Source organism: Coregonus lavaretus (assembly GCF_964263955.1).
Source record: "Coregonus lavaretus genome assembly, chromosome: 22".
NCBI lineage: Eukaryota > Metazoa > Chordata > Actinopteri > Salmoniformes > Salmonidae > Coregonus > Coregonus lavaretus.
In genome coordinates this window covers 27,476,028-27,547,966 of record NC_140009.1, presented here as the reverse complement: position 1 = coordinate 27,547,966, position 71,939 = coordinate 27,476,028, and the positions used below count along the sequence as shown (strand labels likewise).

General features: G+C 43.2%; 3 protein-coding genes across 10 annotated transcripts; all 3 read left to right on the top strand.

The window, feature by feature from the left end:
• The first annotated feature begins 22,700 nt into the window (after positions 1–22,700).
• LOC311150300 (rap1 GTPase-activating protein 1-like) lies at positions 22,701–42,057 on the top strand. Of its 8 annotated transcripts, XM_084187697.1 has the most exons (24): positions 22,701–23,124; positions 25,457–25,492; positions 27,629–27,676; positions 28,057–28,095; positions 28,260–28,451; positions 29,098–29,201; positions 29,908–29,986; positions 30,112–30,165; positions 30,284–30,367; positions 31,817–31,917; positions 32,046–32,175; positions 32,813–32,968; positions 33,092–33,163; positions 33,256–33,342; positions 33,517–33,657; positions 34,608–34,739; positions 36,074–36,151; positions 37,204–37,313; positions 37,522–37,653; positions 37,894–38,032; positions 38,150–38,261; positions 38,688–38,767; positions 39,022–39,069; positions 39,292–42,057. In XM_084187697.1, the coding sequence occupies exons 1-23, from the start codon at positions 23,053–23,055 to the stop codon at positions 39,028–39,030; spliced, it is 2,187 nt and encodes a 728-aa protein (XP_084043823.1). In that variant the 5' UTR covers positions 22,701–23,052; the 3' UTR covers positions 39,031–39,069; positions 39,292–42,057. The 8 variants fall into 8 exon arrangements, with proteins under 8 accessions (XP_084043823.1, XP_084043820.1, XP_084043821.1 ...); XM_084187694.1 differs by lacking the exon at positions 39,022–39,069 and having other exon boundaries at positions 37,525–37,653; XM_084187695.1 differs by lacking the exon at positions 39,022–39,069 and having other exon boundaries at positions 37,915–38,032.
• A 571-nt stretch (positions 42,058–42,628) lies between these two features.
• Positions 42,629–46,575, top strand: aurkaip1 (aurora kinase A interacting protein 1). Its single transcript, XM_084187598.1, has 4 exons — positions 42,629–42,712; positions 43,393–43,509; positions 45,266–45,735; positions 46,227–46,575. Exons 2-4 carry the CDS (start codon positions 43,458–43,460, stop codon positions 46,341–46,343), a joined length of 639 nt encoding a protein of 212 aa, XP_084043724.1. The 5' UTR covers positions 42,629–42,712; positions 43,393–43,457; the 3' UTR covers positions 46,344–46,575.
• Positions 46,576–46,956: 381 nt separating this feature from the next.
• Positions 46,957–56,321, top strand: LOC311150224 (matrix remodeling-associated protein 8-like). Its single transcript, XM_084187592.1, has 10 exons — positions 46,957–47,161; positions 49,827–49,853; positions 50,041–50,346; positions 50,493–50,594; positions 50,700–51,182; positions 54,259–54,423; positions 54,634–54,664; positions 54,793–54,875; positions 55,032–55,085; positions 55,217–56,321. The coding sequence occupies exons 1-10, from the start codon at positions 47,143–47,145 to the stop codon at positions 55,240–55,242; spliced, it is 1,296 nt and encodes a 431-aa protein (XP_084043718.1). The 5' UTR covers positions 46,957–47,142; the 3' UTR covers positions 55,243–56,321.
• Positions 56,322–71,939: the final 15,618 nt, after the last annotated feature.

The window sequence follows — 71,939 nt, the reverse complement described above, 5'->3', positions numbered from 1 at the left end:
AGCAAATATTGTGGTTAAACTGAAATATAATATTTGCTTAATAAAAAAATAAAAATGACAAAATAATTTAAAAAAAGGTACAATCTTCGTAAATTATGTCATTGGTAGGACTGGTGGAGTTATGTCGCACATGCAGCTAACAAAAACATATGGAAATGTCTGCTCTACCCAAAATTACAACCAAATAATTGCAGCATTACCGCAAAAATGCAGTTAAAGAAAACTGTGATAAATAAAAAAGTATACCAGTTTCATTTAAGGACCAAATGATTGACAGCCATCCCATATAGATTGCAAAATAGTTGGGAAGAGATTTTTGACGTACCGATTCCATGGCATAGTGTTTATGAACTGATATGCAAAACGACGCCGGATTCAAAACATATAATTTTTCAATTTAAATTATTATATAAAAATCTTGCTACCAATATAATGTTATTTATATGGGGGATACAATCTTCCCAGCTCTGCAGATTTAGCTGCGAAGAGACAGAATCATTAGATCATTTGTTTTGGTACTGTCCATTTGTAGCTTGTTTTTGGACACAGGTACAGGAATGGCTAAAGGATTGCAATATTTACCTGGAGCTAACCCTGCAGATAGCGTTACTGGGTGATCTGAAAAGTCATAGTCAATCGATCAATAATATAATCATATTTTAGCAAAAATGTTTATTTTCAATTTACAATGTCTAGAAACAATGAGAATAGAAATGTTCAGAACTTTTGTGAAACATCACAGTACATTTGAAAAATATATGGCAAATAGAAGAGATAGATGGGTGGTGTTGAATGGAGTTGAAGGATGGGACTAATAACAACTAACAACAACTAATAACAACAAGATAACTAATAATGTAAGCATACTGTGTCCATAATAAGTATATAGGTTATAGGTTGAGAGCTTTTGTATGTATGTATGTACAGTGAGGGGAAAATGTATTTGATCCCCTGTTGATTTTGTACGTTTGCCCACTGACAAAGAATTGATCAGTCTATAATTTTAATGGTAGGTTTATTTGAACAGTGAGAGACAGAATAACAACAAAGACATCCAGAAAAACGCATGTAAAAAAATTTATAAATTGATTTGCATTTTAATGAGGGAAATAAATATTTGACCCCCTCTCAATCAGAAAGATTTCTGTCTCCCAGGTGTCTTTTATACAGGTAACGAGCTGAGATTAGGAGCACACTCTTAAAGGGAGTGCTCCTAATCTCAGTTTGTTACCTGTATAAAAGACACCTGTCCACAGAAGCAATCAATCAATCAGATTCCAAACTCTCCACCATGGCCAAGACCAAAGAGCTCTCCAAGAATGTCAGGGACAAGATTGTAGAACTACACAAGGCTGGAATGGGCTACAAGACCATCGCCAAGCAGCTTGGTGAAAAGGTGACAACAGTTGGTGCGATTATTCGCAAATGGAAGAAACACAAAATAACTGTCAATCTCCCTCGGCCTGGGGCTCCATGCAAGATCTCACCTCGTGGAGTTGCAATGATCATGAGAATGGTGAGGAATCAGCCCAGAACTACACGGGAGGATCTTGTCAATGATCTCAATGCAGCTGGGACCATAGTCACCAAGAAAACAATTGGTAACACACTACGCCGTGAAGGACTGAAATCCTGCAGCGCCCGCAAGGTCCCCCTGCTCAAGAAAGCACATATACAGGGCCGTCTGAAGTTTGCCAATGAACATCTGAATGATTCAGAGGAGAACTGGGTGAAAGTGTTGTGGTCAGAAGAGACCAAAATCGAGCTCTTTGGCATCAACTCAACTCGCCGTGTTTGGAGGAGGAGGAATGCTGCCTATGACCACAAGAACACCATCCCCACCGTCAAACATGGAGGTGGAAACATTATGCTTTGGGGGTGTTTTTCTGCTAAGGGGACAGGACAACTTCACCGCATCAAAGGGACGATGGACAGGGCCATGTCCAGTCAAATCTTGGGTGAGAACCTCCTTCCCTCAGCCAGGGCATTGAAAATGGGTCGTGGATGGGTATTCCAGCATGACAATGACCCAAAACACACGGCCAAGGCAACAAAGGAGTGGCTCAAGAAGAAGCACATTAAGGTCCTGGAGTGGCCTAGCCAGTCTCCAGACCTTAATCCCATAGATAATCTGTGGATGGAGCTGAAGGTTCGAGTTGCGAAACGTCAGCCTCGAAACCTTAATGACTTGGAGAAGATCTGCAAAGAGGAGTGGAACAAAATCCCTCCTGAGATATGTGCAAACCTGGTGGCCAACTACAAGAAACGTCTAAACTCTGTGATTGCCAACAAGGGTTTTGCCACCAAGTACTAAATCATGTTTTGCAGAGGGGTCAAATACTTACTTCCCTCATTAAAATGCAAATCAATTTATACAATTTTTGACGTGTTTTTCAGGATTTTTTTGTTGTTATTCTGTCTCTCACTGTTCAAATAAACCTACCATTAAAATTATAGACTGATCATGTCTTTGTCAGTGGGCAAATGTACAAAATCAGCAGGGGATCAAATACTTTTTCCCTCACTGTATGTATGTGTATGTATATATATATATATATATATATATATATATATATATGCAAGAAAATAAAAACATATGGAGGATTGGAAGTGATGCAGACAATTACATTGACGGAAGTTACAATCTATCTGCAATATTAAAGCTGATCTACCCCCTAAAAAAATAAATAATAATAATAATAATTTGGAAAAATGCCAAGGGGGGTGAATACTTTCGCAAGCCATTGTTTGCTGTTTTTCCTTCACTCTGCACTCATCCCAAACCATCTCAATTGGGTTGAGGTCTGGGGATTGTGGAGGTCAGGTCATCCTGATGCAGCACTCCATCAGTAGCACTCTCCTTCTTCTTAAAATAGCCCTTACACAGCCTGGAGGTGTGTTGGGTCATTGCCCTGTTGAAAAACAAATGATAGTCCCACTAAGCCCAAACCAGATGGGATGGCGTATCACTGCAGAATTATGTGGTAGCCATGCTGGTTAAGTGTGCCTTAAATTCTAAATAAATCACAGACAGTGTCACCAGCAAAGCACCCCCACACCCCCACACCATAACACCTCCTCCTCCATGCTTTACGGTGGGAAATACACATGCGGAGATCATCTATTCACCCACACCGCGTCTCAAAAAGCCACGGCGGTTGGAACCAAAAATCTCCAATTTGGACTCCAGACCAAAGGACAAATTTCCACCCGTCTAATGTCCATTGCTCGTGTTTCTTGGCCCAAGCAAGTCTCTTCTTATTATTGGTGTCCTTTAGTAGTGGTTTCTTTGCAGCAATTCGACCATGAAGGCCTGATTCACACAGTCTCCACTGAACAGCTGATGTTGAGATGTGTCTGTTACTTGAACTCTGTGAAGCATTTATTTGGGCTGCAATTTCTGAGGCTGGTAACTCTAAGGAACTGATCCTCTGCAGCAGAGGTAACTCTGGGTCTTCCATTCCTGTGGCGGTCCTCATGAGAGCCAGTTTCATTATAGTGCTTGATGGTTTCTGCAACTGCATTTGAAGAAACTTTAAATGTTCTTGAAATATTCCTTATTGACTGACCTTCATGTCTTAAAGTAATGATGGACTGTTGTTTTTCTTAGGTTATTTTAGCTGTTCTTGCCTTAATATGGACTTGGTCTTTTACCAAATAGGGCTATCTTCTGTATACCTCTCCTACCTTGTCACAACACAACTGATTGGCTCAAACGCATTAAGAAGGAAATCAATTCCACAAATTAACTTTTAAGAAGGCACACCTGTTAATTGAAATGCATTCCAGGTGACTATCTCGTGAAGCTGGTTGAGAGAATGCCAATAGTGTGCAAAGCTGTCATCAAGGCAAAGGTTGGCTATTTGAAGAATCTCAAATATAAAATATATTTGGATTTGTTTAACACTTTTCTGGTTACTACATGATTCCATATGTGTTATTCCATAGATTTGATGTCTTCACTATTATTCTACAATGTAAAAAATTGTAAAAATAAAGACAAATCCTCTAGCGAGTGATTTACCTTTGTGCCATTAATATTAAACAAAATTCTTAGTATTGCAAACAAAAATAATGATATAGAAAGCAAAACATAAACCCAAAAGTATTGATCGCAAAACAAAATATTGCAAGAGAGCAAATACATTTTCCAGTTGCACATTTTGGCACATTCTAGCAACATAGAACCCTGCATGCCACTTCTGGTTTGCCTCTAACGCTAAGCAGGGTCGGTCCTGGTTGGTCCCTGGATGGGAGACCAGATGTAGCTGTAAGTGGTGAAAAAAAAATGTGTGGGGAAGAAATTCACTTGGGGATATTTTTTTGTGGGAGGGAAAAACACGTGAAAAATGTACATGTGAAACGGCACTAGTCTGACACATGTGAAACCACATGTCTGACTCATGTAAAAATGAACCATTTTTTTGGGGGTGATATTTTCCACTTGATTTGTTCACACTTGTCTGAAAACCACGTTTTTCCCACATTATTTTTTAATGTGTTTTTGTTGTAAGGGAGAGTATACAGTAAATCTGTTTGTCTCTTTCTGGCACTAAGAAGTAAGTCTCTGAGGATTACTCTTTTTAATGATTATTACAATACACAATTATAAAGACTGTTCTATAATCCCTTGTAATCTCTCCTGGCATACCAAACACCATTAGTAGGATGAATCATACTTCTCCTGTATGACTATGCTCCAGAGCACATGTTTCAGTAAAAGCAAGTCCACTTAGTGTTTCTACGTACCTGAGGGGACAAACAAACATATGCTTTAGAAGAAGAGAACATCGCCAGGGACATTAAGTCTGTTAGGAGCTGAATGTGGCAGGAGGACTCAGGAGACTTCAAGACAGACTGACATTCAACTTGTTCCAGTAATGGACAAAATATGCAATTACTGCTTATCTGGTATTAGTCATTAAATGCTCCTCTGCTTTTATCCTCTCAATCCAAACTATTCTCTCTTACTGGAAGAATAATGATAGAAACATCATAAACTCAATGTATGAAGTTCACTATTCAGTGTGTGTGTGTGTGTGTGTGTGTGTGTGTGTGTGCGTGCGCATGCCTGTGTGCGTGTGCGCACATGCCTGTGTGTGTGTGCTTGCGTGAGTTTTTGCGTGTCTGTCTGTGTGTCGGGGGAAGGGCAGATCTATTCTCTCATGTGTAACTGATTTGGTTGCCAGAGCAACCGGTCCTAGCTAGGGAGGCATGTTGTTTAATTAAGGTGAGGTGTAATGAATGCAGAGGAGAATAGAACAAACCTCCATCAAACAGCCCAGCCCAGCCCAGCCCCTCTCTCTCTCTCTCTCTCTCTCTCTCTCTCTCTCTCTCTCTCTCTCTCTCTCTCTCTCTCTCTCTCTCTCTCTCTCTCTCTCTCTCTCTCTCTCTCTCTCTCTCTCTCTCCTTCTCCCAGTCCCAGCATGGGCGGGGGAGGGGCACCATGTCACAGAGGGAGGAAGGGAGGGAGGGAAAAAGGAGGAGAACCCCAACACAAGAGTGTTGAGAGAGAGAACGAATGAGTGAGAGAGCTAGAGAGAGAGAGAGAGAGAGAGCGCAAGACAGGGAGGAAAGAGAGGGCCAGCCTAGCGGCACAGGAGTGGGTGTGACAGCCCAGAGAGGCTCAGCTTGTCCAGCAGGTGTGTAATAGTCAGAGGGAGAGAGTTGAGACTGAGAGTGATCAGACTGGAGGAGAGAGAGAGAGAGAGAGAGAGAGAGAGAGAGAGAGAGAGAGAGAGAGAGAGAGAGAGAGAGAGAGAGAGAGAGTCTTAGCCATCTGCTTCTTAACTGTTCTCTGATATATTTATCTGGGAGCAACACTGCATACAGCTGACACAGAGTGAGTAACTTACTTTGTCTTATTTCTTTGTGTTCATCATGTTTGTTCCAATAGTACCTACCGCTTTTACTATATACCCCAATGATTTCATTCTGTAGCATAGTATATAGGTTGGATTTGTTTTGCAATCTGTGCTGTGTTGTTGTGGTGGGGGGATGAAGCTGTAGTGCCTGTAAACTGATATGCAGGATGTTTACGTAGAGGCACGCAGCGAGCAGGCAGGCAGGCAGCAGGCAGCAGGCAGCAGGCAGCAGGCAGGCAGGCAGGCAGGCAGGCAGGCAGGCAGGCAGCAGGCAGGCAGGCAGGCAGGCTGCAGGCAGGCAGCAGACAGGCAGGCAGCAGGCAGGCAGGCAGCAGGCAGCAGGGCAGGCAGGCAGCAGGCAGCAGACAGGCATGCAGGCAGGCAGGCAGGCAGGCAGCAGGCAGGCAGGCAGGCAGGCAGGCAGCAGGCAGCAGGCAGCAGGCAGCAGGCAGCAGGCAGCAGGCAGGCAGCAGGCAGCAGGCAGCAGGCAGGCAGCAGACATACAGGCAGGCAGGCAGCAGGCAGGCAGCAGACAGGCAGCAGGCAGGCAGGCAGGCAGCAGGCAGGCAGGCAGGCAGCAGGCAGGCAGGCAGGCAGCAGGCAGGCAGGCAGGCAGCAGGCAGGCAGGCAGGCAGCAGGCAGCAGGCAGGCAGCAGGCAGGCAGGCAGGCAGCAGGCAGGCAGGCAGGCAGCAGGCAGGCAGCAGGCAGCAGACAGGCAGGCAGCAGGCAGGCAGGCAGGCAGGCAGGCAGGCAGGCAGCAGGCAGCAGGCAGCAGGCAGGCAGCAGGCAGGCAGCAGGCATCAGACAGGCAGGCAGCAGGCAGGCAGGCAGGCAGCAGGCAGCAGACAGGCAGGCAGCAGGCAGGCAGCAGACAGGCAGGCAGGCAGGCAGCAGGCAGGCAGCAGGCAGGCAGCAGGCAGGCAGGCAGGCAGCAGGCAGCAGACAGGCAGGCAGCAGGCAGGCAGGCAGGCAGGCAGCAGGCAGCAGGCAGCAGGCAGGCAGCAGGCAGCAGACAGGCAGGCAGCAGGCAGGCAGGCAGCAGGCAGGTGCACAGAGCATACAGTATGCTTTTGTTCTGTGGAACAGCTCGTAATGAGGAGGAGAGAGGAGAGTCTCCCCCGCTGCTCTGATTGTTATTTAGCTATGTGCTCTGGCAGTGTGGAGTGCTGCACGGTGCACGGTACAGTGTGTTTCCTCCTGCCTGATTCATGTCATGGGGAAATAATTATTAATCTATATTAGAACTATGCGCACACACACACACACACACACATACTCTATATGGTTGCCCATCTCTTTCCACTCTTCTGATAGACCCCTCATACACACGTCTTAATTCAATGTATCCTCCTCCTAATTGTCCTCCTCCTCAGGGAGGCTGGTGTGTGGGCATGCTTGTGTGCACACAAGGGTTGGTCTGTGCATGCATGAGTGTGTGTGTGTGTGGGCTCCCACACCCCATCCATCCACAGTGCGTGTGTCAGGTCTATCTGTGCTGGGCGGTTGATGTCCTGTCCTGTCCTGATCTCTCATAGGACAGACTAGAGCTGCCTGCCTAGCCTCATTGAATGCCACTGAATTCCAACTTTATCTCCTCAACAGACTCACTGCTGTCTGTCAGGAAGGTCTCTCTTTCTCTGTAACATGAAGAGAGCAGCTCTATCAGTCAGTCAGTCACTCAGTCAGTTTTAATAATGACTTTACCAACAAGTATATCTCACCACGTACTGTAGTGTAGCTGATTAATAGTCCTTGTTTACATTATTTAATAGATCATTAGCATGGACAAAGACAGTGACTAATAAAACATTGATTAGCTTTTAACAAGAGGGGAGATTCAATTTCTTATTTCTGCTTATATCTCTGCATCGGCAGTGCTTGATGACTCTAGCCTATGGGATAGTGTACCTATCTGTACAGGAACATCAGTGCTTGATGACTCTAGCCTATGGGATAGTGTACCTATCTGCTGGCTACTCTGGAGAGAACTGCTACAGTACCATGTGAGAGGGATTCACTCTAACGTCTGTCAGGAGGAATGAAAGACAGAGAGGGAGAGTGCTGTTTACACACACACCTCCAGACTAATATCAGTATTGATATCTGTTTGTGTTTGTACAGTCTTACTGTCGGAGTTCTATGTCAGATTAGAATTGTCATATGATTTGTCAGTTCCAAATCGACCAGGAATGATTTTCAGATCTGCTGGACCTATATGTTTGACATTTCTGTTGATAAAAGATGACAGATGCAGTTTGTACAATACAGTACCTATCCTTGCATATACATTTCTTATAATAGACTTGAATCACTGGGCACACCACGTCATTTCAACGTGGAAAATTGGGTAGTATTTGGTTGATACGTTGATCAATGAGATTACAACCTATTTTCACCCACTCAAAAAAACAGTCAACAATATGTTTAATTCCCAATGTATTATCACTATGCTTTCAACCATCTAAAACACAACCAAATTCCAGTGAAAAATCAACGTGTCGGATTTTTGGTTTAGTTGTCACCTAAATGTAATATCACTGTGCTTTCAACCATTTTAAAAGCACAGCAAAGTTCAAATGGGAATATTTAGATTTGTATTTATTTATACAACAACTTAATGCTAGCACAACTAAATGACCTGGATTGCAATTGAGATTATTTAAGTACATGGTGCCAGTGGTCAATGCCGTTTGAGATTTTGCATAGATTATAATAGCAATTGTCTCCACAGACCTGCGACATTTGCATGCTATCTTGAACATGCATGCTTTCTATGATTACATAAAATGACGTTTATTGTTACAGTAATCTCAAAATGTGGCCAGTGATGTTACTCTTTTGAAAGTTGAATAAATACTGTTACATTAGTTTGTAAGATATCCTTACAATATTTACTGTATTACAAAAGTAATACTGAATTGTGTTTGGTTGACAACGCAACCAAATATCAAGATTTAAAGGAGGTGTATCTACTTTGTATCCACTGAAGATGCCATTTCCATTGCTATTCACATGCCAGGGTTCTCCCCAAATAAGATGGCCGTTGCGCCACCTTGTCAGCTTGGCTGTGCCACTATGTCAAGATTTTAGAGTTAATGAAACTGATATTTAGTAATGATAGAATAACTATCTTTGATCACCAATTACATTGTTGTGAGTTGTGAAACAGGCCGTTCATAAATTCTGAACGTTATCATGTTCCTGAATTTAGATAGTTATTCTAAATATCAGTTTCATTAACTCTAAAATCTTTACATAGTGGTGCAGCCAAGCTGACAAGGTGGCGCAACGCCCCTCTTATTTGGGGAAAACCCTGGCATAGTGACCATTTCTTGGTTTTAAGCGCATTAAATGGACTTCTCCGATTTGAATTATGAATTATTCCCGGTATTGAAATTGGTAGATTTTCGGGAAAATATTGTTTGGACATGTTCCCTCCTCTGCTTCCTGAAGTCAACAATCAACTCCTTTGTTTCGCTGACATTGAGGGAGAGGTTGTTGGGAGCCAGGCCCACCCAATGGGGAGCCAGGCCCAGCCAATCAGAATGAGTTTTCCCCCCCAAAAGGGCTTTATTACAGACAGAAATACTCCTCAGCACCCCGCTCCCCGTCCCCTCAGACAATCCCACAGGTGAAGAAATCCGGATGTGGAGGTCCTGGGCTGGTGTGGTTACACGTGGTCTGCGGTTGTGAGGCCGGTTGGAAGTACTGCCAAATTCTCTAAAACGACGCTGGAGTCGGCTTATGGTAGCGAAATTAACATTAAATTATCTGGCAACAGCTCTGGTGGATATTCCTGTAGTTAGTATGCCAATTGCACGCTCCCTCAAAACTCTGTGGCATTGTGTTGTGTGACAAAACTGCACATTTAGCCTTTTATTGTCCACAGCACAAGGTGCACCTGTGTAATGATCATGCTGTTTAATCAGCTTCTTGATATGCCACACCTGTCAGGTGGATTGATTATCTTGGCAAAGGAGAAATTCACACTAACAGGGATGTAAACAAATTTGTGCACAAAATTTGAGGGAAATAAGCTTTTTTGTGCGTATGGAAAATGTCTGGGATCTTTTATTTCAGCTCATGAAACATGGGACCAACACTTAACATGTTGCGTTTATATTTTGTTCAGTATATTTTCAGTGTTGCTGACACAGCATCTCTTAGTTTTGCTATTGAATGTGACTGACTGTAACATCTATAGGTCCCCAAGGTTAGCCCCTGCAGCATTGTGAACATTGTACGTCAGGTACCTTGGACTCTAGTCTATTTCAGTCCCTACAGTCAATCAACCCTGCTTGCTGATTCATGGTGAACACCACTACAAATTGTATTTTCATTAGCACAGGTCAACTATTGATTGCCATGCCATCAAATTAAACCTCCCCCAGTGAATTGACTGATTAATAACGATATTTTGATTACAGTTAGGCTACATTCGATGGACCACTACTGCATACACTGTACATTGGTATTGATTAAGGCATTGGTGCTGCCTTGAGGTGTTTGTGGCTCAATGTCTCACAGACCTATTGCATGGCTAGTGGTTTCAGAGAGAGAGCAGAATATTTCAGAGAGAATGAAGTAGTGCTCAGGAGTGCAATACTCACATTGTGTGGCAGGCAGGCAGTCTCCTGAGTTGGAGATGGTTAGTAGAGAGATTTGTGGCAGGGATGGTGGCAGAGTGTCCTCCCTGGATCCCTGAAGTGGCTCTTCTCTCCAGAGAGACTCCTGCTTAATGGGGCATAAAGCACACTTAGAGAGAATAAGATATTATTCACAACTATATTGGCTGCAGTAGTTTGCACACTTTGTGTGCTTGTTTGGTGTAGGATCTCACTATCTTATCTTATCATTGTGACATTGTGAATATTGCTGATGATTTTTTAGAGATCAGTGGAGGCCTATGTGACTGAGCTTGATGAGTTTGACATTGCTCTGGGATATCAGTGGGCGAACATACCGCTAATGGATTTGTGTTGACAGATAGGTTTGTGAAGACTTAGAAAGGATCTTCACAATCTGACATCCTTTTGTTAGAGTGGTTTGTTTTGGCTTGTAGAGCATTCTAAATACTTAACATTCACTCACAGTACTCACCCTGGGCCCCTTACAAACAATCTGGTCCAAATCTAGTTTTTAGAGAAATAGTTTCTCATCCTCTGTGGTGTTTCACGTTTCCTGGGTAGCTAGCTTTATAGTAGATATTCCACATTATGTACTGGTTTTATCTCAAGGTTAATAAAAGCTGCATCTTGTCAGCCTTGACAAACAAGGAGGTGTAATGGTGGACGTGAAGGTAATGCATTCACTCAGGAGGGTGGAGAGCAAGCAGCCCAATTTGGAGAATAATCACATTTCAGTTCAGAGAGGTTGTCTGCTGTGTGATGGATGGGGCCTTGGAGAGGAGACCTGGGCAAACTGGTCTCACACATTATTTGATCAAAACATCTGGAATAAAAGGACATGGGTTCACTCAAGACACTTTCTGATATTTCACTCTTGACCCCAGTCAATCTCTCACACCACATTGTGCCACTTCAGGCACAATTAGATTGTGATCAGGATTATCTTGTCACAGTGGGATTCAAACTCGGGGGGAGAAATGGCAAAGAATGTCCTCATTATCCTGTATTCACCAAAATGTTGCCAAAATGTTGACTGTAACAAGTCTCAAGGTTCCCTTGTTTTACATATCTAAATGTTGACTGTAACAAGTCTCAAGGTACCCTTGTTTTACATATCAAAATGTTGACTGTTACAAGTCTCAAGGTACCCTTGTTTTACATATCTAAATGTTGACTGTAACAAGTCTGAAGGTACCCTTGTTTTACATATCAAAATGTTGACTGTGTCAAGTCTGAAGGTACCCTTGTTTTACATATCCAGTCTTTTTGAATGGTTTCTGCAAGAAATTGAAATTCACCCTTCAGCTCAACTCTCATAGCCCCAGAAACCCCTTTTGTGTATATCTATGATCTAAAAATACCCTCCTGTCAAAGCAATAGAGGAAGGAAGACAAAGCAGAGAAGAGGAGGGTTAGAATGATATTGGATTAGTTTACTCAGGCTCTTCATATCGCTCTTCAACCATCTTTGATGGGGGTGGAGGCCACAAAAGAACGTAAATAATCATATGGGGCCGCAGTGGCTCGTGGGTCTGCATACCCACATCAAAACCCCCCCACCTTGTGAGCAAAACATTTTAGTGCCCACCCTCGTGACAGTGAAAAAAGAAAATGAAAAAATTTAAAATTAATTTCCTGCAATTCTACACATTTTGCCATGGGGCGGACATAAAAATGTGCGGTTTTACAGCTAGTTCTACACATATCCTGCAATTCTACGCATTTTGCCATAGGGTGGAGGCAAATGTTTGCAGTTTTAACTGATGATCAATGAGCCCCACCCCGGTTGGTAATTTGACCATGCTTACTACAAGTTTAGATAGCTGGCTGCTAGACTAACTTACCAATCTAAAATAAAAATGCTGACATGGGCTGAGTGACTGCTGATGTGAAACCACATTCTTCTTACTCTCAGCAGTAAGTTGAGGCCCCCCCAACATTTTCATTATTATTATAAGATCATTTTTTTGATCTGAGGGCCTACAAAAGGGCTGGTTGTCCATCCCTGCCGTAGGCCATTGTGATGCTTCTCAGAATGGGCACCATGCTGCAGACAGTGTTTCCTAAATAGCTGTGTTGTGTTGCGTTGAAAGTTATGCTAATCGCTAACCATAGAACACTGAGGCATCCAGTCACATTGTTTATTCCTCTTCTCTCCCCTCATGACCTCAGTGTAATATACAGTAAGGGACTTAGTCTGATCTGTCTGATGTTCATGTTTCTCTCTCTGTGTTTTCTGTGTTTGTAGGAAACAAGATGGGGGTTTACCCCGGATCTCAACCACACTAGATCCTCCGCTGTTCCAGCCCCCGCTGTCCCCGCTCCTGTACACCGCTCCACCGTTCCTCAAGGTAGGAGGGGAGGGAGTGGATGGATGGAGGGGTTTGGGTTTGTGTGCTGTTAACGCCTGTCCTCAGCTCCCACCCCCAACATAACCTTTACTCACTCACCTTATGTGCTCTGTGTGTCACTTTTCTTGTACTCACACTGTCTGTCCTGTCTGTCTGTACTCACCCTGTCTGTCCTGTCTGTCCTGTCTGTCTGTACTCACCCTGTCTGTCCTGTCTGTGTACTCACCCAGTCTATCCTGTCTGTTTTATTCTCTACTCTGACTCTGTCTGTAGTCACCCTATGTATGCTGTGTCTCTGTAGTCACCCTATGTATCCTGTGTCTCTGTAGTCACCCTATGTATCCTGTGTCTCTGTAGTCACCCTATGTATCCTGTGTCTCTGTAGTCACCCTATGTATCCTGTGTCTCTGTAGTCACCCTATGTATCCTGTGTCTCTGTAGTCACCCTATGTATCCTGTGTCTCTGTAGTCACCCTATGTATGCTGTGTCTCTGTAGTCACCCTATGTATCCTGTGTCTTTGTAGTCACCCTATGTATCCTGTGTCTTTGTAGTCACCCTATGTATCCTGTGTCTCTATGCATCCTGTGTCTCTGTAGTCCCTATTTTCTCTGCCTGTTCCTCTGGGCTCTTTCCTATGCTCACACTGTCAACTGACTTCTGTATAGTCCTTCATTGACTCAGCAATATTGAACAGTCATTGGGAGGGACATGTAACCGTAGAATGACTATTATTTGATACTCATCTTTTCTTTGACTTGTGGAATTACAGTACGTGTTTGGCAGCTGTTACGATTACATTAGAATGATTACATTAATATCCAGATTAAACAAACACAGTCCTATTTCATAAATGTGAACAAAAGAGTGCCTGTCTGAATAATTGTCATTCTAAAGGTAAAATATCCCTGTCCCAAAACCAGAATGTGTCACTTATAAAGACTGGCTTGTCTTCTTACCTCACTAATGTACTATTCTGCTTATGGCTTACAGTTACCTAGCTCTAAATTAATTCACAATTCAAATTCTGTCAATAGTACTTTTTACGATACACATTTCCAAATGATCCCATTTCAAATAATCTCTTTTGAGAGGTCTTACATCTGAACCAAAAGGCTAACTAATTTGTCTTAGATATGTTGGGGCGTATTAGATTGAAGGGAGCTGAGCTTGGAAGAGGATACAGTCTTGATGTTATCAGTGAGCTTTAAGAGGTTCCCCTACACTTAGGAAGGAAGGATTTACACTTAGGTTAATCCTAATTAACCCCACCCGCGAAGGATTGGACACGGCTCGCCACCATGAAGTTCAAACCATTACAGTCATCAGTAGTGTCACTGTGAGGAGAGGATGTGTTAAGGCATTGCTGAGAAATAATAGATTGTGCTTATTGATAGTTGTTGGAATGAGAGGTACTGTGGGGCAGGACTGGGGTCAATTCGAATTGAAGGCAGTCAATTTAGGAAATGATTTTAATTTTAAATTAAAAAATGTAATAACTTTTGAAATAGATAGCTGCTACTCTTTAGTTTATTCAGAAGTAATTGAAAATAGAGGCAGTTCTTTCCAATTTTAAATTGTTATTTAAGTTTACTTCCTGAATTGACTGCCTTCAATTCAAATTGACCCCAGGCCTGCTGTTGGAGTCAGAGCCTTCTGCATAGGGCAATCATTCTTGTGCACACACACTCTCACACACACATAGCGTCAAGGTCGGTCACAGACTGCTTTGCATGCCACACAACTCCTACAAACTCTAATTGAATAAAGTAAATATAATTAGTATCCAACCGTAGAGATTAGATTAAATATGACCTGCAGCTTCCTCTTCTAAATGTTTCCACTCTGGAATTACAATAATACATTTTTGTTCTGATTTCATGTAGATACAGTATGTTTCACTTGACTTTGACGGGAGGTGATAAACAGGGAGAAACATGATATTGATAACATGATATTGTGGCGATCATATCATTTCACAAGATGTAACCATTGTTGTCTATTCAGACCTGCTGCACTCAGGACAGTATCAATTGTCATTGTAACTAGTTGTTGACTAGGCTGCAGTCATGCTATTCAACTGGTTCTAATTGATCATATACACTACCAGTCAAAAGTTTGGACACACCTACTCATTCAAGGGTTTTTATTTATAAAAAAAAAAAATTACATTGTAGAATAATAGTGAAGACATTAAAACTATGAAATACCACATATGGAATCATATTTTATATTTTAGATTCTTCAAATAGCCACCCTTTGCCTTGATGACAGCTTTGCACACTCTTGGCATTCTCTCAACCAGCTTCATGAAGTAGCCACCTGGAATGCATTTAAATTAACAGGTGTGCCTTCTTAAAAGTTAATTTGTGGAATTTCTTTCCTTCTTAATGTGTTTGAGCCAATCAGTTGTGTTGTGACAAGGTAGGGGGGGGGGGGGGTATACAGAAGATTGCCCTATTTGGTAAAATACCACGTCCATATTATGGCAAGAACAGCTCAAATAAGCAAAGAGAAACGACAGTCCATCATTACTTTAAGACATGAAGGTCAGTCAATACGGAACATTTCAAGAACTTTGAAAGTTTCTTCAAGTGCAGTCGCAAAAACCATCAAGTGCTATGATGAAACTGGCTCTTATGAGGACCGCCACAGGAATGGAAGACCCAGAGTTACCTCTGCTGCAGAGGATAAGTTCATTTGAGTTACCAGCCTCAGAAATTGCAGCCCAAATAAATGCTTCACAGAGTTCAAGTAACAGACACATCTCAATATCAACTGTTCAGAGGAGTCTGTGTGAATCAGTCCTTCATGTTCGAATTGCTGCAAAAAAATACTACTAAAGAACACCAATAAGAAGAAGAGACTTGCTTGGGCCAAGAAACACGAGCAATGGACATTAGACATGTGGAAATGTGTCCTTTGGAGATTTATGGTTCCAACCGCAGTGTCTTTAAAAAAAAAAAATTGGGGGGTAGATTGTAACTTCCATCAATGTAATTGTCTGGATCACTTCCAATCCCCCATGTTTTTTATATATATACTCCCCTTTATTACTTTTGAACTCCGCCATCCTTTCCCTACTTGGGGTAAACTAGTGAACAGCAACGCCTAGGCCTCTACTTCCAGCCCATACCCACTATCTACATTTTATGGACACAGTCAATTTTACAATAATTCTATTTTGTAAATATTGCAATCCTTTAGCCATTCCTGGACCTGTGTCCAAAAACAAGCTACAAATGGACAGAACCAAAACAAATTATGTAATGATTCTGTCTCTTCACAGCAAAATCTGCAGAGCTGGGAAGATTGTATCCCCCATATAAATAACATTCAATTGGTAGCAAGAATTTTATATAATAATTTAAATTGAAAGATTCTAATTTTTGAATCCGGTGTCGTTTTGCGTGTCAGTTCATAAACACTATGCCATGGGATCTGTCACACTCTGGTTCTAGGACTTTTTGTGTTTAGTCAGGGTGTGTAGATTTCCGTGTGTTGTGTACTGTGGGTAGTGTCTAGGTGTTCGCGTTCTATGTTTGGTCAGTGACTCCCAATCGGAGGTAACGAGTGTCAGCTGTCGGCTCGTTATCTCTGATTGGGAGCCATATTTAAATGTCTGTGTTCACCTTGTGGTTGTGGGTTTTTGTTCTTTATTCAGTCGGTGTAACTGAGGACGTCACGGATCGTGTTTTGTTTTGTCGTGTGTTTCAAAATTAAAATCATCATGTTCACTCCCAACGCTGCGCTTTGGTCATACTTCATTGGCGATCGTGACAGAAAAACCCACCACAACGAGACCAAGCAGCAGTTGGATAACGGGTGGTGGAGCCAGAGGAGCGAAGGTTGGGAGAGGACTATGGAGGCCTGGTCCACCGAGAGGAGAGACCCCCAGAAAATTTTTAGGGGGGGGCTCACGACGTCGGGGCAGAAGGTGTACGGCCCGGAGGAGTGCAAGAGGTTGGCAGATATGGCCGCCAGTTTAAGGGGGCCACTGGTTACGAAGGGGATGGAAAGTGTGGAGGCACGGCGAGAGGTACTGGGGGGTGTTTCCAGTCCGGTCCGGCCCGTTCCTGATCCCCGTGTAGGGCCAGGGGTGTGTGTCCCCAGTGCGGTTCTGCCTGTCCCTGCTCAACGCACCGAGCCTAGGGGGTGCGTCGTCAGCCCTGTCCAGCCAGAGCCGTCCGCCAGACAGGATCAGCCAGAGCCTTCCGCCAGACAGGATCAGCCAGAGCCTTCCGCCAGCCATGAGCAGCCAGATCCGTCAGCCAGCCATGAGCAGCCAGATCCGTCAGCCAGCCATGAGCAGCCAGATCCGTCAGCCATCCATGAGCAGCCAGATCCGTCAGCCAGCCATGAGCAGCCAGATCCGTCAGCCAGCAATGAGCCTTCCAGCCGGGATCCGCCAGAGCCTTCCAGCCAGGATCCGCCAGAGCCGTCCAGCCGGGATCCGCCAGAGCCGTCCAGCCGGGATCCGCCAGAGCCGTCCAGCCGGGATCCGCCAGAGCCTTCCAGCCGGGATCCGCCAGAGCCTTCCAGCCGGGATCCGCCAGAGCCGTCCAGCCGGGATCCGCCAGAGCCGTCCAGCCGGGATCCGCCAGAGCCGTCCAGCCGGGATCCGCCAGAGCCGTCCAGCCGGGATCCGCCAGAGCCGTCCAGCCGGGATCCGCCAGAGCCGTCCAGCCGGGATCCGCCAGAGCCGTCCAGCCGGGATCCACGCACCAAGCCAGGGGCGCGGGTCGTCAGTCCGGTTCCGGCCAGCGGGGCTAGGCAGGACCAGGGGTACTTTGGGGGGTTGGAGAGGAAGTGGGGAGGAAGCCCGGAGCCGGAGCCGCCGCCGAGGAGGAATGCCCACCCAGCCCTCCCCTGTTTGCTTGTAGTTAGGCGCGGTCGCAGTCCGCGCCTTTGGGGGGGGGTACTGTCACACTCTGGTTCTAGGACTTTTTGTGTTTAGTCAGGGTGTGTAGATTTCCGTGTGTTGTGTACTGTGGGTAGTGTCTAGGTGTTCGCGTTCTATGTTTGGTCAGTGACTCCCAATCGGAGGTAACGAGTGTCAGCTGTCGGCTCGTTATCTCTGATTGGGAGCCATATTTAAATGTCTGTGTTCACCTTGTGGTTGTGGGTTTTTGTTCTTTATTCAGTCGGTGTAACTGAGGACGTCACGGATCGTGTTTTGTTTTGTCGTGTGTTTCAAAATTAAAATCATCATGTTCACTCCCAACGCTGCGCTTTGGTCATACTTCATTGGCGATCGTGACAGGATCGGTACGTCAAAAATCTATTCCCAACTATTTTGCAATCTATATGGGATGGCTGTCAATCCTTTGGTCCTTAAATGAAACTGATATACTTTTTTATTTATCACAGTTTTCCTTAACCAATTATGTTCTTTAATGCAAGGCCGACAGACAAGTTCCTTACTTTCTCCCCCATCCACTTTCCTCTTCCATTTTTGCGGTAAGGCTGCAATTATTTGGTTGTAATTTTGGGTAGAGCAGACATTTCCATATGTTTTTGTAGGCTGCAGGTGCGACATAACTCCACCAGTCCTACCGATGATATCATTTACGAAGATTATACCTTTTTTAAACATTTTGTCAAAAAATAAAGTTTTTTTGTCAATTAGTATATTTGAATTTAACCACAATATTTGTTGCATTATTTGTTCTGTCGTTTCTGGAGGATTAAATTGAAATTGCAACCAACTTCCTATGGCTTGTTTTAGAAATAGTGATATTTGGGAGATGATTTCCTTTTCAAATAACTGAAAATGAGTGGTTGTAATCTGAATAAAGGGAAAAAGGCCATTCTTGAACATTGGGTGAGACAATCTTACTAATTTGCTTGAGAACCAGTTCGGATTTAAGTATAACTTTTGTATGACTGAAGCTTTTAGTGATAGGTCTAATGCTTTAATATTTAATAATTTCTGTCCTCCGAATTCATATTCATTATATAAATAGGCCCTTTTAATTTTGTCTGGCTTGCCGTTCCAAATAAAATTGAATATTTCTTTCTCATATAATTTTAAAAACTGTTCACTAGGCGTAGGCAATACCATAAGCAAATAGGTAAACTGGGATAATACTAAAGAGTTAATCAGGGTGATTTTTCCACAAATTGACAGGTATTTACCTTTCCATGGCAGCAAGATCTTATCTATTTTTGCTAACTTTCTATAAAAATGTATTGGAGTGAGATCATTTATTTCCTTTGGGATATGTATTCTGAGTATATCCACATCACCATCAGACCATTTTATTGGTAAACTACATGGTAATGTAAATGTTTTATTTTTTAGTGATCCAATACGGAATATAGTACATTTGTCATAATTTGGTTGTAATCCAGAGAGATTAGAAAATGTATCTAGATCCTCTATGAGGCTGTGGAGGGATTCAAGTTGTGGATTTAAAAGAAAACATGAATCATCAGTGTACAATGACACCTTTGTTTTTAAGCCCTGGATTTCTAATCCTCTGATATTATTATTGGATCTGATTTTAATAGCTAACATCTCGATGGCCACAATAAATAGATATGCCGATAGTGGACAACTTTGTTTCACTCCTCTTGACAGTTTATAACTTTCGGAGAAATAGCCATTATTTACTATTTTACACCTAGGATTACTATACATGATTTTGACCCATTTTATAAGAGATTCTCCAAAATTGAAATGCTCCAGGCATTTATTTATAAACCCCAGTCGTACTTTATCAAATGCCTTTTCGAAGTCTGCTATGAATAGCAGGCCTGGTTTCCCATATTTTCCATAGTGTTCTATTGTTTCCAATACTTGCCTTATATTATCTCCAATGTATCTTCCATGTAAAAAACCTGTCTGATTAGAATGAATAATATCCGACAATACCTTTTTAATTCTATGCGCTATACATTTTGCTATAATTTTTGCATCACAACACTGAAGTGTAAGGGGCCTCCAATTTTTTAAATGGACTGGATCTTTATATTTTCCACTTGTATCATGTTTCAGTAATAATGAGATCAGTCCTTCTTCTTGAGTGTTAGATAATCACCATTTACATAGGAGTGATTAAAACATGCTAATAACGGTCCTCTTAGTATATCAAAAAAGGTTTGGTATACCTCGACTGGTATGTCATCCAACCCTGGAGTTTTCCCGGACTTAAAGTCTTTATTTGCATCCAGAAGTTCCTCCTCTGTAATTTCACCTTCACATGAGTCTTTCTGTATGACTGTTAATTTTACATTATCAATAGAAAAGAAATCATTAGACAGGTGGAAATATGTCTTTTGGTCTGGAGTCCAAATTGGAGATTTATGGTTCCAACCGCCGTGTCTTTGTGAGACGCGGTGTGGGTGAACGGATGATCTCTGCATGTGTAGTTCCCACCGTAAAGCATGGAGGAGGAGGTGTTATGGTGTGGTGGTGCTTTTCTGGTGACACTATCTGTGATTTATTTAGAATTCAAGGCTCACTTAACCAGCATGGCTACCACAGCATTCTGCAGTGATACACCATCCCATCTGGTTTGGGCTTAGTGGGACTATCATTTGTTTTTTAACAGGACAATGACCCAACACACCTCCAGGCTGTGTAAGGGCTATTTTACCAAGAAGGAGAGTGATGGAGTGCTGCATCAGATGACCTGGCCTCCACAATCACCCGACCTCAACCCAATTGAGATGGTTTGGGATGATTCGGACGGCAGAGTGAAGGAAAATCAGCCAACAAGTTCTCAGCATATGTGGGAACTCCTTCAAGACTGTTGGAAAAGCATTCCTGGTGTTCTCCCGAGTGGCGCAGTGGTCTAAGGCACTGCATCACAGTGCTAGCTGTGCTACTAGAGATCCTGGTTCAAATCCAGGTTCTGTCGTAGCCGGCTGTGACTGGAAGACCCATGGGGCGGAGCACAATTGGCCCAGTGTCGTCCAGGGTAGGGGAGGGAATGGCCGGCAGGGATGTAGCTCAGTTGGTAGAGCCTGGCGTTTGCAACGGCAGGTTTGTGGGTTAGATTCCCACGGGGGGGGGGGTATGAAATTTTTTTTTTTTATGTATACACTAACTGTAACTCTGGATAAGAGCGTCTGCTAAAATGACGTAAATGTAAAATGTGAAGCTGGGTGAGAGAATGCCAAGGGTGTGAAAAGCTGCCATCAAGGCAAATAATGGCTATTAGAAGAATCTCAAATATAGATCAAATAAGAAATACCCTTGAATGAGTTGGTGTGTCCAAACTTTTGACTGGTACTGTAAGTACAGTCATCTCTGCTTTCCATGACATTTCACTCAGATAAACTGGGAAGGCAATGTCTTCATGGTTCTTCATGGTTAATTTACTGTATGTGCCCAGTAAATTATAAAAGGAGGATGCAAGTCATTATACAGTTCCAAGCTGGTCTTCTTTATCTAATAAATACTAATGGATAATGGAGTATAAACATTGTCTTTACATAGTTTAACAAAACATATATCAAGAAAATAAGAGGAGGACAAAGGAAATAGAGCTATCTATATAGTGGACTGGACCCAGTACGCACATGCCCAGATAGAGATACTCCTCTCCAAAGTTTTAATGATGAGCTCAGCTCAGAGTTAGAGAGAGGCCTATTAGTCCTCTGTAATGAGAGGTCCCAGCTCTGACACCTGCACTAGGCCTACATACTGGGCGCTGTGGCTGTTCAGACCTCCTCCTCTCTGTCTGGCTGTCTGGCTGTCTGGCTGTCTGGCTGTCTGGCTGGCTGGCTGGCTGGATGGATGGATGGCTGGCTAGCTGGCTGTCTGGCTGGCTCTGCTCGTTCTATTACATGAAGTGGGATAAATTAATTGTTGTGGTTAATCAGTTGAAACATGGATGAGCATGCTTTACTTTGGCAAAACAGGTCAGTCAGTGTTGACTATGGAACAGGGTCAACTTCAACAAGGGAGGGGCGGATTAGTTCACACAAATGGAATCTGTTAGAAAGTCCAGTAAAGTGTTGATAAGAAATGGACGATGGCTAAATTCCTTTGGGACATTATAGTCCTACATAACATGTGACTGTATCATGTAGTATAGCGTGTAAGATGCTGCATTTTCCAAACTGTAGTTTTCTTGATGTTGATGAATGTACTGGCAACCTGCCCAAACTGAGCATGATGCAGACCATCTCCTAACGTATAGCTTTACAACCCAACATGACAACATGACAGGCATGCTGTCTAAGAAGCTTTTTGTGTGTCAGTCAATATACTGTACCTCTTGGCAATACAGTAAATCTCAGACATACAGTAGAGTGTCATGTTCTTGTTGTTATTGTCATGGAATATTGTCTTAACTGGTGTCATCATCAATTGGAGAAAGATGTGGCTTGGACTTACTCTCTCTGTGAGATGGGATGTGTCCCTCCATTCAGGCTCACAGCCCAGGCCCTTTAATATACTGTATCAATTGATGTGTACCACGCTGGCTGGCTGGCTGGCTGGCTCTGCTCGTTCTATTACATGAAGTGGGATCAGATAGTGTTCTTTCTTTTCTATTTCTTTCTGAAAAGTCTTTGAAATGATGAATAGCCAAAAAAGTTAAAAGAATTGCATTGTAATTGAGACAGTTGATGTATGCCTACAATTAAGTTACAATGAAGTTAGTCGTAGCTATATGACCCCAAAACATTGTCTCTATTGTTATAAATGAGTGCAGTCTGCCCACAACTTCTCTATCTCCAGTGTGGGTAGGAGGGTGCTGCAGGGACTTGTCTGAGCAGTAGAGTAAATCACAGCCTGAGGAGTTGGACCATGCTCCACCTCTGGCCATCTGCCAGACACACAGAGAGAGAGGTCTGGGGGACAGGGACAGGAGGAGTAGGGTTGTGCACACAGTGCACTTTCGGAATGCATTACCTCCGTCTCTACTTCCCAGACAGAGTGACATAGAGAGAAAGATAGTGAGGATTGCTGACCAATTCTTTCGACACACAGACAGTCGGACAAACACCTGATGACACTCGCTGTGTACACACAACTCCGTGACTTCCAGTTTGGCTGTAGTTGTTTGGGTAACTTCTACACTGTGGGTGAGGGACTGCATTATCCCAGTGGAATACAGGCATGCCTATGGGGCAGCAGGCAATGTGCTCTTCTAATACTGGACACTTGAACTTCACAGTTGAACTCACAAACCAGTGACCATGATTTATTTTCTGCTGGAGGATTTTATTTCATGGAAAATAGTCTACTTGAAAAATGTCCAAAAGTTGTCAGATCCATCTCAATGCACCACTGGTCACAGTGGGACCGTGGAGGAAGCACAGCAAAGTAAGTACTCGGATAGATTAGTCACACCTCTGACAGAGAGCTCTCCTTTGATTGTCTGATAAGTATTAGGACCAGAGTAAGAACTAAGCAAGGGATCGTGCCTCATAGCAGTCATTACTCATTGGCTACTGTGTGTGTTTCAGGGAAAACGCCTGTTCTCACTGCAAGCATGCTGAATTAGACAGGGAAGAAGACGAGAACCATGGTAGATTTAATTCAAAGACCCCCATTCATGGCCCTTTTTATAGATGTGAGCCTTGGGTTATTGTCAGTTCAAATTCAGGTCATGGGAATATTCAATACTACCCTGATTGTTGTTGTTCCTTGTTCATTCAGTTGGAAAGAATAAATATATGTGTATGTGTGCCTTTAAGAAAACTCCTATACTGTATACATATTTCAGTTGTGTCTTTGACAGCTGACAGTTCTGTATGTAGTAGCAGCTGACAGTTCTGTATGTAGTAGCAGCTAAAAGTTCTGTTTGTAGTAGCAGCTAACAGTTCTGTTTGTAGTAGCAGCTAACAGTTCTGTTTGTAGTAGCAGCTAACAGTTCTGTTTGTAATAGCAGCTAACAGTTCTGTTTGTATGTTTGTATTAGCAGCTAACAGTACTGTTTGTAGTAGCAGCTAACAGTTCTGTTTGTAATAGCAGCTAACAGTTCTGTTTGTAGTAGCAGCTAACAGTTCTGTATGTAGTAGCAGCTAACAGTTCTGTTTGTAGTAGCAGCTAACAGTTCTGTTTGTAGTAGCAGCTAACAGTTATGTTTGTAGTAGCAGCTAACAGTTCTGTTTGTAGTAACAGCTAACAGTTCTGTTTGTAGTAGCAGCTAACAGTTCTGTTTGTAGTAGCAGCTAACAGTTCTGTTTGTAGTAGCAGCTAACAGTTATGTTTGTAGTAGCAGCTAACAGTTCTGTATGTAGTAGCAGCTAACAGTTCTGTTTGTAGTAACAGCTAACAGTTCTGTTTGTAGTAGCAGCTAACAGTTCTGTTTGTAGTATGTAGACCATAAGGACGTCATGTCAGCTGGCCATACTGTTTTGACAGTGTCATTGTTTTCAACAGTTTGTTTTCCAGACCAGTGATGTTTGTCTTTAGGGTTTGTACTGTAGCAGGCTTTTGTTGTTTGCGTATAGCGCAGGACTTTACTCATACTCACTCTGAACACTTAGACCATGTAGTACTGTACACAAACTGTTTGGTCAGCCTTGAGGGAGTGTGCCTTTTGGCTGGACAGCTTCTTCTGACAAACAATACATTTGAGACTGGAATTATCATACTCTTAAAATACTGACTAACAACCCTAATCAACTCTACAATAAAAATAAAAATAAATGCAACTTGTTCGAACTTCTCAGCATGTGAAATGTTAAGGGAATAATATTACATGGTGATAAATTCATTGTTGTGGTTAATCAGTTGAAACATGGATGAGCATGCTTTACTTTGGCAAAACAGGTCAGTCAGTGTTGACTATGGAACAGGATCAACTTCAACCAGGGAGGGGCGGATTAGTTCACACAGATGGAATCTGTTAGAAAGTCCAGTAAAGTGTTGATAAGAAATGGACGATGGCTAAATTCCTTTGGGACATTATAGTCCTACATAACATGTGACTGTATCATGTAGTATAGCGTGTAAGATGCTGTATTTTCCAAACTGTAGTTTTCTTGATGTTGATGAATGGTGTCCTGGCAACCTGCCCAGACTGAGCATGATGCAGACCATCTCCTAACGTATAGCTTTACAACCCAACATGACAACATGACAGGCATGCTGTCTAAGAAGCTTTTTGTGTGTCAGACAATATACTGTACCTCTTGGCAATACAGTAAATCTCAGACATACAGTAGAGTGTCATGTTCTTGTTGTTATTGTCATGGAATATTGTCTTAACTGGTGTCATCATCAATTGAAGAAAGATGTGGCTTGGACTTACTCTCTCTGTAAGATGGGATGTGTCCCTCCATTCAGGCTCACAGCCCAGGCCCTTTAATATACTGTATCAATTGATGTGTACCACGCTGGGGATTTACGTATGTGTTGCTCTCTGAGATGTAAACATCCTTTTAAAATGATTATTTCAGTAAAAGAGGAGTCTCACAAACGATTAGGCGAGTGTTTGTTTCCACAGGGCCAGTTGAGTAATGCCGTGGAGAACTAATGTATAACAAATTCATTGTGTGATGGTGCTATGAAAGCATATGTTATAGTACAGAGTTCACACAGTCAGTATTCAGACACAGTCTGTATCCACCATGGGAACACATCCCTCACTAACACTGATACAATACTGAATAGAGTTTAATTAATGTCCACTTTCTCCTCTCTCCAGACCACAGATTTGTTTGAAATGATTGAGAAGATGCAGGTAAGGCATTTTGGATATTACATCTTTTTTAAATCTAACCTAAACTTTCGAAGCAAGGCAGTGCCACTAACCAGTGAATTAGTCTATATGTGATGCTCTATTGGCTTTGCATTACAGTAACAATGGCTTGTCTTGACCTTTGCTCTGTACTGAGGGTCAGCAGGGCTAACAGACAGTTAGGGTAAGACAGTGTTAGAGTAAAGATGTCAGGACAATAGTGGTATGTCTGGACAGACACTCTTATGATACTTCTACCCAGCCTCCCGTGCTGCTAATTATCATGCTTCAAAGAACACCCAATAACCCTCTGTCCTTTGAAAGCCATTACCATCCTCCCTACCCAAAATAGAGGAATATAGGTTAACATGGCAGCCTTTGCACTACTGCATCATAAGGCAAGACCGTGTTTGATACATTACAAAATATTGGGGAACAGGGTGTCCTTTTTACACTGTCTGAAAGTAAATTTTTACTTTAACAGATTACTTTATTGTACTTACTGTAACAGCAAAAGTATTAATAGAGGATTTTCATCTTTCTCTAGGTATGATGTATTATTTCCGGATTATTATGAGAAAAGGAAACCAAATTATTGGACTTGAAGAAAATGTATTTTTATGCTGTATGTTGACATAGTTATGTGTAAAGGCATGTCTTTGAACAGAAGATAATCTGTTTGTTTGCCAAATGCTCCAGGAATTCTTCCTCTCCTCTATCTCAGACAGCATATCAAACAGACAGCAGCAACTATCAGCTCCATCATATCAAACAGACAGCAGCAACTATCAGCTCCATCATATTAAACAGACAGCAGCAACTATCAGCTCCATCATATCAAACAGACAGCAGCAACTATCAGCTCTATCATATCAAACAGACAACAGCAACTATCAGCTCCATCATATCAAACAGACAGCAGCTACTATCAGCTCCATCATATCAAACAGACAGCAGCAACTATCAGCTCCACCATATCAAACAGACAGCAGCTACTATCAGCTCCATCATATCAAACAGACAGCAGCAACTATCAGCTCCATCATATCAAACAGACAGCAGCAACTATCAGCTCCATCATATATAACAGACAGCAGCAACTATCAGCTCCATCATATATAACAGATAGCAGCAACTATCAGCTCCATCATATATAACAGACAGCAGCAACTATCAGCTCCATCATATATAACAGACAGCAGCAACTATCAGCTCCATCATATCAAACAGACTCACAGCCCTCACATGGTCAGTGCTTTACCCACATGTCTGTAGCCACTATCTAAACACACTCATGGACTGAGATACAAACACTCAGCCCTTGTGTTTTAGGGGCATTTCAGGCCGCATACTGTCCGTATGCCAAGTCTTTCTAAGTGACACAGTTCCAGCGGTCTTATTACTGCATCCATGCCTTTGTCTTTCAGGTTAACTGGCTGCTCTTTTCACAGATGAATTCCTTCTATGCATCTCCCTACCTATCTCTCTATCTCTCTCCAACTCCCCACTCTGCATCCCTTTGCTCTTTTGCCTGCTTTCTGTATTACACACATGGATGGCTGTGTTACCTCTTTGTCTGTTGATAATATGATTAGTCCTCCCTGTACTTTGTTACTCCCTCTGGAACTGTGGATTCAGATGTAACTAATCTGTCAGATAAGATGTACGACACGGTTGTGAATCAGTAATAATGATGAGCATCTCTGGACCGTTGACTACCTGGGGTTGGAATATAACATCAGCTATCATGTGTAACTAACATGTGACCATTCTCTTCTTCTTCTTTTCTCTCTCTCTCTCTCTCTCTCTCTCTCTCTCTCTCTCTCTCTCTCTCTCTCTCTCTCTCTCTCTCTCTCTCTTTCTCTCTTTCTCTCTCTCTCTCTCTCTCTCTCTCTCTCTCTCTCTCTCTCTCTCTCTCTCTCTCTCTCTCTCTCTCTCTCTCTCTCTCTCTCTCTCTCTCTCTCTCTCTCTCTCTCTCTCTTCTCTCTCTCTCTCTCTCTCTCTCTCTCTCTCTCTCTCTCTCTCTCTCTCTCTCTCTCTCTCTCTCTCTCTCTCTCTCTCTCTCTCTCTCTCTCTCTCTCTCTCTCTCTCTCTCTCTCTCTCTCTCTCTCTCTCTCTCTCTCTCTCTCTCTCTCTCAGGGCAACAGAATGGACGAGCAGCGATGCACCTTTCCTCCCCCACTCAAAGTATGCTGGCTCTCAAGACCTCTCTCACACTGACACACAGTACCTCCATTGTCTCACTGCTCCTCATATCTCTCTGTAGCTGTCTGCTGACAGCGTAAAGACAAGAGAAAAATGTGGTCCATGCTTACAGTTCACAGCACTCATAGTGCTCAAATCTAACAGCCCTCCATATCTAATAATATATAAACTAAGATGGTTATAAGGATAGAATAAATGTTACAGAGTAATATAATCATCACATCCCTGCAGCCTCATTGTCTGTATCAAAGCTGAAAGGCACTTTGGCTTGGATTTAATGGTTTAATTCAATTAGTAGTATCACTGAAGCCTACTGAGAGACAAATGTCTTACTTGGTGTGTCTGTGTTATTCCCTCTGCAGACTGAGGAGGACTACATTCCTTACCCCAGTGTCCATGAGGTATGTACAGACTCAACAACAATACAGTCATTTCACCAGTAACATGGATTTGGAGTATTTGTGCTTCATGGTTGATATTTCAGTATTCATTGGAAATCACTATCACATTGCTTGGGCAAAAAAGACCCCAACCTCTCTGTGCTCATCTCTATGTTGTGAAACAGGTGTTAGGGAGAAAGAGCAGGTTCCCCCTGATTCTGCTACCTCAGTTTGGAGGTTACTGGATCGAGGGGAACAACCATGAGCTGAGTGACAGTACTGACCCAGACCAGATCCAGCCTCTGTCCCCAACCACACGCAACAAACTGGAGAGTAACTCCACCGCCAAGATCTACAGGAAGCACTTTCTGGGCAAGGTGAGGCAGAACACTGGGACTGTTGTGAAGGAGTTTGGCTGAGTGGTAACTGCATGAGACTGGGGTTTGATTTCCGCTTCAGCATTTCTGTACTTTGTCTCCTCCTTAACCCCCCCTGTCCTTCAAATCACTTCCAACTGCTCCTACAATAATATGACAAAAACAAGCACCGTGGCTGTACATTTATGTGGGTACAAAACATTTGTAAAGCACCTTTCATACAACATATTGCAGCCCAAAGGGCATTCTACTAGTATGGAGAGACCATAACTCATAGGTAAGTGTTTTACAATCAATGTCCCTTCCTATTCATTACAGTAATGAAAGAGCGTAACCTAATAAGAGTGACTCTTCATGCCGGTTGACACTTCAGAGACTGGTGCTAATGAAGATGCATTAGGCTTTGCCACGTTTTACACCAGCCAGAGTAATATTAACAAATCTAATCTGCCCATAGAGGTGAGGAAAGATTCTGAATGGAATGGCAGCAGTTGCCTGGCACAGAAAGCCTACTGTTAATGAATTAACTAATTAAAAGTGTTTGTGTGTGTGTGTGTGGGTGTGGGTGTGTACTCGCGCCTGTGTGTGAAATTTGAGAGAGAAAATGGTCTCTTCGGCTGACTGTGTCCTTGTGCTGCGTCACCAGGAGCACTTTAATTACTACTCAGTGGACGGAGCTCTGGGACATCTGGTGTTCTCCCTGAAGTATGACGAGATCGGAGACCAGGAACACCTCCGCCTCATGCTTAGGTAAAACAACCTTAGCCATCCACCATCATCATCATCATCATCATCACCATCATCACCATCACACTATCATCACCATCATCAACACCATCATCATCATCACCATCATCATCATCATCATCATCACCACCATCATCATCATCACCACCACCACCACCACCACCATCATCATCATCATCATCACAACCTTCTCTCTGCTGGCTCTCATCCCTGTCCCCTCCTCCCCTTCCAGCCCCACTTTCTCCTTTATCAGGACACTGTGTATACATACAGTAGACTGTAAACATACTGATACTGTTTACATACGTCTGTATCTCTACAACTGAGTAATGCCCAGTTGTAGCTCTGCTGTAATCAAGGAAAAGTTGCTCAAATTAGAATGTCCATTCATTTCCAGTGTTTATAAATCTTTCCCTTTTGTGGTGATAATCCCGTTCTCCAACTGATAGTCTTATCATAGGAGTCATAAAGCCAGGGAGAGTGTAAACACCGCACTGTCATTTCCTCATCCGCATGATGTGACAGAAGGACTATTTAGGTCAGTGAGTGGGTGGAGGGATACGGATATAGGGACTAGGGCAGGGCTGGGTTAGTTATCTACAGTAGCTAGATGATCCATTCCGGTTGCCCAGCCCATGTGACACACTGACAGAAGTGTTGCATCACTATGATCATTATGAGAACATGTTGTTATGATTGTCATCACCAGGACCAAGCTGAAGACCTATCATGATGTGATCCCCATATCCTGTCTCACAGAGTTCCCTAACGTGGTGCAGATGGCCAAGGTGAGAACATGGTTAGATACAGTTTATCAAAACATATGTTAAAAAGACGTTGAAAAGTGTCATAATTGTATCATAATGACATTTGATGAAAGCATCCATGATTTGGTGTTTCTTCTTTTTGACAGCTTGTCTGTGAAGAAGTGAATGTGGATCGCTTTTTTCCTGCCCTTTACCCAAAAGTAAGCCTTGAGTTTTGAAGTGTTCTGCTTCTGAGATATTTAACAACAGAAATCTACCTTTACATAGATAGTTAACATTTGATACTGACTATTCATTTAATCTGTGATCTGTCAACAGGCTTCAAGACTCATCGTCACTTTTGATGAACATGTCATTAGCAACAACTTCAAGTTTGGAGTCATCTACCAGAAGTTTGGACAGGTGAGCCTTGTTGATACATCAAGACCAGTTAAAACGATTGGTAGCACTAAATATAGTGCACATCAAATCATCATAATGCCGAACTCAAGTACTGACTGAGTCCTGACGTGAATTCATTAACATGAGTACCCTCTCTTGCAATTCTCATAAGAAAATGAATATGTTTAAAGGGCATGATGATGTGGCCGGTGACACTTTGCTTCTTAAAAGTCCAATATCTTGAAAACTTGACTGCTGACATGCAAAACATTTTGGGACTGTATCAACAGTGGACTAATGAAAGAAAAATTGTTTTTAGTGGAGTTTCCCTTTAATGCTTATCCTCCTCCCCCATCACGTTCATAGAGTCTCTCTAAGCCTAAGCCAACTATATTTCTCTCTTCAATATTCCTTCTCATTACAATCACAGCACTATTGTTTACTGCACTGAGCCAGATAGGCTACTGGAGCCTCAACAGAGGGTCCTTGTATCTTTTCATGGAGCCTAGGGAGTGGAACTCCACATCCTTGACCTTTAACCTCTAAAGGAGAGGGTCACACTCAGCAGATATAGGCTCCATCTCACAGGGGCTCCAGGGGCTTCAAGAACCCTCTCCTCAGCACCCAGAGAGACATTAACATGCAGGAGAAACACTGGGGATTGAATCCACATAGAAAAGCAAAAGCTAGAGAGAGAGAGAGAGACAAAGCACAAACACACAAAGGTCTGAGAGGTCCCAATCAACCTCACTCATAGATGTGTACACACACACAGAGTCACTCCAGTCAGAGCACAAATAAACTCACTAGACAGACAAAAGCACTCTCTCTCGTCCGTCAAAGCAAAGGGCCTCTCCTGTCTTCTCATCTCACAGTGTGTGTAATTGATAGCCAGGAGCGATAAGCTAACCCTCACCTCATGTCTTCGCATCATATACGCTTAATACGCTTATTGAAAGCTTGGTCTTCCTTCCTCCAAGCACTGACCTTAGAGATCTAACCTTGTTAAATGAGAACGGTGTGATATTATGAATAACCATGTTCACTGTACTGTATGTTTGTAATTCAGCCCAATGCTAATCATGCATTATGCTGATGGATGCTAAGGGTACTTTGGTCGGACGTACTATAGATTTTCTAATGCAAGTGTTGTTGACAGTGTTTTGCCTTGATGTTTGTTGATGGGTCCTGAAGCATAGTTTTATCCAGGTCCCTCTTTTGTGTGCATTCTGTGATCAGGGACAAAGGTTGTATTGTTATTCACTCATTATTATAGTTTGTATTAGCCATAATAATTATAGTATTCACAGTATAGCAAAGAACTTACATCTTCTCAAATATGTCATCATGAGACCTTCATATATATGACATGACAATACGTTATATAATCCTCATAGTGCTTTGGTCAATGGCAGTGTTATTCTTCAAATGTATGACTGCTGTTAACCTCTATAAAATCCTTGTTTGCAGACATCAGAAGTAGAGTTGTTTGGAAACAGTGACGAAAGTCCTGCCTTTGTTGAATTCCTAGAGTTTCTGGGGGAGAAGGTTGAGCTGCATGACTTTAAAGGGTAAGAACTTCACCACAACTTTTTAATATACTCATTCAATAGCAACAACCAGGATATTGTATTGATATCCTTAACAGTGTGTTGGAGAAAGAGGTGGTTTCACTGAATGGTCCTGTCTATCTGTCTAGGTTTCGTGGTGGGTTGGATGTGACCCACGGCCAGACAGGCTCTGAGTCCGTCTACCACAACTACCGCAACAAGGAGGTCATGTTTCATGTGTGCACCAAGCTGCCTTACACTGAGGGAGACACACAACAGGTACTGTACCAGCCTCCCCTGCTCTACCTCTCCTGCTCTATACATTTGATACAAACTTTCATCATCACACTGAGTTTCTGTCATGGATCATGTTTTAAAGTAGTAGAAGGAGTATTGGTATTCATATGATCTATTATGATTGAAAACATAATGGAAACATCCATGCAGCGGATATATATTTCAGTCCAGTCTTACATGAGTAACTTTCTCAGTCTTCACTCATCAGGGAAACTGTCACAACACAAACACAGACAGACACCTTATCAGGACTCACACAAACAATGTCTTAAGCCTGTCTGGACAAACACACACCATAAGTTATCAGGACGGACACACACAATGTGTAATCAGAGCCCCCAGCTGCAGTGGGAGAAGCCGATTGAGAGTAAAGCCAATCAGAGCTGTTGTCCAAGTTGATATGGTGGAGCAGCAAACTTTCCCCTAGTGTTTGTTTGTCCTGCCTCTTCAGTGGACAGCCAGACATCTGCTGTGAGAGAGAGGGACGGAGGGAGAGGGGAGAGAGTGAGAGAAAAGACAGACAGACAGACAGACAGACAGACAGACATGTTCTTGACCATTCCATGTGATATGAATGCAGAGTTTTTTAAACAAGTTGCTGTGTTGTGTTGTGTTGCAGTTGCAGAGGAAGAGGCACATAGGGAACGACATCGTGGCCATAGTGTTTCAGGAGGAGAGCACTCCCTTCGTACCAGATATGATTGCCTCCAACTTCCTCCATTCCTACGTAGTGGTGCAGGTGGAGAATGCCTGCACTGATAACGTACTGTACAAGGTGCTGTATCGATCCCTGATCACTAATAAACACATAGACTGTCTCATGTAGCCCACCAAACTATCATACCATACACACAGTATATCATCACCATTCATGGCACATGTGATTGTCATCTGTTAGGTGTCAGTGACAGCGCGAGATGACGTACCTTTCTTTGGACCTCCCCTGCCAGACCCGGCCGTCTTTAGAAAGGTGAGTTGGTCCAACTTCAATCCCAACTGCGGTGGACTACGGTCAGCTTCAGTGTTTTCTCCCTCCTCCATCAATTTCCTCTTTTATCCCAGGGTCCAGAATTCCAGGAGTTCCTCTTCACAAAGCTCATCAACGCTGAGTATGCCTGCTATAAAGCTGAGAAATTTGCCAAACTGGAGGTGAGTTATTCTCAATCTCAGTCATGGTTTTCAATGCCAGCCAGCCTTATTTTGGCAGACAGTGTTTTCAGTGTTTCTCTGCCAATGTGTGACACCTACCATTACTTATCATCTGTGAATGCTTTTCTGGGAATTTGTTTGCGTGCATGCGTGGTTATGTGTGTTTGTTATCAGGAGCGTACACGGTCCGCCTTGCTGGAGACGCTGTATGAGGAGTTACACATCAACAGTCAGGCCATGATGGGTCTGGGAGGAGACGAGGACAAGATGGAGAACGGGTCCGGAGGAGGAGGGGGCTTCTTTGAGTCCTTTAAGGTAACCAGGCACAGCTGGGAAAAGGCTTGGGGCAATAGGCTTAGTTTGCACTGACTAATATGTTTTTACACATCAACACTTGTTCCTGAATATGTAACTTAACTGAAACTAAAACAGAGAACCTTTTCTATCTTATAGTGGCACAGTTTTTTACACTGCACTATTTCTCTGTTGTTCCCCCTTGGTTGTACAGGTTGTTGTCTGTCTGGGGGTTTCCAAGAATGTCCATGTCCATAAATAATACAGGACACTGGAGTAAAATGCTTGATCAATCTCCATTAGTCTGTCTGGGGAGCAGCTCTGTCTCTGTGCTCTGCTGCTCTGTCCTGTGGGCTTACTGAATGAATGGCTCACCAGCTTCTCAATGTCAGGCTTCATGTGTTGTGTTGTGGTGTGTTCTGTCTGCAGCATGCTGCCTTGTGTTTGTGACATAGCTGGCTTTATTTCCTTTGTTTCACCCTTCCAGATACATACAATACTAGTTATGAAAATGGGCATACACTCACGTATCTCTCTCTCCATCAGATGTTCTATCTCTGTTTCTCTGTCTCTACCTCCAGTCAGGTCCTCTGGGTTCATTGGTTTTGGATGCTCTCCAACTGGTGTTAACTGTGGACATAAGCAGGCAGATATCTCCCTCACTGCTCTACAACCCCCCATTGTCTTCCCACCCACCTACGCTGACTAAGCCCCTGTCCGCTTGGGGACTACAAGCTTAGTGTTTCTCCTTGCGTCTACCTTAGTGTTGGATGGGAACTTTCTGGGTCCCGCTATGTATCTCGTAGTTCCAGTGTTGTTCTCCTCACTATGATTCTGTAGCTAGCAGTGGTGGGGTTAGATTCAGTACCAGCTTAGTGCTTGTCCTGCTCACTCTGACTGAGGTGGTTAGTTAGGGTTAGAGTCAGTGCTAGACCCAGCTCAACGTGTCTCCTCCTCGTCTGTCTCTGTAGCGGGTGATTCGCAGCAGAAGCCAGTCTATGGATGCCATGGGTCTCAATTTCAAGAAGCCACACACTGTCTCCACTAGTCTCAGCGTCAACTTTACCCACAACCCACCTGAGAGCCCCAAATTCCCGGGGATAGTAAGTACACTAAAGTAACAGTACCACTGACAGCTCTGGTCTTGGGTGAGGTGAGCGACGCTCTCTGTCCCTTCCCTGAGAAACCCTTGATAGAGCCCAGTCCTTGCCCCTTCACACGCCTGCCTAACTCACGAACCTCTCACACAATAGACATGGATAAGTCTTCACTCACACAACCTCTATAAGCTAGAGTTACTAGACACTCACAACTTAGCCTTGCATTGACATTTGTAGTCAGGTGAGTTACCTCCTTGGCACTAAGGTGCTTTTAACATTGAATGCATTCTAATATTGTTTTCATTATTAAAATCCCCTGCCCATGCATTGCATCTGAATGGGTCCCTGCTCTGTGTACATGCCAGCTCCAGCTTGTGCTTGATATTTGCTGTGTGATGTTTATATCAAGAACACGCCTGTTTGTTATAAGAGTTCAAGGGGAGTATGTAGTATGTACATGATGTTTAGTGCGTACATGGTGAGTATTTCTGAAACATTTGTCAGACAGATGGAATGATATGACACTCCAGTGGCATTATCAAAGTGTGGTTTCTGGGGGTTTTCTGGAAAAAATGTATGTGAAATTCTGTATATTTGGGGTGTAGTATATCATTGACACTGACTTTGTTAATGAAATGTAGGATATTATTTTATTAATTATAACAAATCTACTGTATAACAAATCTTAAGAGGACGCTAATTTGTTCACTCACAAGATCATTGTCTACTAGATGGTCTCTTGAAGCCACACAAATGTTAGTCCAAGATTTCACATCAAAAGGACAGGCTCAATGATACCCAACATTACTTATTGGTAATTCAAAGCATGAAACAACAACAAGTGCTTTTCAAACGTGTAACCACCCTGTATGTGACAGTACCGGAGGCTTTCTTCATGTTCCTGTCTGCTGTACTCTCTTACCCTGTAACGTACTGTATGTACTTGTCTGTGTTCTGCTATCCTCTTTCCCTTTCTGCTCAAGTCCTTCTCTTCGTTTCACTGCCTGTGTCGCACCAACGGTGCCCAAATTCTCTCTCTGTCTCTGTTTTATTACTGCGCTTTGATTTGTAACCTCCGGCTGTAACATGTGCTTTAATGTATTTTGTTTTATTAACATAACTTGCTGCATGAAATCTCATGTTGTTTTTATCTCCTCTCTCTCTTTCTCTCTCTCCCTCTCTCTTTTTCTCTCTCTTTTTCTCTTTCTTTCTTTCTCTCTTTCTTTCTCTCTCTCTCTCTCTCGCTCTCTCTCTCTCTCTCTCTCTCTCTCTCTCTCTCTCTCTCTATCTATCTCTCTCTCTCTCTCTCTCTCTATCTCTCTCTCTGTATGACTCAGTCATTACTTGTCCCAGGGAAAAGTCCCAGTAAATATGGACGTCGAGGCAGTGCCATAGGGATAGGAACAGTAGAAGAGGTTCATATCTAATTCTAACTACTCCATCCTTACTACTCTACCCCTCTGTCTCTTTTTTCTACATGACTCCATTGCATCGTGACCAAACACTTTTCCTGTGGTTGATCAGTGAACCATAACATTAGGATTCCAGGGCAAACACTCCATAAATGCAAAAGGCCGACTCCTCGTATAATGAAATACATGACTTTCTTAGCAGGAGATTGCATCTATAAAGTATTGTACACATGCAGCTATAGTTTTACTGAGACACGTGAAGTGTCTTGCCTCTTTCAACTGTTCGAACTACATCACACACTTTACATTAGTCTTTGATCCATGTAACATCAGATGAAGATACAACGCTAGCACAAATAACGTTTTGTATAACTGCATAAAGACAAGTGGTCAGTTTGATGCTGTAGCACTTCCCCTTAGCCCTCACCTCACTGGTCTGTGTTGTTTTGACGTTACATTGTATTGTGTGTTCACCCTCTGTAGTCTCCACAAGTATCGCTCAACATGTAATTCTTGTTTTGCTAATTCTACATTTGTTTAAAACTATGAATATTTATGGTTTAGAGAACATCCCCCCCAAAAAAGAAAACGTAAATTATCCTCAAGCTCTTTCATCTCATGCTCTGCTCTGCTCTCACTAGTCTAGCTGAGTCGCACTGGGGCTTGACGCTAAACCTAATATTCTAATGTTTTCTTATCTGTGTTAGCTTCAACTCCAAAGCATGAGTACCATTACTTTGTAGTCTGATTATAATGATTCACTCTTTTGCAAGATAGAACATCTTGTATTTTTCCTGTGTAGATGGTTTATACTGTCTCACAATTTTGTGAACGATGATCCTGTACCTTAGCGATGGCATTTTGAAAATACAAGTGATGATATACAATAACACTTAACATAATAGTATTAACAGAAAAACAAACAGCGCATAATGATGCAATAACCTTAGTGCTAACAGTAGACAGAGATGCCATGTTGGGCTATGGATAGGCTGTTATTGTGATAGAAGGGATGTCATGGTGCTCACTGGTTGTTCTTACCCCTGTCCTATCAGTCTCTGATCATCCCTGGGAAGAGTCCAACCAGGAAGAAGTCTGGTCCCTTCAGCTCCAGACGCAGCAGTGCCATCGGCATCGAGAATATCCAGGAAGTCCACGAGAAAATGTGAGTGTAAACTACTGGTCATTTTTAACAAGGACGGTGTCAAAATTCAGGGACACGAATATTGTAAACATGATGTTGAGATGTTAGTGACGATGCCTCTGTGTTTCTCTCTGATACCCTGTCCCTGTATTTGTATCCAATGCCATGTCGCTGTGTTGGTATGTACCCTCCTGCCCGTCTTATTCAGCCTTGTCCCCTCCCCCCTCAGCAGCAGCTACAGCAGTAGGGAGTGTTTACCTGGCACACAGAAGACACCTGACAGTGACCACACCTCTCAGGACCCCAAGTCTGAGAACTCCTCCAATCAGAGCTCACCAGAGGCGCTCACCACAAAGAACATGTGAGTAGATGACATCACAGATACAGGCCAATATGATCATTCACATTAAAATGTAAGTGTCATATCAACACGAAAGTCCAACATCACCAGGACAATGTGATTTAGGTACCCCCAAGTACCCTCACATATGTACATCTTCTTCTGTAGACAGTGTATGAGTAACTCATTGTATAGTTCTATTGGTGTACCAATAATGCAGCATGGTCCTGTCACAGTGTTGCTGGCTGACTCAGGATGTAGGTTTGCTCTTTGTAACAACAGAACCCAGTCTATCCCTGAGGGTCACAACCTTTCCCGCTCCTCCTCCAACGCCAGCAGCTTCACCAGTGTGGTGGAGGAGAATGAGACAGAAGCCATGGAGGACTACGACACTGGCATGGTGAGTGTATGCATGTTTGTGTGTGTGTATGCTAATGTTTGTGTGTGTGTATGCTAATGTTTGTGTGTGTTTGTGTTTTGCCATCCATCTAACTGCCAGCATGTATATGTTCCCCAGGAGAGCCAGTCGTCAGCGGGGATGCCCCACACGCGGGACTTGTTAACCTACAGTACATGGCTGGAGGACAGTATGAGCAGCACAAGCACCACCAGCCGAGGCAGCTCGCCAGGTGAGAGGAGAGAGAGAGTGCCCTGGGGACTAGGGGGCAGGGTGGAGATTGAGGATATACATAAAAGAGGGCATAAGGTACATATGAGGATAGTCAATTACAGTTGCTTGCCAGGTCGTGATTGTAAAAGAGAAGGTCTTCCCCATTGGCGTTGGCTAATGGGGATCCTAATATATAAAAAATAAATGACCTAAATGCCATACACAAAAAAAATGTATGTATGCATGACTGTAAGTCGCTTTGGATAAAAGCGTCTGCTAAATGGCATTATTATTATTATTATTAAATTAAGGTCACCATTTGGCAGTTTGATTATGTAGATATATCTGATTTATAGCCGTATTGAGTCAGAGAAGGCCATATGTCTCACACAGTGCAGCCTGATCCTAAAGTTTTACTATTCAGGTCATGTGTTGTATTATCCAGGTCCTGGTAAACCTGATGGAGGTAAAGGGTCAGAGATACGTATCAAACTGGACCGGCCACAGGATCATCAGTCCTCATCAGTAAGAAATCCTCCATCCCGGGTCTGGGCCTGACACTGTAAATGGATGTGTGCTCTCTGCCTTTGCATGAATTCTTCTTCTGTTATGTGCCGTATGCATTGGTATTGTAACTTCTGATGTCGTACTTCTGAAGCAGTTGTACTGTAGTTGATCTGCTGTTCTATCAGTGCTGTCAGGCTGTGGTTACCATTGTTGTTGTTTAATTCTTCCTTGCTCTCTCTATGCATCTCTGTCTGTATGCCCTTCCTGTCCAGAACTGTTAGCCTCTCCCACCTGATTGTTTCCTGGATGTCCATCTGCAGGTTATTACTTTCTTCATACTGTCTTGAGTCTCTCTCTCCAATAAGTACCCATAAGTGCACATAGAACAAGTTTGTCAATTATTATTTTAAAGGTTACTCCAAAGAAGAAACAAGACCTGCATTACTTATTCTCATAAAACATTGTATGATGTTTTCACATATATTTCTATATTTTGCTGTCAGCCTTTAGTAAGAGTCTGATCTTGTCTCCTATCCCTAAAGCATTCCCATAAGACACAATCCTTCCGGGAGATGAGACGAGCGCAGGCTTTCGCCGTAACCAATGACGACGATGAGGAGGTGTACCCTGACCAGTCTGCTGGTCAGTGAGACCAGACCACCCCTTCCCAGAAGCCCCAGCGGTGGCGTGGGCGAGGGCTGGCATGCCAGGGGAGGAAGTCATACACAAACTTTTCCAAAGTGTTGTTTATTTCTGCTCACTCTCTCACTTGTCTGTCTGTACACATATCTTCTGCCTGGCTTTGTGTTTCAGAAGCACTCTTTTCTTACCCATGAAGTAAATAGGTCTATTTGTCCCAGTGAACAAATGGTACCTTTGGTTCAGTTTTGTTGAGGCCTACTGTATATAGACATGCGGATCACACTCTGCCAGAGACTTTGTTATGGGCATGTTGGTGTAGTCACATGGATTGTTCAGTATAGTGGGAAAGAATCTATTCAATTTGATTTAACCCATTTAATCTCAAATACCAATACCAAATATCCAACAACAAAGATGTGTGCTTTTTAATTAAATGTCCATTATTGGTTATGTTGAATACAGTTTAATGTGTTAGTGATTTTTCAGGTAAAGTGATTGAAATTTGTCTATTAGCCATAGCTTTAACTTACTGTATAGAACAGTACAGCCAGTTGCTCTGACAGAGTGAATATTTTCTTCTCAATATACAATAGCTGGGATATTGTCGTCACAATATACAATGTACTTCAAGCCTCACATGCTCATACTGTAAATTAAAATGAAGATAGACATCTAACAAGAAAAAAAGGAAATATAGCCTTAAACCTTTAAAATACAGTTTTTCTTAACCTTCAATATTCATTACTACCCTTATCAACATGGTCAGAAGCAGACTGTAATTGGACAATGCATGGTTTCAGATTATATGGGGGAACTTTATGTTTCACACTATTTTTGAACACAGGATGCTCATTGCTAACTGGTACCGATGTATTATTGTGAACCACCATCAATTTGTGTAATTGTAACCTAACAGGCAATTTTTGCTTTGCACTTTCTGTCCACAGAAACAGTTCTCTATTATGTTGTGTATCAAGCAGGTTACCGAGGTCAGGAATGTAAAGATGCGTTGATGACTACAGGGGTAATTCATAACTGAATTGGATAACATACTGTATTAGTCCATCCTATCAGCTACTTTGCCGGTCTACTCTACATTACAAATCCTGCAGCCTAAGTGTTGTCATCGGTACCCGCAGAGAAATATGTTTGTATTTATTTATTTGGTTTTATTTGGGGATGGGATGGGGGACTACTGTATTATTATACAGTATATTTCACTGTTTCACAAGAGTCATATTCTGTTGATAGATTGATAGTATATTATGGGACAGATGTACAGAGATGAATGCTACAGTTTATGCATGTTATATACAGTATAATCCTACCCACCACTCCACGCCAGATCTAATTTAACCTGATAATGACATTTATTTTAGTGAAAATCATGATGGAGTTATATGTTATACATTTACATACAACCCTGTTTATTCTGTTGAGTACTGCCAAATTAACACATTGTGTGTCATGTTCTATCACTGGTGCCCTTATCTTTCAAGTACAATTTGAAAGTATGTTTTAAAATAAACAAAAACTATCCCACACTGTTTGCTCAATAAAAGGGAAAAACGCATTACTATGAAGTGACTTGTGGTTGCATTATCATGATAAAGCTGACAAATGTGTGAGGAAAGGTATCAGAGCAACAAAGGTTGAATGTAGAACAGATATTGAACAGATACTGTATATGTCTATCTAACTAAAATTGCCCTGATAGCTTTTATATTCAACTGCCTTTTGGATATGATTTCATTCTTAGATCTTTAGTTTGTGAATAATTGTACTGTACACGTTCACCTCTTGCCCTAGATCCCTGTTTAAATATGACTTAAAGAAAGATGCCATTCCTCCTTTGATATTTTGTCCCAGGGTTTATCCTAGCTACAACACGGTTCCACAAGCCATCATAACATTTGTGACAGTTAAACAATGAAAAGTGTGTAGCCTACTGTTTACCTCTTTATCATTTTTCTGTACTGAATTAAACCATTGAAGGAATGTCCTATAAATAATGTATTTGATGTGGCTAACCACCACCAGTATCTAAATGTAGAGCACTCTAAAAGTTGAGGCTACTCTCCTCCTCTCCTCTTACATAACTGTGCCACATGGACCAGATCAGCATAAAATATGTGAGTCAGTAACTCATCATCATCAAGGGGGGAAGAAATGGTATCAATGCGTGAAAAGGACTGAGACAGATGCAGTTTTTTTTTACAAATATAAATGATATACTGGTACTACTCACAACTTCTAACCTTACCTATGTCTTTATGTTAGACTATACTCTTCAGTCTTTACGTTAGTCCAGTATAGACAGAAAAAGCTACATTTCCAATTACTCAACAGAGTGATGGTGCCCTCCAGTGGTGTACACTTACTTATATGTGCATATTATTGTTTTATGTGAGTTGCTGTGCTTATGGGATTGTCACATTGGAGATGGGGATCTAGTAAAGCACAATGCCGCACTGCCGCATCAAGTTACTGGAATTTAAATTATACATTATTTAGAAAATGTATGAACACTGCTTCAGTGTGATCTATGTAATTGATTGTATTTGTGTTCTGTTTTAATAGTGCATTCCTGTAAGAAATTATATTGTAAATATGTTTTCTTCCATTTGTAAATATAGCCAAAATATGAAATAAAGAGCCTGGATTCATTCAGATGTCTTACTGAGTTTTGAATTTTGTGGAGAAAATGTTATTATTTTTAACTAACCGTAAAGTTGTTTGTTATAAAGGTTTCATGGTTTAATGGTCATGGCTAAAAGGGATCCAGCTTTTGTCAAATGAACGTCAGATTGGACTTTTCGTAGCAGGTTAGGATAATTAACGTAGCAGATTAGGAGAATTAGGTTAATGTTTGGAAAAGGTTTACGGTTAGCTAAAATACAAAAAATATAATATAATTTCTACGTTAATTTGACAAAAGCTGGATCCCTTCTAGCCATGACCTTGTTTTATGGGAAGGCATAGTTTGATGGAACCGTTCCATCAGATGCTTCCCATCAGAACCTTCTAGAATTAGATTTGAGACAATCGTACAGAGGTATAATTATACGCAAGAAGTGATTGCATGTATTTAGGTCATGAACCCTTTATTCAGGGATACCATAATAAACCAAATATATACCGTGTATTTTCAAATATTGAGCACATTCAGGTCATTACTGAGGCGGAACCATGTCGAGGGAGATTTTATAACAGGAAAGGAGGAAGAGTGTTCTAGTCGGACCGGAAGTTGTCTCCCAGAGTCACATTGAAAAACGAAAATCCATGCTAACGTTAGCTACGCTTGTAGCTAGCTAGTGTGAAGTAAGTCATTGGGAAAATATTAATTTAATTAGCGATTTAATCATGTGTCGTTAGTAAACGGCATACCGGCATTACTTGGAAACGTGTCAAATGTAGCGTTAGGGTTAGGAAACGTGCTCAATGTAGCGTTAGTTAGCAAGAGAGCCAACATGCCAGCTAACAAGCAGTCATAGAAATCAACTGAATCTCAATGCTAACGTGTCAGCAGCTACGTTAGTTACTTTTTTGTAGCAGGTTAGGATAATTTACGCAACAGATTTTGGATAATTAACGTAGCAAGTTAGGAGACTTAGGTTAGGAAAAGGGTTAGGGGTAGCGAAAATCACCTTGTATCGAAGCGGTATGAAAAGAGTGTGTCCCAGCTAGTTACGAGAAATACTATTTTCATGTCACTTTGATACAGCTACGACCAGAAGTGACTTTTTCGTAGCAGGTTGGGAGAATTTACGCAGCAGGTTATAATAATTAACGTAGCAGGTTAGGAAATAGTAGGTTAAGGTTATGAAATAGTAGGTTAAGGTACTTTCCTAACCTGCTACGAAAATCACTAATGTAGATATATCAAAGTGGCGTTATGGGGCCACTACCTGAAGTGTAAACTATGGACCAGCAATACACTTCACATGACTTGATTGAAGGTTTTACAATAGACATTAATGGTCTCTAACATTTTTCCATAGGGCACGCACTGGAGCAGCATACGGACTCATTCATTCCTGATGACTCCAGTTGAATAATCTTAGACATGTTTATCTCAAGGGTGGCCCCTCGCCTCAGTCTGCTTTGCAGAGCAACTGGTAAGTTTGTCAAGACACACATAAGATCTATAGCTTGCTTAAAGTGGAACTGACAACGTTTTAACTACTTTGCCGATATGAAACAAACAGGCAGTCATAATATCAGTAAAACATATCAAATTCCCAGTTTATGCTACAAAACCGACTTTATAAGAGGTTTTAAAAATAGGTTATATTTGACTCAACATTCCATGACGTACACTAAAGCCTTGTTGGCAGAATAGATGGATGCAGTTCAATGCATGATTAATATAGTTCACCAATACATTTCTTGGTAGTCCAAAAAATATTGCTATCAAGTTGTAAATCACAGCTGGCCAGGTACATTGTTTTCTGTTTCAGTTTCCATGACTCTATATTTTGGACAAAAACTGAAGATTAAGGCTGGGAATGTCAATACAATCAAACCAGCAAGGGTAATGATCACAAGTCAGTCATAACGTGGTTAATAGGCTAGCGTATCTATTTATGTAGCAAGCTAAAAACACGAAGCCTAAGGGTTCGCTAGCTGCTAGGAGGATGTCATGTCATTGGAGGAGGGGGTGAGTGACTGACTTTTTCTCCTCATATCGTTTTTCGATGGCTATACACAGCTAAATGCAGGTGTCATTTGGTTAGCTACCTAGAACTTGAACGACTGTTATCCAGTTAGCATATCCCTAGCGTTCGCAAATTCACTCTGGCTATCTACTCCGATTTCAGAGCACTCTCGTCTGTGTGCCAGAGCGCAGAATTACTGATGAATTTACGAAGACGTAACACCGGTTGAATATGACCGGTGTCAGTAAACGTAGGCAAAAAAAGTAATAGTTAGTCACGAACGCTCTAGATAACATGTAAACAGCCTAGCTAACCAGCTCTGCTAGGGCGAGTAAAATGGTCAGAGTGAGGTGTTCTCTCATTTGTCTGGAAGTAGCTAGCTAGCCAACTTTAGACACTTAGTTTGGGTGCTTGGTTGCAGGCAAGCTGTAGAAGGACAAGTAGGCTACAATTCGCCATCGTTTATCAGTGCAATTTTGACGGCCAACTAGCTGAAACAGTTTGAGAGGGTTTATCTAATGTTCCTTTGTTAGATTTTAGCTCATCTCGCTCTGGTTAACATTAGTTGATCTTGTTGTTAATGTGCATAACTGAGGGTGAGAGAGAGCCTATGGTTTGATCAAGAGGACTGGGAAGTTCCCAAATGTAAGAGGACTCCTGTGGTATTGACATATTTGCAGAAATCCATTGATGGCTTTTGGCGAATCCGTTCTAATTATCTAAAGTCGCACTGTTGCAACTGCCTGGAAACACAGTCCAGTTCAAAGTGAATGATGGCAGGCCTGTGTGGCAAATGGCTTGCTTGAATGAAGGCCTACTGTAGCTCTGATTGGCTATGGTGCACCGGTCTGCGTAGACTCCAGTCCTGGATGAGACAGATGTTTTTATTAGGTTTTATTTACTGCAGTGTCTATTAATTGTCCAAACGCACAGCCACTTTCCCACTCTATATTGCTATACAATTTTCACAAGTGCCTTAGCATATGTAATTCACAAACTTTCAAAGAATTTATGAAAACGTGAAAATGACTATCTAAGTGCTCCCTTGTCAGATTTTGTTGTTGTTGAAAGTGTCATATTCTTTCTGGCAGTGTATAAGAACAGATTTTAATAAGATATCATGTTGCTATAATGCTGTCAGTTCCACTTTAAAGTGTGGCACTATCACTTGAAAAGTCAATTAATACAATTCTGTTTATTCCCCTTCAATACTCAGGTGCACTTCAGACTCCAGGACAGTCATTGAGTGGATCTCTACTGCCCATCTTCCCTGCTTGCTGCTCTTCTCTAAATGTAAAACCCAGACACTATGCGACAGCAGCAGACAACACACAGCCTCCCCAACGCTGGGTTGCACTGGAGCCAGAGCTGGAAGAGTTTCTTGTCCCTCGTAATCTATCAGTGTCCCCACTGGAGAGCTGGCTCTCCCTGCGCTACTCCCTCCCTCCCCTGCTAGAGGCTCCTCAGCCCCTGGAGGAAGGAGACATGATGGTGGACACCAAGGTGTTGCCCCCATTTGCAGTCCCTCTCCTGGAGGAGGGTGATGGCTCAGTCACGCCCCTCAGCTGTAAGAACGTGCTGGAGATCAGGCGGCGGAAGATGAACAGGCACAAGTACAAGAAGCTGCTGAAACGCACCAAGTTCCTGAGGAGGAGAGTGTTGGAGGGCAGGAGGAAAAAGAAGCAGGTCAGTGTTTTGGTTGAAGATGGGAGGAAGAATGTTGTTCTTAATTGTTGTTCTTATGAGTATTAACTCTTCAAAGGATACTTCGGGATTTTGGCAATGAGGCCCTTTATCTACTCCCCCAGAGTCCGATGAACTCATGGATACCATTTTTATGTCTGTGTCCAGTATGAAGGAAGTTAGAGGTAGTTTCGCGAGCCAATGCTAACTAGCGTTTGCACAATAACTGGAAGTCCATGGGTATCTGCTAGCATGCTACTTCTAACTTCCTTCATACTGGACAGACATAAAAATTGTATCCACAAGTTCATCTGACTGGGGAAATAGATAATGGGCCTCATTGTCAAAATCCCGAAGTATCCCTTTAACGGCTTATCACTCACAGTTTATGTTACCTCAGTAATAATGTCCCCACTGCTTTGAACAGATTGTAACTACACTTAATACAGTCACTGTTAGAGCTCTAATGGGGTCTTTTCTGTCCTTGTGTGCAGAAACGCTTTGAGAAGGATCTGCAGAGGATCTGGATGCGAGCTGGACTGAGGAAAGCCCCAGAGGGATGGAACACACCCAAGATCTTCATTAAACAGTACAAGTCCAAGAGGGAGTGAAGAAGAGTACATGCAAGGCTGAAAGCCTTCTGGCACACCGCTGACTGACCCACATACTGGGTCATAACAGGACACATATGCTTTTCCTCAAACACAGCAGAGCAGCCTGCTCTCCTTTGCTACTTGAAACAGAAGTCAGTGATGTGGATATTTTCCAGATGTTCTCTCCTGTTGAGTGTGATGTTCGTTGTAAGTAAGTGAAAAGAAACAATAAAGATTTGTTTCCCATCCTAATAATTGTCTCTACTCATCTTATATATCATACCAGTATGTTCATACATGCTTAGCATAGGCTTCTATGTTATTTTTATACATTTTCCTATGCTATTTCATGGTATAAACAGTGGGTGGCGGTATTGTACAACCTCTGTTTCATTGAACTTGGGAGTCTCAAAGATGTTCAGCCGATACAGTCCATTGTTGTTCAGTCAGTGACAAAATTATTAAACAATATTCCGGTAAGGTATCACGTGATATTAGGTCAGAAGAAGTTGTCACGTTCAAAGATGCCAATGTGATGCTGTAGATTAGAAGATGCACCCAGTCTGTTCTCACTCAGTAGCAGTGCCAGGAAGGTGTAGGGTTTCACAGGCAAGTGGAGGAGGGGCATGCACTGCTGGTCTAGACTCTGGAGAAGTCTGTAGTTTTGTTGTTGATGAACTTTCTTCAGGTGTTGCTTTCTTCTGTCCATTGATGCGCACACATCACCGTGTTGCAGCCTACCAACTTTATCCCATCTTTCGAGGAGAAGTTGGAAAAGAAAGATTTCGAGGAGAAGTTGGAAAAGAAAGACTAAGACATGTTACTGCTGTTTCTGAGTAAGTTCCAACTTTTGTTTTTACTATAACGGAACAAAACCTTCAATGATAGTCGACCCTGCGCCAAAATGATAACGTTAGTCGACCCTGCATCAATGCATTCAATGCATATTCATTTCAACTTATTTAGTATGAGTATAGTATTTATCTATCCTGATGCCTAGTCACTTTACCCTGCTTTTATGTACATACAGTATCTACCTCAAAGACCTTGTACCCCTGCATCAATGATCTGTTACTCTTACTCCCAATATATCGCTTAATTCTTGTGTAAAATAGGTAAAGAAGCATGGGCAATCATGTCTGCCTCGGGTATCTGGTGGCGGTTGGGTGCTTTTCTTATGGGTTCACTCCAATGTGTTTTGAGTTAACTGCGGTCAGAGTGGGAGAGTCAGCACAATCCCTGTACCCTGTCATTATATGTGCCAGTAAATGAGTGAGTGTCTCACCATAAGTGGGCTGGAGTTACTCAATATACAGGGAAAGGGGATTACCGTTCCAACTCAATTTAGGGCCTTAGCCTCTTATAGTGAATAACATTGTATTACGTAAACTGAATAATCAAAATGTAGTCACCGATTAATGAATTCTTACTAAAATGGTAATTAGCGTGACAAAATGTTCACTGAATGATTTACCAATATCGTGGTCGTTGCAGAAATTGGTAGAAAGGAAACCAGTTTATTCTGTGTTCCAAGCATCCATGCATGCCCTAGAGGCAAACTGCGATTACAGGAAAGGACAGGAAAATCACACCCTCCTGTTAGGGACTAGGGATGGTTTACAGAAATGGATTGATTCCAGCCTCGGCATGTCAACAAAATGATGCTTACCAGGCAGGATGCGCCTTCTAGAGCAAAGAGTGTCTCTGAATTGACCGTTGTGTATATAGCTGAATCTGCAGCTTGGTTGAGTTATTACTGGCCTGTGCTGTGTGCTCATCAAACTACAGTGTCATTGTGCTTCTTTTTTTTTTACTGTTACAAACTATCTTTCTATTTGTGCAACTAAACTAATCATTACCCTCCTGAGCAAAAGCTTACATCATGAAAAATACAAGTTTTTAAACTTAAATCAGTTTTTTCACGTTCAGTAATGTGCATAATTACTAGAGCGATTCACCTTGATATTTAAGTTATTGTGAAAGTGGCAGTCATTAAACATGGCAATTTAGTAGCAAGTAGTTAAGTCTTTAAGTGTTCGTTTTATATGTCTGCACCAGAGACCAAGGAGAAAATTACAGGCTTTGAGTTTTTTTGTTTCTTTCTTTGTTTCTTTAGTTTTTTCTCTGTGTACAGACTCGTTTATACCCTTCAGCGCTGCTCACACCACACTTTTTCAGTAGGCTCTAGCATGCCAGTACGGTGGCACACTCACAACCAACATTGGACTATTATGAGCTCATGGACTTGCATAAACATGTTGATCATAGAGATGAGGCACACTGCCTCTTCTAGATGGTTATATCATGAGAAATACCAGCATCAAAAGTTCAATGACATCACCAAACAAGAAATAGTCATTTTAATCCTAGGAGAACCTTTGAAATAAATGTTATTTCAATGCGCCAAGAGACAAGCAACTAATCACATAGGGAGTAAGTTTACTGACAGTATATTAGTAAAAACAGCAGTCGATGTGAAACCATGACAAGACTGCATTGGAATGTATGAGAGGAGATGAGCAAGCATTTCATGGTAAAGTCTACACCAGTTGTATTCGGCGCATGTGGCATTTACATTTTAGTCACTTAGCAGATGCTCTTATCCAGAGCAACTTACAGGAGCAATTAGGGTTAAGTGCCTTGCTTAATGGCATATTGACAGATGTTTCACCTAGTGGGCTCGGGGATTTGAACCAGCGACCTTTCGGTTACTGGCCCAACGCTCTTAACCACTTGATTTGATGAGTCTCTCCCTGAGTCTTATCACTTTTCCTCATGTGAGGGGCGTCTGTCATATCAGCAGATGATCAACAAAACACCTGGGCTCTACTGTCTCTGAAAACCTCACAACTACCCCTTAAAAACAGCATAGGCCTACTCAAAACCATTAGGATAACTTTACTTTCCATTTTTATGGTGTTAATTTAACCAAAACATAAGCTAAACCTCTAGGATTGAACGAGAATAGCTAACCTAACATTGGTGTATGAAATACGATAGGCATCTATGATCTAAGTAATAGTCACCCAGCTGTAGCTGTGGCAGTGGGCACTTTGACTGGTGAAGGCTGGCTGGCTGTGTTTACCCCCAGGACTTTGGCCTTGACAGAGTTTAGCAGGGGAATGAATGGAGCCTCTGTGTTGCTGCCTGGGCTGTATGATTCTCTCCGCAGCTGGCCCTTAGGTAAACAGCAGATGTAATAGCGCTTAGTGAAAATCTGGGTTAGAAATAGTAGACTTGCTACAGTAATGTATATACTTCTCCCTGTTTTATTCTTACCCATTCTTCTTGTTTTTCTCTTGACCTATTTTTCTCTCTTCCTCCACCCAGTTGTCTCATTGACGCAGCTGTTATACCAGTCAGCCTTAACTACTGTATAAGCTATCCGTTCACAACAACAGTGCAGTGACCACAACTCTGGGGTCAGCTCAGGTCCAACCCTGCCAGACGGATATTTATGGTTCCTATGATGACAATTGCATTTTCTGTTATTTGTTTCAGTTTCTGCTGTCTTCTTCATGCCCAGTGGTAAGTCCTCATAAAATAGAAGCTTTATTGTATTACTCATTTTTATGCATGTATTTGCTGTGTACATTTTGTTTAAGTGTGTGATTTCTGGGGTTTGGGGTGTCTTCCATGAGCTTGTTGAGAAATGTTGTTTTCCTATTGTGTTTTTTGCTACATTTTAAAATAAGTCCTGTGTGTGTTGCATTAGCATTGGGCCAGAGCAGCAGTAGTCTAGGTGTGGTGGTGGAGGCCCGCAACATCACCCTCCCAGCCGGGACCCAGGCGGTACTGCCCTGCAACAGCCCCCGCATGGTGTGGACCCGCGACCGGCTGAAGGACCGCCAGAGGGTGGTCCACTGGGACCTGGTCCGAAGCATACCAGAGTACTCTGTGGAGAGGATACTGGACATGTCCCCCGGCGTCAAAGAGAGAGTCTACAATGGGTTCAACAAGGGCCGCATAACCATCCCCAAAACCGCCTTCACTGACGGGAACTTCTCCCTCGTCATCAACAGTGAGTTGGGCCTGTAGTCTACTGTATGCTCATGACTGTAAATGCTCCATAAAAGATTATGGCATTTCACACTGGACCACATTAATATTGCACTCATTCCTATAAATCTAGAAAATGTAATGTAATTGGAATATGTGTTATGCCAGATGTGGGAGCAGCTGACCGAGGTGTTTATAGTTGTAACCTGCACCACCACTACTGCCAGCTGCACCAGTCCATCAAGATACAACTCAACACCACCAAGTCAGGTGACTATCCACAATATGTATCTGAATTATGATGATTTGAATAGTCTTCCATACAGTATCTATAATGCTTAAATCAATAATGCTATTCAACCTGTTCCATCTCAGCCCGTAAGGAGAAGCGGTACTGGGATGGTGACAAGACAGTGTTTGTGGTGTTGCTGGGGAGCTCAGTGGTGTTGCCGTGTGTGAACCGGCGGCCCCTGTGGACGGAGGGCCTGCAGGAGGACCAGCAGCAGGTAGCCCACTGGGACTGGCAGCCCCCTGGGGTGAGACCTGATTTGGCTGACCGCCTGGTGGACCTGTACGCCTCCGGAGAGCGCAGACAGTACGGACCACTCTTCCCCGTGGACAAGATGAGTGTTTCTGAGGATGCCTTCTCTGTAGGGGACTTCTCTCTGACCATCGCTAACCTGCAGCCCATCGACAAGGGCCTGTACTCCTGCCACCTGCACCACCACTACTGTGGACTGCACGAGAGACGCATCTTCAGGCTCATGGTGGGGCCTCCACTGCCCCCACCTCCTCCGGTCCTCACTGCTGCTCCTGCTGCCCCAGCTGTCCCCCACGCACTCCCTAATGACGACCCAAGTAAGACACTCAACATATCCCTATCTCTTAGGATTTGTTCTCTGATTGAAAGTGTGAACCTTTTAAAAACGTTATTACAACATGGCAGTCATAGTTAGAATAAAGCTACCTGTGTTTTTGTTCTTTGAAATCACTTTCTCTTTTCAACTATAAATCCTTCTATCTTCTCTCTATCATCTCTTTCACATCTTCCCTGAGCTTCGTTTTCCCTAATCTGATTGGTGTGTGTCTGCCTGTCTTTTCAGATGCCTGTGTGTAACTGGGGTATATTTATGGGTCATATTTATAGGCATTTTTGGTCAGTTATGTCAGTGCATCTTTGTGCCAGGTCTCTCCTCAAACATTTTCTCTGTCCGCACAAGAGGAAGGGGGAGAGAGAAAGAGGGAATGAAGGAGTTGGCGAAAAAGGCAACAAAAGAAACAGATGGAGAAAAAGGGAGTGAGGAAAAAAAGAATGAAAGAATGCATTTGGCCGCAGATGAACCGACAGAGAGCGGGAGAGAGAGCATTGAGAGTTCTGGAGTGTGGAGAAAGGGAATGGGTTTTGTTTGGGGAATCTCACTGATGTTGGACTGCAGGCAGCCTGTCTGAAAGTCTGTCTGAAAGGCCACTAATTGGCCATAACGGAAGTGCTCTCATTTTCATTGGAGACCTTTTTCATTTTTCTGTATTTTAGCAAATGGCTTAGTTTACAGGAGGAGCCATTATAGCTCAACAGAGTCAGACAGGGGTACTGAAGCCAGACTCCAGGGGAAGGAGGGAGCATGGTGAGGCTTTGACCTGGTGAATTTTAGTTTCATTATCTCTCTACAGTAACCTATCAACAGAACAGTCTCTCTCCATCACTAGTCTGTTTCTCTCCTTCTCTCTGGCCCTCTGGTTGTGGCGTGTTCATCAGCTGCAGAAGGAAGTGTGCTACATCTGTTCAGCACCTGGTGCAGCTGGGACATGAAAGGGAACAGTGGGGGTGGTGTTGGCAGGGGTTGGTTCTGTGTTAGATTTGGATCCTCCTTCGCCCTTTTAAGATAGGTTGATCCGTTTAACAGCATTGTAAAGTATGCAGGGAAGAAATTCACGTGGATCAATGCAGACATGTCTTGAGTTCTTTCGTTTGATCTTTACTTTTTGACTTCAGCTTTCTTCTACTTAGTTGTGCTCTTTCTTTTGTTAAATCCAGCCAACTCTTATCTGCATTCTCTACAATTGCAACAGCCATTACCCCACTTGTTTGTTACACTGTAATCATTTATGGCAAGCTAAAGTAGAGCTCAGTATTGTTGTGACCACTGGAACCTGGATAAGTCAGAAACTGCATTTAGAATAGAAAATAACCGAAAATGCTGTCAGTGTCGGCTTCCTTCAGCACATTGGCTTGCTAATTAACCACACTCTTTCAACAAGACTAAAACCACTCACTGTGTGACCTCTGCACGGCACATGTCACATTGTGTTTCTGCGTGTAAGTTATTGTCTGATCTGTTAGGGGAATGGAAACAGGCATCAGCTGAGACACGGAGAGAGAACTGAGGCAAGACTAATTGTTCTCCAGAGATAGTTGACTTTGACCATGACACTGCGGTTTCATGCATATTAGGAACATTCAAAACAGACAAGAGATAATTAGCAACTGTTAAATTAGATGAATTCACTACAATTTGTTCTGTAAGACTGGTGCCGTTTGCAAGATCCACCCAGGGATGGTATCTGTCCTCAGCTCATTTCTTTTTTTAAGCCTGCTTCAAGCTAGTACCTATCCTCAGACTAATTTAATCAGTCATGCGTCATAACATATCTGCGGTTGGACCAAGGACAACAGATTTAAACTAAACAAATGCCTCTAGGTGATGGAAAGCGAAAGTATTTTAGTGTCATCAGCCTTCCCAGGCTTGGTTAATACAGGTCTCCACCATCATTATCCCTAATGACTATCATTTCTGTTCTCACCCCAGCAGGTGAGAGAGACCTGTGTAAAGGTTAGATAACAGTGGCAAGCTGATTAAGGGTTATGGTGCAGTAACTGTAATTGTGTAATGGAAAGGTATGGTACATATTATTTTGTGCAAAGGGTTTGAGCAGATCCTAGCCAGTGGAAGAAACACCTCAGTGAGGGAAGTAACAATTTTAAATGCCAATTTGTAATAGCTATTTTTGTTGATTAAATCACATGGTTTTCACAGTTAGCAAATCCCGTTCTCCCCCGTCTCTCTGTTATTTTAGTTAATGAATTGTCTGAAACCTGGCAGAAGTGGTGTTTGTGTTGCACAGAGCATGACTGTGAGGTGAGTGTTGTCAAATGTCTGCTTACACTGACCTGTCAGACTTGTGGAGTTTCAGGGACTGAGAGAGATAGCAACAGCTAGGGTTTCTTTTTCATACTTTGCAAAAAGTTGTCTGTGTTTATGAGAAAAGGTAAATATCTGGAAAATTTATTCAGACAGGCTGACCACTCATAACAGAATTCCTCCCCTCCCTCCTTCCTTTCCTCCCTCTCCTCTTTCTTGGTTAATCTGTATTTCTCTTTTAAGGTATGGAAGTCATTACAGCTGAACCACTCCAACTCTTCCTTTCCTCACGCTCTCTGAAATAAATTAAAACCAGCCTAAAAATAGTGGCACGATTGTTTTTCAATGATGCAGAAAAACATAAAATTGTAAATGTCCTTCAAAATGCATTATCAATGAGTGTTCAAAACATTAAGGACACCTGCTCTTTCAATGACAGACTGACCAGGTGAAAGCTATGATCCCTTATTGATGTCACCTGTTAAATCCACTTAAATCAGTGTAGATGAAGGGGAGGAGACAGATTAAAGAAGGATTTTTAAGCCTTGAGACAACAACTCAATATTAGGAAGGTGTTCTTAATGTTTTGTACACTCAGTATATAACCAATACATACTGTATAATGATTTGAACTATCATTAAGATAAATCATTTGATTTATATTTTAATTTCACTCAGCATGGGTAAAACAAAATGTGACTAAGATAATGTTCAACCACCAGCCTGTGTTTATAACGCAATGAGTGTTATTAGTGGACCAGTGAACCCACAGAGTGTTGTCCTTACACCTTCAGGCCACAACGTGGTTGAACTTGAGAGGCCACGAGTAGTCAACGTCATCCTCCCTGAGCACCGAGGGCACTTCTTCCAGCAGCTGGGTTACATCCTGGCTACCTTCTTCCTCCTAGCCTTCATCGTCACAATAGTAATTGTGCTTACCCGACGATGCAGAAAGAGAGGTAGCGTGTGTGGGTGTCTTCTACTCTGCATGTCTCTTTATCACACACAGGCACAGACACACTTTAAATGTCCTCAATTTCCACACTTTATATTTGCATGAATGTCCTCAATTTCCACACTTTATATTTGTATAAATGTCCTTGATTTCATATTTAAATTGGTTGAATGGCTGTGTGTGATCTGTTAAAGGTGTGTTAATCTTGTTTTAGGGCTGGAGTATGACCTGCGAAGATCTAAACGGTGAGAACCGATTTAGTAAAGTGGTCTGCGGTCACACTTGATAATGGGAATGTTACTCATTTTAAGGAGGACCTGAACACTCACTGAACTTTTACGACTAACCACCTCCCTCTCTTACTGGTAAACAGGAGGGGTCATGTGACTGGCCATGAGGACATTGCATTGGACGCCACAGAGCTGAAGGTCTGCAACCAGGAACACCTGAATTCAGGTAAGGCTCCCATGCTGCTGTAGGCCCTACCTCATATAGACAATAGGGTTTGAACAGGGTGACTCATATCAATAATGGCTGTCGCTGCACAGAGTTCATACCGTACATCATGACATGTCAAATAGAAGAACAACACTTTTGCATTTCTATCCTTAGACTACAAAAACAACCTACTGAAAGAGAGAGATCTGTCCAAAGACTGCAATAAAGGTAAGTGTATGTGACATTATGGATTCCAAACAACAATTTCATGCCTAATTGAATGTTTTTTGTTTGTTGCTAATGTCACTTCTCATTTCTTTCCTATTATTCTCTTCCCTCCTCCATATATCTCTCTCTAGAAATGGATGGAAAGTTGTGGAAGTGAGACAGAAAGAGCTGATATGCTGCTGGCGGGTCCAGTGCAGACATACAGGATAAGGAAGTAAAGGATTAGAATGGTGGAATCCAAAGAGCAGGACAGGAGGGGCTCTTTCTCTTTTTATAGACACCCCCTTACCAAACTCTCTTACCAAAACGTTTCTATTGCTGCGTCAGTTAATGTTTTTATTTTATATTTTCATATTCGTATAGTCTGTATTCTGATCTGCTGTGATTTCAACATGGCTAAATATGTCTTCAATTTTGTATTGTATTACACAGATATTTGATGTCAAGTATTTTATATAACAAAAACACAGTGTACTGTACAACTTTACTTTTTGTATGTAAGAAAACACTTTCTATCACTGTATTCCTTTAATTCACTCTTCAAGTTTTTCATTTTCAGAATGCATGTTGTCTTTTAATGTGTGTGGGAAAACTGTCATGTTCCATTTCTGATTTCAGAGCTCAGCAAGCTCAACTCGTTGAGTATGTTTATTGAAATATTTGCACAAACCTTGCTGTAATTTACTGGTAACACGTTACATTAAGCCAATGTATCCTGTCTGTAAAGGGTCATAAGTAGTTTATAGCCAGGCTGTTAATTATTCGTTTGTAGATTGCTTATAAATTAGTAATAAGCCGTTATAATAACTGTATCCTTACCAAGTCCATTTGTGATTGATAATCATGGACCACAAAGAAGGCTATACATGTAATAGAACTCAGGAAAACAAGCCTTGAACAGAATCCAGATGTGTTTTTTAGGAATGTATGTTAGGATGTGTCTGTTTGTATGGGACTGATTGTCTATTTGTGTAATGCAGGCTTGCAATACACTGTAAAGTTTGGAGCTGCCAAGTTGACAAGCCAAAGAATCTTGCAATCAAGGTTATCAGGATCCCCTGTAGTAACGGGAACGAAGAGGACTAAGTACGTTTGTAGAAGATGATGATGTCATATGTTTCAATTACTGTAATTGGATAAAGGAGTCCTGACAGTTTTCAGTTTGGATGCTTTACTTACAAGCAAGTTATCTATGCAGTAGCATGCTGGTTCATTATCTTCCCTCTAATAAAGATGAATAAAAAAACAATACTGGTTCGACCATTATTTGATAATTGTATTACAATATGTACATTGTGTTACTATTGTATGAATAGGAAGAAAATATAAAGCCAAGCCCATTGCTTTAAATTATTGGTTAAATAAGATTTTCTCGAAGAAAGAGCTTATCAAGAAAAATTCAAATTAACCTTATTCAAGAAAAGAAAAAAACTTTAGGCATAAATGGTCAAGAGTATTTGCTGGTAGAGGTTAGAAACCACCATTCATTCTATAGCTTTCAACCCACTAGCCGTAGATAGACTTTCTGCCGCCACTGTAAAGCAGCACAAGACTACCACCTACTGACAAATTGGACGGAAAGGTTATCAAGAAAATCTGTACACCTTGATGATAATATTGATGATAATTATAATAATATGATAATTATTGTAATTAATTAGTAATTATTACATTGATTTACAATGATACTATTGTTATCAGGTATTAAATAGATTGTAACTAGGTTGTAATAATTAGATTACTGTAAAGATGGCTAATAATAACGAAGATAATGATTTATAATATAATAACAATTAGTCACATTATATAATTCTAGTTATCAATATAATTATCAATATTATCAACAGTTAAAACTATTACTGATCAAAACATTGTAATTATCTGTGTTACTTTTGATATACAGTAGCCTATAGTAAATTAGATAGGGTCTACAGTAGCCTTGAGTAAAATCACCACCAAAGGTTAACTGAATAAAATGTGTCCTCCAAACCCTTCTTTCTTTATGGTGCAGACTGCAGAACACTATCTATGACTAGTACTGTATAATGGAGAACATTAGCAGCCTAGCCTAAACACACCACTAGATGACAGCACTGTCTAACGAATTACTGGAAAAATTGAAATATTCCCAACTCAATATCGCAAGGATGTGTGACCGTCCCTTCCTGTTTTAGTACCGAGAGAGCCACCGTACCGAGACACATTGGAGCTGGAATACAGTCACTTGGGACTCGATTATGTCTAGATTTCTGCTTAATTTATCAAAGACAAGGTTATTTATTTTCCAGCGTGAGGTCTACAGTTATATTTATTAATGCTGTCACGGTAGCATTTCGTATTTTTAGGCACATAGATAGACATATAGCCTCATAAGCCTATTTATTATTGCGCTGCCAACCCTTGTTTCTGTCCTGTGTCAATGATTGTCCTACCCTCACGCTCATGGCGGAGACTAAAATAATATATCACATTGACGAGGAGGAGACTCCTTATCTTGTGAAATTATCCGTTTCTCCTGAGAAAGTCACTTTAGCGGATTTTAAAAATGTCCTCAACAATCGTCCGGTCAATAGCTACAAATTCTTTTTCAAATCCATGGACCAGGATTTTGGGTAAGTAGCCACCATGAAAGCTTACAATTTCTTCCCGTATATGTTTGTAGTCTTGTTATTTTTATCATAGAAGTAAACATGTAGCCCAGCCCTGGTTGGTGACACTGACAACCATGTGTCCAATTTCACAACAAAGGTTGCAACATTGTAACATTCGCGCAGGACTGACTGCGGTGTCTGATCTACGGTTGGCACCTGTTCATTCATTGTATCCAATGCGCAATAGAATAGGTCGTCCTTTGAAGTTCGGACCAGTCACACCAATATCCCATGATGACATTTAACGTGATCCGCTTATATTGTTGTCGATGTTGGTTGTGAGGTTACTGTAGCCTAGTCTACACAGAAGACGATATCTCATTTATAAGGCTGTGATGTGTTGTCATCATCATGTAATAAGCCTATCTAACATGATATGTTACGTTGACAAAGCCTCCACATGTTTGCTGTGTGGCACTAGCTCGGGATCGACTCCAAATGATTTATTGCCAGACAGGTTTCTCTTGTGTGTTTATGACTTTGTAGCGCGTATGAGAATAGGGAATAAAGAGAGAGAAGAAAATTAAAGGTAGACTAGAGATTGATGCCGATAATGGTCACATAGCCTAACTGTAGCCAATCATGATTTTCAGGAGACAGCCATCAAATGTGACAGCATGACTATATGATGACAACTTTGACATATATATGTCATGTTAATCTTATTTAATGAAATAAAATAAGCTATTACATTTAATCCGATGCGTCAAATAGGCTTCTTAAATATTCCAATGGACTGAATTGTCACAGTAGGGATCCTGTATCCCTCTCACGCGCACGAACACACACACACACACACATCGTTTACATACGAAGGTAATTTCCTCCGATGCTAGGCAGTAGGCAGAAGGTGAATCAAGCGAACATGGAAAACACAACGCGCCATATGCTACTCATACATGTTATATAACGAATGGGTTAAACATCGCCTCTTTGACTTAAACGCTTACTCTTCGTTGTTTGGATTTGACAATTTTTTTGTAATTAGGCCGCAAATCAGCTGAAAATGCCCTGAGTAGAAACATGGCTGCCCGGTAGAAGAGCACTCCCAGAAAGAGGCGAGTGTCGTGGACTGACGGCCTGCCATAATCGTCTAATATAGAGCAAGAATTGCGCAAGAATTTGCTTGACATACCTCACGTAAATGTGCAGAACCTGACTAACACTAATACTCTATTGTAAATGCTATTTAATAAATAACACGCGTTTTAATTGCCCATGTTACTGCTTTTATAGTTATGGCTATTGTCCTGTGAATGGACAATGTAAAGTGGACTATTGGCCAATAGATTTCCAGTGAAAGCAATATTACTTTTTTCTTTGTGACATTGTAGCCAATCATCAGACATTTAATGAATGATCTCTGACATCAAATAGGTTGGTATACGACTGACTGACTGATTGGTTAGATGTTGAATATATATGTTTTGATTATAAACTATAGTCTATTCACATATTTTTTTTAATGTAGAGGGATATATCCTCTTTTTTTTCAAAGGGTATTTACTAGTATTAGTTCAGAATTAATGTAGGAAACATTCATGAGTAATTCACGATACATGCTAAGTATAAGTATGAATGATTCTAGTTAGACCCATGTTTTTATTCTTATAAGTATGAAAAAAGTATGACAAATGTATGCACTCAAGAGCGTCTGCTAAATGACTAAAATGTAAAAATGTAAGTAGTATTTCCTCTCAGCCTTTTCTTTGCACTCATTATTATGTTGTCATCACTCAGTCTTTCTGCACAGACCGATATCTCCCCCAGTCAGACAGGTCTATAGAGATGGTAATAGTTTCTTGTTATGGTCTTGTTAATAGAAGGTGTTTGACCTCTCCTTCCCCCCGCCTCCTGCTCCCACACATTCAGACAACATGGACACCTCCAATAGTTGTAGGTCAGAGGTCCACTTGTTATAGAGTCCTCCTTGGAGGATGACATATTTGTGTCAATGTCTGTTTCTCTTCTGACAAGCTCACACCATCACAAGCATGTGGGCAAGCACCACGCATGCAGGCACACACACACACACACACACACACACACACACACACACACACACACACACACACACACACACACACACACACACACACACACACACACACACACACACACACACACACACACACCCCCCACACACACACACACACACACACACACACACACACACACACACACACACACACACACACACACACACACACACACACACACACACACAAAGTCATAGTTCTATAGAAGCGCTGACTCTCCATCTGGTGTGATTGTACTTTCCTTATTTGGATTGAGTCATCACATTGAGTTATCACATTGACTGTTGTATTAGCTGGTGACTTTATACTGAATGAAGTCAGCCGCTATCCAGTAGCCAGTAAGGGACATTGAGCTTAATTCCTTTTACCAATAAGTTATTGTGCTACTGGACTATTGTTCCAGTTATTCTGCTATTGAAGCTGTTTAGAGGCGATTGTCGAGCCAAGCTGTTTTTAGTACCAGGTTATCACAAATATCAAAAGATGAAACCCACACACAGAGACAGGCAGTTCTTTGTCTAACACACACAGGCTAGAAACGTCACTACCTCAGACATTTCCCACAGCAGGCAGAACGACCTTGTGAGGGAAGTGGTTTTTACTGGTAGCAGGTTATTTAGTTGGGTCTATACTGTGGCCTTAGCAGGGCCTTCCTGTCCTGTCCCTCCAGTCAGTCTTAGTGCAGGGCCAGGGCAGACTGCTCCATGGGGCCCCAGGTGAGGTGATCCACCACCTGATTATGGAAACAAACACAACATGTTTGTTCTAAAGAGTTAAAGTTAGGGTTAGAGGTTGTTGAACGCACTACAGTACAGTGTTTTAGGCCTATTCAATGTTTCACAAGACAACTTATGTGTCTTGTCATGTCAATCAACACATTGAATCGCTTTATATCTGTACTAGGATATCATTGTTAGATTGTTTCACTGGCTGTACAACTGGCACAGTATGGAAACAACACTGATGTTGTGATGAGTGAAGGAGGCCTCCCTGCCTGCCCCTCGGCCTGAGGTCAGTAAGAAGACCAAGTCCTCCTCCCCTGCTGTGAGCGACGATGAGATCTACACTCTTCAGATCCGAGGGAAGGAAAAATATGAGATGCTGAAGAAGCTCAATGACTGTCTTGAACTGAGTGAGTTGGTGCCTGTTGCCGACGCTGACAAATACCGTCAGAAATGCCTCACCAAGAGAGTTGCCAAATGGGAACTCGGAGTGGGGCCGAAGAAAGGGAAGAAACTACTGGTGAAGGAGGAGAGGAGCGACTCTGACTGAGAAGGAGAGCGAGTCGTTCCATGTCATTTCAGCAAGCCATGACACCCACCATCTGATTGTTCTGAAATTGTTTATTTAGTTGGAAGCAGGTAGGATTGGCACTCCTAAAGCATTGTTTTGTTGAAGTGTAGTTTTATCTTGGCGAGGTTGAGCTGGTTGATTGCACCCAAATTGGCAGTTTTTAATTGATAGGATTCAGATCATATTTAAGAAATATAGTACCCAACATCAGATTTGGATCAAACTTCTTCCTACCAATTAGTAAGAAATTAATATAAAAAAAATATCAAAAGCCACCCACGGACCCCCCACACCCCATGCCAATCCCACCCCAACATCCAGTATACAGTATCAGTTCTCTGTGTTTGACAAGTAGTAGTCCCCTGTAGCTCAGTTGGTAGAGCATGGCGCTTGCAACGCCAGGGTTGTGGGTTCGTTTCCCATGGGGGGCCAATATGAAAATGTATGCACTCACTAACTGTAAGTCGCTCTGGATAAGAGCGTCTGCTAAATGACTAAAAATGAGTGTGATGGAAGGAGTCAGGCGCAGGAGGGTAATCACCGAATACAGAGTTTATTCCGTCTTTACACACAAATGCGCTGGAATAGCGACAAACGAAACAGGCACAGGGGAAACTATCATCCCTGGCAATACACTGTAATGGTAGATCCAACAATACATAGGCACAGGGGAAATATCTACCCTGGCAACAAAATGGTATGAGTAGCTCCACTGAGCTACATTACTCTCACAATAAACAATCAAGGACAAGGGGGCAGAGGGAACATTTATACACAGACTAACGAGGGGATAAGAACCAGGTGTGTGTAATGACAAGACAAGACAAATGGAATGATGAATATAGGAGCGGCAGTGGTTAGTAAGCCGGTGATGACGAGTGCCGAAGCCTGCCCGAACAAGGAGGGGAGGCAGCCTCAGCGGAAGTCGTGACAGTATCCCCTCCTTGACGCGCAGCTCCAGCAGCGTGCCGACCCCGGCCTCGGGGACGGCCAGGAGGACGCGGAGCAGGGCGAGCCGGATGGCGACAGTGGAAATCCTGCAACAGGGAGGGATCGAGGATATCCCTCACTGGGACACAGCACCGTTCCTCCGGACCGTACCCTTCCCACTCCACGAGGTAATGAAGGCCCCCCACCCGACGCCTCGAATCCAGGATGGAACGGACAGAGTACGCCGGGGCCCCCTCAATGTCCAGAGGAGGTGGAGGAACCTCCCGCACCTCAGACTCCTGGAGCGGACCAACCACCACCGGCCTGAGAAAAGACACATGAAACGAGGGGTTAATAGGGTAATCAGGGGGAAGTAATAACCTATACGTGACCTCGTTGATTCTCCTCAGGACTTTGAACGGCTCCACAAACCGCGGGCTCAGCTTTCGGCAGGGCAGGCGGGGCCTCACTGAGGTGACGGTCAGCGTTGGCCTTCTGACGACGCACAGCGCGCTGGAGGTGAACGTGGGCAGCGTCCCACATCTCCTCTGCGCGCCAAAACCAGTCATCCACCGCAGGAGCCTCGGTCTGGCTCTGGTGCCACGGTGCCAGAACCAGTTGGTAACCTAAAACACATTGGAATGGCGTTAGGTTAGTAGAGGAGTGGCAGAGAAAGTTCTGGGCATATTCTGCCCATGGCAAGAACACCGACCACTCCCCCGGCCGGTCCTGGCAGTAGGACCGCAGGAACCTACCCACATCCTGATTTACCCATTCCACCTGCCCATTTGACTCGGGGTGGAACCCAGAGGTCAGGCTGACCGAGACCCCCAGACGTTCCATGAACGCCTTCTAACCTTGGGCGTGAACTGGGGACCTCGGTTGGACACTATATCCTCTGGCACCCGTAGTGCCGGAAGACGTGAGTAAACAGGGCCTCCGCAGTCTGCAGGGCCGTGGGCAGACCGGGCAGAGGAAGGAGGCGGCAGGACTTGGAGAAGCGGTCCACAACGACCAGGATGGTGGTGTTACCTTGGGAGAGGGGAAGATCAGTCAAGAAATCAACACTAAGGTGAGACCATGGTCGTTGTGGAACTGGTAAAGGTTGTAACTTACCCGCTGGGAGGTGCCTAGGTGCCTTACTCTGGGCGCACACTGAGCAGGAGGAGACGAACATCCTCACGTCCTTAGCCAAGGTAGGCCACCAGTACTTTCCGATCAGGCATGGCACTGTATGACCGATACCTGGGTGACCAGAGGAGGGTGACGTGTGTGCCCAGAAAGATCAGCCGATCACGGATAAGAGCAGGCACGTACCGCAGCCCAGCTGGACACTGAGGTGGAGATGGATCTGTGCGTAATGCCTGCTCTATATCCGCGTCCATCACCCATACTACCGGTGCCACAATGCAGGAGGCCGGGAGTATGGGGGTGTTGTCTCTGGACCTCTCCTCTGTGTCATACAGCCGGGACAGTGCGTCTGCCTTCACGTTCTTCGTACCCGGAATGTATGACAGTGTAAAATCAAACCGGGTGAAGAATAGGGCCCACCTGGCCTGGCGACGATTCAGCCTCCTTGCTGCCCGGATGTACTCCAGGTTACGGTGGTCCGTCCAGACGAGGAAAGGGTGTTTCGCCCCTTTGAGCCAATGCCTCCACACGGTCAAAGCTCAGACAACAGCCAACAGCTCCCAATCACCAACGTCGTAGTTCTGCTCCGCCGGGCTGAGCTTCTTAGAGAAGAAGGCACAGGGGCGGAGCTTGAGTGGCATGCCCGAGCGTTGGGATAGGACAGCGCCTATCCCTACCTCGGACGCATCCACCTCCACTACGAACAGTAGTGATGGATCGGGGTGGGCCAGTACCGGGGCTGAGGTGAACAGACCCTGCAGTCTCCTGAAGGCCAGGTCAGCCTCAGCAGATCAGCGAAGCCGGGACGGCCCACCCTTCAACAGGGAGGTAATGGGAGCTGCGACCTTGCCAAAGCCCCGGATAAACCTCTGATAGTAGTTGGCAAATACAAGGAAGCGCTGCACCTCCTTAACCGTGGTTGGAGTCGGCCAATTACGCACGGCTGAAATGCGATCTCCCTCCATCTCCACACCTGAGGTGGTAATGCGGTATCCAAGGAAGGAGATGGACTGCTGGAAAAACATACACTTCTCTGCCTTGGCATAAAGGTCATTTTCCAACAGTTGGTCCAGCACTTTGCGAACCAGGGACACATGCTCGGTGTGCATAGCGGAATACACCAGGATGTCAGCGTTAGAAAACGCGTGCGCCAAATCGAGGTATTCAGGGGGAATGCGGTTGCACCAACGGAAACACCTAGACACCTACCCCGTGAGAGCCCTCTGTGGCCATGAGATGGTGGGGTTGTGGAGTGCTAGCCAAGGGATACTTAATACCACAGGGAAAGCAGGAGACTCAATAATCTGAAAAATAACCTGCTCACAATGAGTCTCCTGGGTGATCATTGTGACTGGTATAGTGACTTCCGTAACAAACCCGGACCCTAATGGTCGACTATCAAGTGCTCTGATGGGGAGTGGAATGGATAGGGGAACCAATGAAATGCCTTGACGGCATGCGAATGCCCTGTCCATAAAGTTCCCAGCTGCGCCTGAATCAACTAGCGCCTTACACTGGGGAACTATCATGTGATCGGGAAAGTAGATAGGTAGGGTACAGTGCGCAGCAGAGGGCTCTGAACAAGTGTGGGTGTTCGATACCTGGGGTGATGCGAGAGTGCCCTGCCTGCCGCCTCCAGGCCCAAAAGAACGTTGACTACGACGTGTGGTGTACTGTCCCTTTGTGCCACCAGAGTGGCACTGTCGCTGTCTTCCTCCGCTTTCTCGGACGGCGGCTCCACCCAGCTCCATCAGCTCGGGATCCGAATCGTCCAGGGTGGAAACGGGCAGACCACTACCAGGATGTCCTCTGGCTGCCAGCAGGTTGTCCAAACGAATGGCCATGTCCACCAGTTTCGGGAAGGACAACATGGTGTCCTGGCAGGCTAGCTCCTGTCGGACGTCCTCCCGCTGATGGCACCGGAAATGGTCGATCAGGGCCCGCTTGTTCCACCCGGACCCCTCTGCCAGAGTCCGAAACTCCAATGCGAAGTCCTGCGCGGTCCTCGTCCCCTGCCTCAGGTGGACCAGCCGCTCGCCCGCCTCTCGACCCTCGGGCGGGTGATCGAAGACCGCCCGGAAGAGGCGAGCGAACTCCCCGTAGTCCTCCAACGCGGCTCCTCCTTCGTTCCACACCGCGTTGGCCCACTCCAGGGCTTTCCCACAGAGGCAGGAAATGAGAACGGACACCTTCTCCCGCTCCGATGGCGCCGGCCTGATGCTGGAGAAGTAAAGCTCTAGTTGGAGGAGGAATCCTTGGCAGAGTGCCGCCGTCCCATCGAACGCCCGTGGTCGGGATAACTGGATCCCTCCGGGTGCTGGGGTGTAGGTGGCTGGATCCGGTTGGCCAGCTGGTCTCGACAGATCGGGTCCTCTCCTCTCCAGGCGTTGGACGACCTGAAGAACCCGATCCATCGCTTCCCCCAAGCTGGCCAGCATCGTGGAATGCTCCTGGACTCGTGCCACGACTCCAGGCATGCGCTCTTCTCCCGCTGACTCCATAGCAAGGTGGGTGATTCTGTGATGAGTGTGATGGAAGGAGTCAGGCACAGGAGGGTAATCACCGAATACAGAGTTTATTCCGTCTTTACACACAAATGCGCTGGAATAGCGACAAACGAAAGAGGCATAGGGGAAACTATCATCCCTGGCAATACACTGTAACGGTAGATCCAACAATACATAGGCACAGGGGAAATATCTACCCTGGCAACAAAATGGTACGAGTAGCTCCACCGAGCTACACTACTCTCACAATAAACAATCAACCACAAGGACAAGGGGGCAGAGGGAACACTTATACACGGACTAACGAGGGGATAAGAACCAGGTGTGTGTAATGACAAGACAAGACAAATGGAATGATGAATATAGAAGCGGCAGTGGCTAGTAAGCCGGTGACGACGAGCGCCGAAGCCTGCCCGAACAAGGAGGGGAGCCAGCCTCGGCGGAAGTCGTGACAGATGGTCAGGGACACACAAAGGATAATATGGCTGGTGACAACATAGACTACATAGGCTGTGTTTACATAACACTCCAGTAGAGAGGAAAACCATGGAATCCCTTGCAGTTATAGACAGTGTTTGATATGTAAATGTTCAGTCAGTAGACCCCCAGTTGTGAAGGGGAAGAAGCCAATTTTTTATTTCATTGTAATGAAATATTAGTTTTGTGCTGATAATATCAGGATTAGTGAATGTGCAACACATTATTTTTATGAATTGTTTGCCCAGAAAATGTATTAAGTCCATCTGTGATGGTATGATTATGCATAAATTGTTTAGCTTATATCTCTTGACGTATTGTGTGTTAAAACATAGATTTGTGTAGCATAGAATGTAAATCTGGGTTGCTGTTGAGTTTTTATCACACAACTGCCTGGTAAAATACTACATTATACTGTAATGTTGTTCCGCCACACAAATTAGCAGTGATTTGTATTTTTGCCTGCAAATTTACAGTAAATGTACAATTAATTCAAGCCATGTAGTAAAATAGCCTTCCAGTCTCTGTATCATTCAATAGCTTTGAGGTTGATAATATGCTGTTTTGTCATGGCAACGGTTGAGATGTTTGTTTGAGACCTCAGTAAAATCTTTGTCATTGAGGCTCACTGAAGGTAATGATGTAAGGAAAGGATGTAAGTGCTCTTGCTATGAATGAGGATACTCAGCTGCATATGGAGAGTAAAATCTGCTGTTTTTGCACCTGCTCTACACACTTACCTCACTTAAAATATTCATGTTGTTATTATTACAGTACAATAACTTGATGGATACGTTTGAGAACCTGAAGTTTCAAGAATAGGAGGGAGGGTTGAGGAACTGATCCTCTTGAATTATTAAAGACATTTTCATTCTCATTTGAATCACAAATATTTTGTGTACTCTGACTGTTATGGTGAGTGAAAGCCTTGGACTATGGGCTAGTGTACAGCCGGCTGGTTGGTCGCCCCTCCTGACCCTGTGCTGTTGGGCCAGACTATAACTAGCTTTCCTTCTGTCCTGGGTATAAATAAACACTTCTAATACCTACACACACACACAAGCACACAGACACACACAGCCGTGCCGTGCAGTGGCCCACCACTAGAATATGCAGCAATTTCCCTGTAAATCTTGTGTCATTATCCTGTGAAATCTGTTAAGACTCGTTTAAGCTGCCGGATTTGAGAAGTGAGAGTTGTGTTGACGGGAACCAAGAGTCTGACACCATGTCCCTTTTTAAACCGAGCCCTCCTGTGTGTGTGTCACCTACTGAGATAGCTACTGGACGTATGCGGCATTACGGAACTCGGTGTAGCAAATTCTGCTGCTGAAATCTGTTTGAATATGAAAGTATGCATGAAGAAAGGTCATGGTTTACAGAGTGCACATCATTTTGTTTGCTTTGGATGTGTGTCTGGATTCCTTTGGTTTTAATGCTTTAACAGAAAGTGAGAGAGAGAGAGAGAGAGAGAGAGAGAGAGAGAGAGAGAGAGAGAGAGAGAGAGAGAGAGAGAGAGAGAGAGAGAGAGAGAGAGAGAGAGAGAGAGAGAGAGAGAGAGAGAGAGAGAGAGAGAGAGAGAAGAGAGAGAGAGAGAGAGAGAGAGAGAGAGAGAGAGAAGAGAGAGAGAGAGAGAGAGAGAGAGAGAGAGAGAGAGAGAAAAGAAGAAGAAGAGAATGGTCACATGTTAGTTACACATGATAGCTGATGTTATATTCCAACCCCAGGTAGTCAACGGTCCAGAGATGCTCATCATTATTACTGATTCACAACCGTGTCGTACATCTTATCTGACAGATTAGTTACATCTGAATCCACAGTTCCAGAGGGAGAGAGAGAGAGAGAGAGAGAGAGAGAGAGAGAGAGAGAGAGAGAGAGAGAGAGAGAGAGAGAGATATGATTCATGTTATAGGTGGCCTATTTGATCAACTTATAGCACAAAAGCAAGATACTTTACCATTAATTGACCAATATGATGTTGTTAAATTTGGAACAGGATTAAACTAGCACTCACTTCTAACAATATATCAGAGGCCCATCCCAAGACCTTAGGAGTTAAAAACTGTTGACTTTGACTATAGGCTATTTGTTTGTATTGACCGCTCCCACATCCTCCCAAGTTACCTTCAGTTGGTCATGTGGCTATAGAGAGAGGATGCAAACACTTCCTACCTAATGATGAGAATCACACCCCCTCTTCCTCTCTGTGGTGGAACAGAACAGGCCACACACACAGAAGCATTCTCTCTCTGTGTTAGTCAGTTCCAGCCACAAGACTACGTTATCTCTCTCTTCCACTCCCACAATACAGTATAATACAGCCACAGCAGCACATGCAGTCAGCAACGCACAGTCAGCAACACACAGTCAGCAACACACAGTCAGCAACGCACAGTCAGCAACGCACAGTCAGCAACACACAGTCAGCAACACACAGTCAGCAACGCACAGTCAGCAACGCACAGTCAGCAACACACAGTCAGCAACGCACAGTCAGCAACACACAGTCAGCAACACACAGTCAGCAACACACAGTCAGCAACACACAGTCAGCAACGCACAGTCAGCAACACACAGTCAGCAACACACAGTCAGCAACACACAGTCAGCAACACACAGTCAGCAACACACAGTCAGCAACGCACAGTCAGCAACGCACAGTCAGCAACACACAGTCAGCAACACACAGTCAGCAACACACAGTCAGCAACACACAGTCAGCAACACACAGTCAGCAACACACAGTCAGCAACACACAGTCAGCAACACACAGTTGCTCGCTGACGTCATGTGAGTATGAACTCCTGGCAAAGTGAAGGGAAAAAAACAGTAAATCAATGGAGCGGCAGTTTCAGAGAAACCTTGTGTAAAGTCTTCATCAGAGACTTTGTTGCTTTTCTTTCAAGTAGTGTCTTTGTCCTATTCATGTTCCAGGACTACCTGGAAAACAGTGAGATGTTGCTGGGTGGACTATCTTGGTTAGATAAAGATAAACTGAACTGATCTTTTCAGAACTTTTTAGAATTCACACATTTATTAGCTAATTATTAGCTATTAGTCTCCCACCTCTAAAAAAGGCATAACTGCAGCCCTATAGCCCAGGATACAGACTGTGTGTCTGTGTGTTTGTTTGTATCCCAGGCCTCCAGCCAGGCCTGCTCTGGGTCTGTAGTCTGTACTCTGTGACAGGAGCCCAGCAGGTGTGGCTGGTTACTGGTTAATGCTAAACCCTGTCTAAGGGGTCAGAGGGTAACTGGGAGGTATTTTTGTGAGGAATTTACAGTCTGAGATGTACACATTGAGGTAGACTCACACACTCAATCACTCTATTAATACCCCTCTGACTCCTGACTCCTGACACCCTGGCAGACACTACCCTGGCCCTTTTTCATGGCAACACACCCACTCTCTCACTAGTTTATTTGGAATGTGGATATATGATGACGATATGTATACTGAACAAAAATATCAACGCAACATGTAAAGTGTTGGTCCCATGTTTCATGAGCTGAAATTAAAGTTGTGCACAAATGTGTTTACATCCCTGTTAGTGAGCATTTCTCCTTTGCCAAAATAATCCATCCACCTGACAGGTGTGGCGTATCGAGAAGCTGACTAAACAGCATGATCATTACACAGGTGCACCTTGTGCTGGGGACAATAAAAGGCCACTCTAAAATGTGCAGTTTTGTCACACAACACAATGCCACAGATGTCTCAAGTTTTGAGGGAGCGTGCAATTGGCATGCTGACTGCAGGAATGTCCACCAGAGCTGTTGCTAGAGAATTTAATGTTCATTTCTCTACCATAAGCCGCCTCCAACGTCGTTTTAGAGAATTTGCAGTACGTCCAACCGGCCTCACAACCCATGATCACGTGTAGCCACGCCAGCCCAGGACCTCCACATCCAACTTCTTCACCTGTGGGATTGTCTGAGACCAGCCACCCAGAGAGCTGATGAAACTGTATTTCTGTCTGTAATAAAGCCCTTTTTATTGGCTGGGCCTGGCTCCCCAGTGGGAGCCTGGGAGGGCATAGCCCCACCCACTTGAGAGCCAGGCCCACCCATGGCTGCACCCCTGCCCAGTCATGTGAAATCCATAGATTAGGGCCTAATTTATTTATTTCAATTGACTGATTTCCTTATATGAAATGTAACTTAGTAAAATCGTTGAAATATTTTTGTTCAGTATATATTGTGCGCAAGATAAATACAAATTCAATGTATTTCCCCAATGCCCAGACTTGTCACACATACACACCAGCACAGTGCACACGCTGTTGAGCTGTGTGGTTGTCCATGTCATGTTTCTGCACCATTATCATGTTGTTATGCTTAGTCAGCGCCAGTAGATCACTTATGGAGGATGAGGCTCAACATCTATCCTCATTCAATGGACTGTCAACAGTAACATGGGTTAAAAAGTGTAAATTCAACTTATTAAGCATCGCTTGCGGAATGCTTCAGCTGTGCAGAGCAGGGCAGGCTAGTAGAGATGATTCCTGGGTGTTAGGCTAACAGCTGTGTGCCCAATGTTCACTCATTCTCTCTCTCTTTCTATTTCTCTCTCTCTCTCTCTCTCCCTCTCTCTTTGTGTGTATGTGTTTGCATGTGTGTGTTGCACATGTGTGCGTGTGTGTTTGTCTGTCCGTTCCACAGGGTTGTCAAAGAGGAAATTTCCGACGACAACGCCAAGTTACCCTGCTTCAACGGGAGAGTGGTGTCCTGGGTAAGTGAGATGGATGGCGCCCCCACGTCGTTTCCCCCCATCCCGTAGCCCCCCCCCCCTCCCCATTGCTCTCCTCTCTACCGCTCGCTGGCTCAGCGTGTAGATACACATACAGTTGAAGTAGGAAGTTTACATACACTTAGGTTGGAGTCATTAAAACTTGTTTTTGAACCACTCCACAAATTTCTTGTTAACAAACTATAGTTTTGGCAAGTCGGTTAGGACATCTAAAGTGAGGGAAAAAAGTATTTGATCCCCTGCTGATTTTGTACGTTTGCCCACTGACAAAGAAATGATCAGTCTATAATTTTAGTGGTAGGTTTATTTGAACAGTGAGAGACAGAATAACAACAACAAAATCCAGAAAAATGCATGTCAAAAATGTTATAAATTGATTTGTATTTTAATGAGGGAAATAAGTATTTGACCCCTCTGCAAAACATGACTTAGTACTTGGTGGCAAAACCCTTGTTGGCAATCACAGAGGTCAGACGTTTCTTGTAGTTGGCCACCAGGTTTGCACACATCTCAGGAGGGATTTTGTCCCACTCCTCTTTGCAGATCTTCTCCAAGTCATTAAGGTTTTGAGGCTGACGTTTGGCAACTCGAATCATCAGCTCCCTCCACAGATTTTCTATGGGATTAAGGTCTGGAGACTGGCTAGGCCACTCCAGGACCTTAATGTGCTTCTTCTTGAGCCACTCCTTTGTTGCCTTGGCCGTGTGTTTTGGGTCATTGTCATGCTGGAATACCCATCCACAACCCATTTTCAATGCCCTGGCTGAGGGAAGGAGGTTCTCACCCAAGATTTCACGGTACATGGCCCCGTCCATCGTCCCTTTGATGCGATGAAGTTGTCCTGTCCCCCAAAGCATAATGTTTCCACCTCCATGTTTGACGGTGGGGACGGTGTTCTTGGGGTCATAGGCAGCATTCCTCCTCCTCCAAACACGGCGAGTTGAGTTGATGCCAAAGAGCTCCATTTTGGTCTCATCTGACCACAACACTTTCACCCAGTTCTCCTCTGAATCATTCAGATGTTCATTGGCAAACTTCAGACGGGCATGTATATGTGCTTTCTTGAGCAGGGGGACC

Coding starts and splice junctions, on each gene's coding strand:
- LOC311150300 (XM_084187693.1), top strand. CDS start 23,053: ATGTCCAAAAGTTGTCAGATCCATCTCAATGCACCACTGGTCACAGTG. Junction 33,343..33,516: donor AGAAATTTGCCAAACTGGAG/GTGAGTTATTCT, acceptor GTTTGTTATCAG/GAGCGTACACGGTCCGCCTT. Junction 38,033..38,149: donor AGGACTACGACACTGGCATG/GTGAGTGTATGC, acceptor TATGTTCCCCAG/GAGAGCCAGTCGTCAGCGGG.
- aurkaip1 (XM_084187598.1), top strand. CDS start 43,458: ATGTTTATCTCAAGGGTGGCCCCTCGCCTCAGTCTGCTTTGCAGAGCA. Junction 43,510..45,265: donor TCTGCTTTGCAGAGCAACTG/GTAAGTTTGTCA, acceptor TTCAATACTCAG/GTGCACTTCAGACTCCAGGA. Junction 45,736..46,226: donor GCAGGAGGAAAAAGAAGCAG/GTCAGTGTTTTG, acceptor CCTTGTGTGCAG/AAACGCTTTGAGAAGGATCT.
- LOC311150224 (XM_084187592.1), top strand. Junction 54,876..55,031: donor CCAGGAACACCTGAATTCAG/GTAAGGCTCCCA, acceptor TTCTATCCTTAG/ACTACAAAAACAACCTACTG. Junction 55,086..55,216: donor GTCCAAAGACTGCAATAAAG/GTAAGTGTATGT, acceptor ATCTCTCTCTAG/AAATGGATGGAAAGTTGTGG.